Here is a 72089-nt window from a genome sequence, read left to right as displayed (position 1 = left end):
TCCCCAACTGGCAATCCCATGCACTGGGTTTAATAATCAAACTCAAAGATTTAAGGGGAAGCGAATAAAACAAGAGCCTGAGAAGTTGCGTGAAATCGCAACCCTCCACCTTCCAGCACTGTGGGCAGTCTTCTCCGCGAGCCCTCTCTCCCCTGGCACCAAGCTGCCAGCACACTGGCAACATCCGAGATTGCCTTTTTGCATACAGTCCAGCTATGTGCTTATTTTTAGCGTTCCCTTCTGCCAGCAACCCTGTGGGAGCCCTTCCACACTCAGGGATCACGCTGGCCTCAAAGGCCGCGGACTTTGTGGGGCGCAGACCTCCCTGCACACGTTCCTCTCCCCAACCTGAATTGCAAACTGCACCTTCAGGCAAATTCTGACCTTTCCGTGAGGAGAAGCAGGGCTCCACGTAGTTGCGCTGTCCCAGATCCGGTGTTTCCGGGTTAGCAGCCGATCTCTGGATGCCGTGTCTTTGGATGTAAATGCTTCCAGTAACAGCCACTCAAGATGGTACAGTCTCCGTGTCTGAGCCGGCGCTCTGGGAGAGATTCCAGCCGCCGTTTCAAACCGTCCCCTTTCTCCGGGAGTCCTCCGCCTTTCCCAGCTGCAAACTGCCTCTCAGCTGAATATCCCCTGCTTCTTAGGGCTGTATGTTACCCGCTTCAGCTGCTCACCCTTTTCTGCTCCAGGACAAGGCACGGGACATGTCCGTCTATACCTCCGCCATTTTTCTCCCCGCTCTACTGCCGTTTTTTAACCTTCCTCTTTCTCTTTTTTCTTTTTTTTAAAAATTGTTTTATTGCTTAAAGTATTACAAAGAGTATTACATATGTCTCCTTTTTTCCCCTGTCCTTGACAATCCCCTGGCCTCCCCTACCCCTCAGTGTCTTATGTCCATTGGTTATGCTTATATGCATGCATAACAAGTCCTTTGGTTGATCTCTTACCCGCCCCCCCGCCCCCTTCCCAACCCTCCCCAGCCTTCCTGTTGTAGTTTGACAGTCTCTTCGAGGCAGCTCTGCCTCTGTATCTATTTTTGTTCATAAGTTTATAATGGTCTTTATTTCTATATCTTTTTTTCACCGTCCTATAGTTTTACAAATTCAGGTCTTTTACCTCATTGGTTAAGTTTCTTCCTAAGTATCTTAATTTTTGTTGTTCTTGCAATTGTAAATGGGGTTTTTGTTTAGTTTCCCTGTCTGAAAGTTCATTATTGGTGTATAAAAATGCCATAGATTTCTGGGTATTAATTTTATATCTTACTATTTTGTCAAATTCATTTATTAAGTCTAGTAGTTTTTTGATGGATTCTTTAGGGTTTTCTATGTACAGAATAGTATCATGTCATCTGCAAACAGTGAGTTTTACTTCCTGCTTTCCAATTTGGATGCTTTTATTTCTTCTTCTTGTCTGATCACTACAGCTAGCACTTCTAGTAATATGTTGAACAAGAGTGGTGAAAGTTGGCACCCATGTCTTGTTCCTGTTCTTATGGGAAATGGTTTTAGTTTTTGCCCATTGAGTATGATGTTGGATGTAGGTTTGTCATATGAGGCTTTTATTATATTGAGGTATGATCCCTCTATTTCCACTTTGCTGGGAGTTTTTATCAATAAAGGGTGTTGGATTTTTTTGAATGCTTTTTCTGCATCTATTGATAGGATCATGAGGTTTTTATCTTTCAGTTTTTTTATGTGATGTATCACATCTATTGATTTATGGATATTGTACAGCCTTGTGTCCCTGGATTAAATCCCATTTGGTCATGGGGTATGATTTTTATAAAGTATTACTGGATCTGATTTTCTAGAATTTGTTGAGGATTTTAGCATCTATATTCATCAGAGATATTGGCCTGTAATTCTCTTTCTTTGTAGTATCTTTTTAAAAATATATTTTTATTGATTTAAGAGAGGAAGGGAGTGGGAGAGAGAGATATAGATATTGAAGGGATTGAGAGACAATCATTGATTGGCTGCCTCCTGCATGCCCCCTACTATGGATCAAGCCCACAACCCAGACATGTGCCCTTGACTGGAATAGAACTCAGGACCCTTCAATCTGCAGGCTGATGCTCTATCCACTGAGCCAAACTGGCTAGGGCTCTTTGTAGTGTCTTTATCTGGTTTTGGGATTAGGGTGATGCTGGTCTCATAGAAAGAGCTTGGATTCTTTCCTTTGTTTCCTCCATTTTAATCCATGAAAGGCTCCATTCACAGAGCTTTTGATTCAGTTATTATATTTTTATATTCTAAACTTGACATTTTAAAATATATTTTATTGTTTGCTGAGACTCTTATTTCCTTGATGAGACTATTTTTTCATTTGTTTCCAATGTGTTCATAATTTTCATTGAAGCATTTTATCATGGCATCTTTAAAACCTTTTTACATAATACTAACTCCTTTGTCACCTTGGGGTTGGCATCTATCAATTGTATATTTTAATTCAATTTGAGATCTTCCTGGTTCTTGGTATGACAAGTGATTTTCATATGAAACCTAGAGAGTTTTATGTGTTTATGGGAGTCTGGGTCCTATTTAAATCTTATCCTTTAGTAGGCTTTTACAAAATTCTGCTCTGGCAGAGGAAGTGAGGAGGCAGCTCTACCTCATTTCTGCCAGGTAAGGAAGAAGCCCAATTTCCCCACTTTGCCTCTACTGACACTTGGTAGATGTTCCTTATTACTACTGTGCAGGGGTAGTAGTTCTGGCTCCCCACCAGTTCTCCAGTCATACTGAAGTCCACTAGGGCTCCTCTGACACAATCCCAACAGGAAAGAGGAGCATTTCATTACCACCGGTTGTGAAATGCCTATTGGTCTGTGCCTATTGGTGTTGCTGGGTTGCAAGCTTTTTCAGCTCAGCGTCTGGGATATATAAGCAAGAAGAAAACCCAGGGAGCTCACCACTGTGCTGTTCCTTGGGTTCCAAGATCCATAGCTGGTCTGCCTTTTTCTCCATTTTTCAGAGCCTCCTCATGCTTGTTTTACATATAACATCCAAGTTTTTAGTTGTATTTAGTGGGCAGAGTAGGGAAAAGTAGGTCGATCCCATCTTTCTGAAAGCAGAAGTGCAACCTGCAAGCAATGTTTATTTCTCTTCCTGAACCTCAGTTATTTCCCTCTAAAGGCCCTTTAAATATGGTGCCACAATCTCTACAGGAAATTTGGACATGGCAGACTAGAGAAGCATACCTCCTCTTTCCTTCTGCTGACTGTATTCCTAAAAATACATACTAAGATTGAACTATTTTAGGCAGCCACTGCCATCTCATCTGCTGCCAATTTGCTCCTATTTGTTATCATCCACCATGCTCCTAAAATGTCTCCATGGGTTTAATTGCAATTGTTTTGGCCTTCTTTGGTTTTTGTTCTCTTTATTCTTACTTTTTGTATACTGCTCAGTTTTTTTGTTGGTCTTAATTCCTCTTCCTCTTTACTAAATTTCAACGAAGCTTATAGTCTCTCTTCTGGAGATCTGATCTAATCCTCATTAGTTGAATATTAGAAGCCCAGAGCATGAAATTGTGTGGCCCGCCCACCTGCGTAGCCTCGCCATGCTCGCAGCCCCGCCCACGAATGCATGCTGCCCTGCACTTGCAGCCCTGTACACCTGTGCCAGACTTTGGTTGTTACGGTGTTAGGGCCACAGGCCTTTTATTATATAGACTAGAGGCCTGTTACATGAAGAGATTCGTGCAATAGGCCTTCCTTCCCATGGCTGCTGGCACTGGTTTTCCTCTGGCACCCGGGAACCAGGCCTTCACTCCAGCCGCAGCAGAGAAGCCAAGCCTCTTCAGTCTTTAGTCGTCTTCAGTCTCCGCTCAGCGCCTGCATATGCAAATTAACCGCCTTCTTTGTTGGGTTAATTTGCATACTCATCCTGATTGGCTGGTGGGCATAGCGGAGTGACACCAATTTGCATGTTTCTCTTTTATTAGTGTAGATTCCTTATATAGAAATGACCCTTTAATCTGTACTCTTAAGTAGATCTCTTTTCCCTTCTGAGCTCTAGTTTATATCTATAATTACATCTCTTCAAACTGAACAAACAACATATTATCTTACTCTGTTTTTCTTCTTCTATAAAAGGTGACTTCATTTATCCATTACCAAGTGTCAAACCTTGGCGTCATCTCTGAGTTTCTCCATGTCACAAACATTCAGTGAGTTCATTTCTCTATCAAAATGATTCTCACATCTGTTCCGTTCATTTTATTCTCATTGCCTCCAAATTAGTGTAGGCTCTTGCCTTTTTATGGCTGTATCACTACAATAGTTTTCTAACTGATCTCTCAGCCTCCTTTCACTTGTACACTGCCTGATTACTCTTTCTGAAAGACAGCCCACCTTACATCTATTGCTTACAAAATAAATGAAATCAAAGCTCAAGTCCACCCAGAACCCCTTTTTACTTCAACCTTATTGTTTCTAGTACCATTAGTGTTTGCCAAATTTCAATCATTCAGATACCACTATTTATCATAATTTTTGCCACACCAAAATACAACCTGTACTACTTTTTACTTAATACTTTTCTTTAAATTGGCTCACCTTTTTACTTAGTCTTATTATAACCTAGAATAGCTCCAAAAAATGGGCTTGATGAGCTGGATACACCCCCTCTCCCATAATTCACAAAAGTAAGTATCAAATGTCACTATTAAAATGTTTACTTGGGTATCACTTGAAACCACCTCACACATTAGTGGCAGTCTGGAGACTACACTTTAGGAACTTTGCTGCACACAAATTCTCTACTTCTCTGCTTTCAGAATACATTTCCCAGGTTCTAGCCTTTTCTTTTCTTTCTTTCTCTTCCTCTCGTTCTTTCTTTCTTTCTCTCCTTCTTTCTCCTTCCTATTTCTTCCTTCCTTCCTTCCTTCCTTCCTTCCTTCCTTCCTTCCTTCCTTCCTTCCTTTCTTTCTTTCTTTTCCCTCACTTTCTATCTCAGTCAGTTAAATTTAGTAAATATTGTGGTAGGCAATGAGGATGGTAAGAAAGAGGTCTTTCTTCAAAGAGTTCATAATATAGTAGAGCAATTAAAAATTCAGGGACCTCAAACAATGTACAAATCTTACCTGCCTTTTTCTGATGCCCAGCCTATAAAAGTCCTTCATGAAATTGTGTGGAATTATCCCTACCCAAAGAGATTTTCATCTTTGAATTTTTCTCATTGTATTTACTGCTCTCTATAATTTTTTGATGTTCATATTTTTAACACTGGTTTAGTGTTCTCATTTGTAAAGGGTGTCCCAAAATTCACGCAAGATTTGAATTTTATGCCATTTGTGCCATAAAGTGTTGCCAATGGAAAAAAAAGATAGCGTGACAGCTGACAGTTCAGGGTTATTAAAAATGGAGCACTACTTGAAAGAACAATGCGTTTTCTTTTTTTAAAAATTAAATCTTTATTGTTCAGATTATTACATTTGTTCCTCTTTTTTCCCCCCATAACTCCCCTCCTCCCAGTTCCCGCCCCACCCTCCGCTCTCACTCCCCACCCACTGTCCTCATCCATAGGTGCATGATTTTTGTCCAGTCTCTTCCCGAATCTCCCAAACCCCTTCCCCCCCCCAAGAATAGTCAGTCCATTCCCTTTCTATGTCCCTGATTCTATTATAAGCACCAGTTTATTCTGTTCATCAGATTATTTATTCACTTGTTGATAGATGCATATTTGTTGTTCATAATTTGTATCTTTACCTTTCTCTTCTTCTTCCTTTTCTTAAAGGATACCTTTCAGCATTTCATATAATCCTGGTTTGGTGGTGATGAACTCCTTTAGCTTTTCCTTATCTGTGAAGCTCTTTATCTGACCTTCAATTCTGAATGATAGCTTTGCTGGATAAAGTAATCTTGGTTGTAGGTTCTTGGCATTCATCACTTTGAATATTTCTTGCCACTCCCTTCTGGCCTGCAAAGTTTCTGTTGAGAAATCAGCTGACAGTCGTATGGGTATTCCCTTGTAGGTAACTGACTGTTTTTCTCTTGCTGCTTTTAAGATTCTCTCTTTGTCTTTTGCTCTTGGCATTTTAATTATGATGTGTCTTAGAGTGGTCCTCTTTAGATTCCTTTTGTTTGGGCTTCTCTGTGCTTCCTGGACTTGTAAGTCTATTTCTTTCACCAGGTTGGGGAAGTTTTCTGTTATTATTTCTTCAAATAGGTTTTCAATGTCTTGCTCTCTCTCATCTTCTGGCACCCCTATAATTCTGATGTTGGTACGCTTGAAGCTATCCCAGAGGCTCCTTACACTATCTTCGTATTTTCGGATTCTTTTTTCATTTTGCTTTTCCGGTTGGGTGTTTTTTGCTTCTTCGCATTTCAAATCTTTGACTTGATTCTTGCGCTCCTCTGGTCTGCTGTTGGGAGTCTGTATAATATTCTTTATTTCAGTCTGTGTATGCTTAATTTCTAGTTGGTTCTTTATCACAACATCGAGGGTCTCATTAGATTTCTTGAGGATCTCACTACATTTATCGGCAGTTTTTAGAAAATTATTGAAAGACCTTAAAAGTGTGGTTTTGAGCTCTATCTCTTCCATTTCTGACATTTGCGTCCTGTTTCTTTGTCTCCACATTTTTTTATGTTTTCTTGGTTCACCCCCTAGTGGTCTTTGTGCGCAGTCTTGTTGTAGTTAAGCCTTGATTGTTGTAGTTAATTCTAGAGGGATTTGACCTCCAGGCCAACTGGCTGTGAGAATCAGCTGTGTCTGCAGTGAGAAAACTTCTGTCCTCTGGGGAGCTGCTAATCTAGCCTTTGCCTGAGGCTATCTGGCAAATGGCTCTGCGCTGGGCTTGGGTGGGGCGGGTCGCACGGGATCAACAGGGCAGGTGGAGGGAGCAGTTATGGCTGCTCTCAGTCCCGTCCCCAGAGGCTCTGCCTCTCAGAGTCCCAGCAACTGCTGCAAACCTCGGAGAGAAAGCTGCCTTTGAGTTCCGACCAATGCCAGACAGTCCCACTTCTCTGTTTGAGTCTGGGTCCCTAGAGATTTGCCCGGATCTGGAGCTCAGAATCTGAGACTCCCTCCCGATTGGAAAAGACAACTGGGCCCTCAACTGCCAGCCTGCTCCGCGCACATCTGCACCTTAGTATTTGACTTCAGCACTGCGCCTCCTCTGAGTCTAGGTATGTTATTCTCTTTCCTCCTAGTTGTAGAACTTCCACTCAGCCAGCCTTCCTGTGGTTCTGGATGATGTCCGTTCTGTCTTTTTGTTGTATTTTTGAAGTGGTTGTGTGAGGCAGCAATCTCCCGTGTTTACCTATGCCGCCTTCTTGGTTCCGTGTTTTCATTGTTGAGCAATATTTTAAAAATAATGAAGGTTTGGCAGCTACAGTTCGCAATTTTCATGCAAAATATGGTCAGAATAGTAATTTAACTTCATCAACTGTGAAGAGATTAAAAAATTTAGGGAGACTGGATCAATTAGTGATCTTAAACACTCTGGCCGTCCTTCAACAAGTCGTTCAACACAAAACATCAAAGCAGTTCGTGAGAGCGTTGCTGAGAGTCCAGGGACATCAATTTGGCACTGTGGTAAAGAACTGGACATTTCGAGAAGCTCTCTACAGCGTATTCTCACGAAAGATTTGCATCTTCATGCTTACAAAGTTCAATTGCCTCAAGAACTGAAGTCTACTGACCACACACAGCGAATAGAGTTTGTTGAATGGATTATGGAACAACAAGTGGATGCTGATTTTTCAAACAAAATCATCTTCAGTGATGAGGCTCATTTTCATCTTGATGGCTTGGTTAATCAACAAAATTGTCGCATTTGGGGTTCAGAAAATCCATGAGTGATTGTTGAGAAACAAATGCATCCACAACGTGTCACTATTTGGTGCAGTTTTTGGGCTGGAGGCATCATCGGACTATTCTTCTTTGAAAATGCGGCTGCTCAGGCAATAACAGTTAATGGTGCTCGCTATCTCGACATGATAATCCATTTACCTGATATGCTATTCCATACATAACTGTATACAGTATACTTTATGAATCAATAAAAAATTTACAATTTTTAATTATAAACCTGTGTTTTCTATCAAAATTACTCTTGCGTGAATTTTGGGACACCCTTTATCTCCTTTATAAAGATATTTTACATTCCTCTCTGGATGTTGCACTTGGGGACTGAAGATACTTGTTCGGTTAAACAGGGATATGGCATACTTCTTTAAGAAAAATAACTCCACATTGCTATAATCAGAGTTTTATTTCAGAAAAATTGTATTTCCTGACAAGACACATCATGAACATACATTTTGAAAAACACATTTGGAAGCTGAAATTTGAGACTAAGAGATCTAAAAAGATGAAATTTCTGAAGGGTATCTTGCCAGATTGCAAGCAAAGAAATAGAAACTTTGTGACTGAAGAGAATGTAAAGAGTCTATCAATTTAACTATACCACAAAGACTGGGAGCTGATTTTGAAGTTGATGTATTGGAGTAAAATTATTCAATTCTATTTTGTTTGTAAAATCTGTTGCTGTTTTTCTTTAATATTACCTTTTTTAATGTTCTTTTTCTTCCCAGCAACTCCACTTTGGTCTATGTCCTTCTCACCCACCTTTACTTTATCATTTTCCCCCATAGAATCTGCTTTTGTGTCCTTGACCTTCTTTTTGTCCTCATCTCCCTTCGTGTCCTTGTCCCTTGTCTTGTCCTCATCTCCCTTCATGTCCTTGTCCCCTGTCTTGTCCTCATCTCCCTTCGTGTCCTTGTCCCCTGTCTTGTCCTCATCTCCCTTCTTGTCTTTACCCTCCTTCTCATCTTTATCCTTCTCCTCTTGTCCCCCTTTTGTCATGTTCACCCTTTGTTCTCTTTTTTCACCATCTTCTTTCTTTGATTGGCCCTTATCTGTTTCCTTTCCCATGCCCATGTCATTCTCAACATCTTTCATTTTGTCTTTTTTCTCTCTCTTCTCTTTTTTAATCTGAGTTTTCTCAGGAAGCTCTTCAACTTTCAATTCAGTTTTCTGTTTTTGTTCCTTTTCAAAGATTTCCTTAGGGCTGCTTAGCTGTTCCTTGTGTGGGTATTTAGGACCATTTTGGTTATTTTGTGATGGGACTGCCTCAATTTCCAAATGATTATCCTGATTCTGTGTAGTTTTCTTTTCTTCTATAGCGACAATTTTTGCCTCTGTTTTTGAACCTTCTTTCAAATTATCTGAAAATATAACAAAACATATGATAAAAGTACAGAAATTATATCTTAATTTTTTTCTGTTGTAATTCTTTATCAGACACTTTCACTTTGCAGTTTGAGGCAAGGCATTTGTTTTCCCAATAATATAAAATTTGTGAAGCTGTACTACTATACACACAAAGGATTAGATAAAAGGTCCTTGAAATACAGAGTTTTCAGAAATTAAACTTGGAAAATTAAACTTACAATACATAGGAATGGGTAATTGCTCAGTAGGAAATGGCTAGAGTGTGTGATTAAAATCAACAGAGATATGGATTGAAAAGAACTTTTTTCTGAGAAAATTATTAAAAGATAAATTGATCTTGAGTGTTTGCTTCTATCATATTTTAGTGCCCCTTTCCTTATTTAATCAAGAGCAGATAGCATCAGGAGTTACTGAAGTTGGAGAGAAATAGAATTTAAGCATGTAACAGGAGTGGTGAAAAGTTTCAGGACAGCTCATGTTGGGCACCATAGTGGCACCCCTTGATGAGTCCCAGAACCCCACTCTGTACACTCAGATTTATTTAATTGGTTCTACACAGCTGTGGAGGACAATTACTCTCTAATTGGCTCTTGACTTGGGCTGGAGTCTAGATGCGTCTTTTGTGTTGGGGTGTTGCGTTATCTGGACTGGGCACCCTTATTCACATTTCTCCCATCTGTAGTATATTCTCAAAGAAAAGATAACATTTTGTGTGTGTGTGTGTGTGGGGGGGGGGAGGGCTGGAACACACCGCAGCTCGAAAATTGTGGTAATAAGCATAAAACAATAATTTGTGAAACTGGACTGGTGATGTTTGGGGATAGAGAGATGGGGGAGGATCTCTACAGAGATTCTCAACAAGGTTTTCAGCTTGGAATGTGAGCATTGTGAAATAGTCTTGTTTCTTGTTTTCAGAGGGTTTGTTAGACTGAATTCAAGATTGCGGAGAGGTAATTGGATAAGAAGTGAAAAATATTTGAATTCCATCACTTATTATATGGCCTTTGCCAATGACCCTTGAGTTTTAGTCTATATAGGGAAGTTAATAATACTGACCATGTTTACCTCATAGAGGTATGTGAGGACAAAATGAGATAAGTACATTAATGGGCTTTTAAAAATTGACAAAATAGTTTATGACAGATACATTTGAGGTTAACAATTTGCAGCACAAGAGGAAATTTTATTGTAACATGTAATTACTATGGTGGTCTTTAAATTTTAAAACATTTCATGGTTCTGTGCCAATAACATTAATTGATATGATCATTTAAATGTTTGTCTACCATTCCATTTAAATATTCTTATAATTTTTAAACCAACTTCCTATTGATTAGTATCATTCTCAAATTTTAATTATTATAAATAATGCTGTGATAAACCACCTAATACATATGCCTTGGAAAGCTGCCATTTTTTTCTTGGAAAGCATTTCTAGAAGCATAATTTCTTAGTCTAAGGATGTGCACATTTTGTATTTTGAAACATATTGCCAAATGCAATCTGAATTAGAAATACGGCCAAAGTCTAAAAACATAAATTCTATGAATCTTTCAAATCTTTTGCAAACCGATAGATTAGAAGTTCTTCTTTATCTGTCTTTCTTTGATTAACTAATATTTTTGGATCTTTATTTCTCTCCCCTGCAAAGGGATTGATATATATATTGGAAATGCAACATTTTTGTTGCTATAGTTTTGCCTTCCAAATTTCCATTTGCTTTTCAAATTTTTTTATGGTAATTTTTTCACATAGAAGTAGAAAGAAAAAAAGTCGAATTAATCATACTTTTAAATTACAGCTTCTGGCCCAGCCAGCATGGCTCAGAGGTTGAGCGTCGACCTATGAGCAAGGAGGTCACAGTTCAATTCCCTGTCAGGGCACATGCCCAGGTTGTGGGCTCGATCCCCAGAGTGGGGTGTGCAGGAGGCAGCCAAACAATGACTCTCCCTCATCATTGATGTTTCTGTCTCTCTCTCCCTCTCCCTTCCTTTCTGAAATCAATAAAAATATATTAAAAAAATAAATTGCAGCTTCTGTATTTTACATCATTCTTTGAAAATAATCTTGTTTGTAAAGAGAGCACTGTAGGAGGTTAGTTTACAAAGTAAAAAATTATTTTTAATGCACATAAATAATGTAGTAATCATTTTAAAAAAATAAGCCTAGTCTTGATAGAAGACACCTTGATAATAGAGCAATATTGATATTGAGCAATATTAAAGTCTTTCCAAAACATCCAAAATTTGGACTTGCATTTCCCAGGAAGCAGGCTAGTATCAAAGAAAGAAAACAAATATGAAGACCAAAGAGTGAAAAATGGTGGCGGAGTAAGTGGAAGCTACACTGACACTCTCCCAGGACCAGACTGGAATTATAACTTAAATAAAGAAAAAACATTCTGAATAGTCAACTGAGGACAAGCTGAAGAGAACTCTGAGAACCAAGGACAGGAAGTGAAGACCACACAGAGGCTAGTAGGCAGTGCGGAGGTGAGAGAGGGCTGGCAGGGCTCCCACAGGCAGCAGCCGAAGGTCCGGAGGGATATCTCAGCTGTGTATGTGTGTTCCCATTGAGAACTTTGAGGTCTAAATCCCAAGCTGGGCTCCCCAGCCCAGAGCACCAGAATTGAGAAAGGTGCCCACATAACATCTGGTAGTAAAAAGCAGCCAGGCTGCTGTGTGCCAGGGAGAGACAGCTGGATAATGCAGTTACCCTCTTAAAGGGTCAACACACAAAATTTTGTGTACAGCCACTCATCTTGGGCTCAAGCAGTGGGAGGGCAGAGTGGACTAGAGGAGAGAATCCAGTGTTGGGGGCTCTGGGGTGAGCTCAGAGGCAGCCGCCTGATTTCCTGTGCTGTCATTCCCTCAAACTGCAAAGGACATCTTTCTCAGGCAGACATTTACCATCCAGAAAGCTTTTGCCGCATTTGGTTGGAAAACCTCTTGCTCCATCCTGTGGAGTCTGTGCCTTGCTGTGCTCTATAGCATGAGGCACATTAAGACTCCGAGAATAGCAATCAGACTGTAGGCAGAGGTGGATTTCTGGAGGCTTTGAGCCTTTGCCTGATCTCCTTTTGGACTTGGGGCTGGGAAAAGCAGGCCTTGGTGCACATCTTGGTCCTTTCCAAAGGCACTCAGCCTAAGCTGAGGGAGCCACAAGCTGTGGATTGCTGATATTTCCAAACACGGTACTAAGGACCAGTAACAAACAGCGTCTGAAATTGTCCTGAACCACAGACTGGGAGTTGTAGCAGATCTACCAAATACATAGACACAAACCTAAAAAGGCAACCAAAATTCAGAAACAAAAAATAAGCCCGAAATGAAAGAACAAGAGAATTCTCCAGAAGAAGAGTTAAGTGAAATGGAGATGGGAAATTTATTAGATATAGAGTTCAGAATAATGATTACAAGGATGCTCAACAGCATGAGAAAAGGTATAATAACTATGAAAAAAGAACAGTCAGAAATGAAGAATGACATAGCACTAATAAAGAACACATTGGAAGGAATACATAGCAGATTAAGGGAAGCTGAGAACTGGATCAGTGAATTAAAAGACAGGGTAGAGCCCTAGCCAGTTTAGCTCAGTGGATAGAGCGTCAGCCTGAGGACTCAAGGGTCCCAGGTTCGATTCTGATCAAGGGCATGTACCTTGGTTGTGGGCAAATCCCCAGTGGAGAGTGTGCAGGAGGCAGCTGATCAATGTTTCTCTCTCATTGATGTTTCTAATTCTCTGTCCCTCTCCCTTCCACTCTGTAAAAAAAAAATAAAGATCAATAAAATATATTAAAAAAAAAGACAGGGTAGAAAAAAAATCACTCAATCAAAAAACCAAAAAGAAAAAAAAATCTTTTAAAAATAGGAGGACAGCTTAAGGGAGTTGTGGGACAACCTGAAAAGTAACAATATTTGCATAATAGGGGTACCAGAAGGGGAAGAAAAGTGAGCAAGGGATAGAGAACATGTTTAAAGAAATAATGGCAGAAAACTTCCCTAACCTGGTGAAGGAAAAGTCACATAAGTACAGAAGACACAGAGTCCAAGGCAAGAAGAAGCCAAAGAGGCCCATGCACAGTCACATCATACTTTTAAAAAAACCAACAAGCTTTATTGTTGAGATTATTACAGATTGCTCCCTCCACTCCCCAGGCCAACACTCTATCCATTGAGCCAAACCAGCTAGGGCTATTATTTATATTTTCTGTCTTTTTCTTGTCTGTGAAGCTCTTCATCTGACATTCAATTCTAAATGATAGCTTTGCTGGGTAGAGGCTTGGAGGTCCCTGCTATTCATAACTTTGAATATTTCTTGCCACTCCCTTCTGGCCTGCAAAGTTTCTGTTGAGAAACCAGATGGCAATTGTATGGAAGCTCCCTTATAGGTAACTAACTGCTTTTCTCTTGCTGCTCTTAAGATTCTCTCTTTGTCTTTAATCTTTGGCATTTTAATAATGATGTGTCGGTGTGGGCCACTTTGGGTTCCTCTTGTTTGAGACTCTCTTGAAATGGACTTGTAAGTCTATTTCTTCCACCAGGTAGGGGAAGTTTTCTGTAATTTTTTTGTTCAAATAGGATTTCAATATCTTGCTCTCTCTATTCTCCTTTGGCAGCCCTATAATGTGAATGTTGGTACGCTTGGAATTGGTCCAGAACTCCTTACACTATCTTCATATTTTTGGATATTTTTTCTTTTTGCTCTTCTGATTATGTGTTTTTTGCTTCTTCATATTCCAAATCCATTATTTGATTCTCAGCATTTTCTACTGTTGATTCCTTGTAAATTATCCTTCATTTCAGTTAATGTACCCTTCATTTATGACTGGTTCTTTTCTATATCTTTGATGTTCTCACAATTTCCTTGAAATTCTCACTAAGATCCTTGAAATTCTCACGAAGTCCCTTGGAGCTCTCATTAAGATCCTTGAGCATCCTTATAACCATTGTTTTGAACTCTGTACATAGTGTTTGCTTGTTTCCATTTCATTTAGTTCTTTTTCTGAAGATTTCTTCTGTTCTTTCATTTGTTTCTTTGACATGTTTCTTTGTCTCTGCATTTTGGCTGCTTCCCTGTGTTTGTTCCTCTGTATTAAGTAGAGCTGCTATATCTCCTGAAATTGGTAGAGTGGCCTTGTGTAGTAGGTGTTCTGTAGGGCCCAGTGGCTCAGCCTCCCTAGTCACCTGAGCTGGGCACCCTAGGTGTGCACACTGTCTTGTTGTAGTTGAACTTTGATTGCTTTGGAATCACAGGATGAAATGACCCCCAGGCCAATTGGCTCTGAGGACCAGCTGCAACTACAGTGGAAGAGCTGCTATGCAGGAGACACTCTATGGAGCAGGACTTGCTTCAGTGGGGCTTTGGTGCTCAGTGAGTATTCCCCTTGAGTGTGTCACTTGTGGATGTGTAGAGTTGTAATCTGGTGTGGTCTGAAGCTGTCCACTGGGTGCACTATCTCTGGGGTCCCCTTGGAGGTGCAAAGTCAGCCATTGCCTGTGCCCAACCTGAGGCCACCTGTCAGGAGCTACAGAGCAATCTGCAGATGGCTGCTAGTTGTGTTGGGCTTGAAAATACCCAGAAGAGGCCAAGCTGTGAAGGAAGGCATGCCTGGGCCTCTTATTAGGTGGTATGGGGCATGCTGAGTCCAACTGCCACTTATTTCACAGATTTTTAGGAAGGTCTGGAGCCATTCGTATGGAAAATCTGCTGCCAATATCTTGGCTGGGGCTGTAAATTGGGTGTGGCAGGATCTCAGGGAATCATCAGGGCGGAGTGAACAGTGTAGAGCAGGTTGATGGAGACCCAGGTATGGCACCTGCCAGTCAGGTGACAGGGGGAGGTCTTAGCATAGGAGCAATACTCTCTGTGAGCACCCTGCTCTAGGAGAAAGCCACCCCTGAGTTCTTGTTCTGATGTCACACAATTCACTTCCTCCCCATATGTGTCTGGATCCCCCCGCCAGCATTGGAGCTAAGAGAGAGGCATTCTGAGTAAGTGCATGCACCAGCCCTTGAAGAGAAACTGCTGGGACTCCAGCAGCTCCCTGTCACTCAGCCACAATCCCCACTGGTTTTTATAACCTGAAGTTATGGGGGCTTCTTTTTACAGCACTGGAACCCTGGGCTGGGCGTCTGGTGTGGGGCTGGGACCCCTTGCTCCTCACAGGAGGTCTCCTGAGCCTAGATATCCCTCCTGATTAAAAACACAGTACAATTGGGGGTCGAGCCAGCCCATTCCATACCTCTGCTCCTCCTACTATTCTCAATGTGCTTTCTTCTTTACTTCTCTAATTGTAAGAATTCCACTCAGTCAGATTTCAGATGGTTCTGAATGATGGTTGTATTTTAGTTGTAATTTTGATGTGGTTGTGGGAAGCAGCAAGTACCGTGTTTACTTATGCTGCCATCTTGGTTCTTGACACATCATAATTAAAGAGCCAAAAATTAAAGGCAAGGGTGAATCTCAGAAGGAGCAAGAGAAAAGCAATTTGTTACCTACAAAGGAGCTCCAATAAGGCTGTCTGCTGATTTTTCATCAGAAACTCTATAAGCCAAAATGGAATGACATGAAGTATTCAAGGAAAAGAAGAGCAGGGGTCTGAAACCAAAACCAATCCTGCAAGGCTATCATTCAAAATCCATGTGAAATAAAGAGCTTTCAGACAAAAAAGACTACAGGAGTTTATCACCACCAAAGCAGCATTGCAAGGAATGCTAAAGGGACTGCTGTAATAATAATAAGAATGGGGGTGGGGGTGGGGAGGAAGAGAAACAGAGGCATGAAGAATTAAAATGGCAATAAATAGGTACCTTTAATGTAAATTGATTAAATGCTCCAATCAAAAGACATAGGTTACCGGAGTGGATATGAAAACCACCCAAAAATATGCTGTCTGCCATTTGTGACAACATGGATGTAATGGGAAGGCATTATGCTAAGTGAAATAAGCCAAGTAGAGAAAGATAAATACTATATTGTATCAATTATATGCAGAATCTAAAAAACAAAAATGCAGATTTTGTAGAAATAGAGAATAGAATGGTGGTTGCCAGGGGCTGGATGGTGAAAATATGGAGATGCAGGTCAAAGGGCACAAACTATCAGTTACAAGAATAAATTCTAAGGATGGTAATTGTAGTTAATATATTTGAAAGTTTCTGAGAGTAGGTCTTAAACTTTCTCATCACACACAGAATTAACTATGTGAGATTATGGATGTGTTAGTTATCTTGAACTTGGTAGCCATTTCATAATGCATATGTATATCAGATCATTGGATTGTACACTTGAATAAATACAATTATTTTATCAATTATTCCTTAATAAAGTTGAGAAAAAAATGAAACTGTGTGCTTTTTTTTAACCTGATACCCTTTTTTCTTTTTCTTTTTTAAAAATTAAATCTTTATTGTTCAGATTATTACAGTTGTTCCTCTTTCTTCCCCCCATAGCTCCCCTCCACCCTGTTCCCACCCCACCCTCTGCCCTTACCCCCCCACTGTCCTCATCCATACGTGTACGATTTTTGTCCAGTCTCTCCCTGCACCCCCCACTCACCCCCCCCCCCCCCCCCCCCGCTGCCTGAGAATAGTCAGTCTACTCGCTTTCTATGCCCCTGGTTCTATTATATTCACCAGTTTATTCTGTTCATCAGATTATTTATTCACTTGATCTTTAGATTCACTTGTTGATAGATGTGTATTTGTTGTTCATAATTTGTATATATATATTTTTAAATATATTTTATTGATTTTTTACAGAGAGGAAGGGAGAGGGATAGAGAGTTAGAAACATTGATGAGAGAGAAGCATAGATCAGCTGCCTCCTGCACACTCCCTACTAGAGATGTGCCCGCAACCAAGGTGTACATGCCCTTGACCGGAATCGAACCTGTGACCCTTGAGTCCGCAGGCCGATGCTCTATCCACTGAGCCAAACCGGCTAGGGCCATAATTTGTATCTTTACCTTTTTCTTCTTCTTCCTCTTCTTAAAGGATACCTTTCAGCATTTCATGTAATACTGGTTTGATGGTGATGAACTCCTTTAGCTTTTTCTTATCTGTGAAGCTCTTTCTCTGACCTTCAATTCTGAATGATAGCTCTGCTGGACAAAGTAATCTTGGTTGTAGGTTCTTGGTATTCACCACTTTGAATATTTCTTGCCACTCCCTCCTGGCCTGCATAGTTTCTATTGAGAAATCAGCTGACAGTCGAATGGGTACTCCCTTGTAGGTAACTGACTGTTTTTCTCTTGCTGCTTTTAAGATTCTCTCTTTGTCTTTTGCTCGTGGCATTTTAATTATGATGTGTCTTGGAGTGGTCCTCTTTGGATTCCTCTTGTTTGGGGTTCTCTGCGCTTCCTGGACTTGTAAGTCTATTTCTTTCACCAGGTAGGGAAAGTTTTCTGTCATTATTTCTTCAAATAGGTTTTCAATATCTTGCTCTCTCTCTTCTTCTGGCACCCCTATAATTTGGATGTTGGTATGCTTGAAGCTGTCCCAGAGGCTCCTTACACTATCTTCATATTTTTGGATTCTTTCTTCTTTTTGCTTTTCCGGTTGGGTGTTTTTTGCTTCTTTGTATTTCAAATCTTTGACTTGATTCTTGTGATCTTCTAGTCTGCTGTCGGGAGTCTGTATAATATTCTTTATTTCAGTCAGTGTATGCTTAATTTCTAGTTGGTCCTTTTTCATATCCTCGAGCGTCTCACTAGATTTCTTGAGGGTCTCACTAAACTTATCGGCAGTTTCTAGAAAATTCTTGAAAAACCTTAAAAGTGTGGTTTTGAACTCTATATCTAGTAGTTTGCTTTCCTCCATTTCTGTCATTTGTGACCTGTTTCTTTGTGTCCACATTTTGGCTGCTTCCCTGTGTTGATAGAGTGGCTTTGTGTGCTAGGTGTCCTTTAGGGCCCAGTGGCTCAGCCTCCCCAATTACCTGAGGTGGACACTCTTGGTGCACCCCTTTGTGGGCTTTGTGCACAGTCTGGATATAGTTAAGTCTTGATTGTTGTTGGTATCACTGGGAGGAATTGACCTCCAGGCCAATTGACTGTGAGAATCAGCTGTGTCTTCAGTCGGAGAACTTCTGTGCTGGAGACACCCTTCTGGGGCAAGACTTGCTTCAGTGGGGCTTTGGTGCTCACTGAGTCTGCCCCTTGAGTGTGTCCCTTATGGATCTGAGGAGTTGTAATCTGGATGGTCCCACTCTGACCACTGCGTACACTGGCTCTTGGATCTCTAAGGAGGTGCTAATTTAGCCTCTGCCTGAGGCTACCCAGCAGGAGCTATGGAGAGATCTGCAGATTCCTTTTCTTTGGTTGGGGTTTGGAGGTGCCCATATGAGGCCCAGCTATGAAGCAATGCAAGCTGTTGTGGGGCCTTGGGCCTTCTTTTGGAAGTTCTGGGTCTCTTTGATCCAGCTGCAGTTTGTTAGGTAATTTTCAGATGGCAAAGGGCCAGGACTTTCATATGCAAAAGCCTCTGTGCACAGCTTGGGTGGGGAAGGGTCTCAGGGGATCAACAGGGTGGAGCAAGCAACTATAGCTGCTCCTCAGTCCTGCCCTAAGATGCCCCGCTTCTCAGTGTCCCGGTAATCACTGCAAGCACCTCTGAGAGGAAGCCGCCCTCGAGTTCTGCCCGATGTCAGACAGTCCAGTTTCTCCCTGTATGAGTCTGGGTCCCCAGAGACTCGCCCAGAACTGGAAGTCAGAGCAGTCAGGAGCTTGAGACTCCCTCCCGATTGAAAAAGACAACTGTGTCCTCAGTTGCCAGCCCTTTCCACGTGCTCCTCTGTACCTCTGCACTTTACTTCCACACCTCCTCTGAGTCTCAGTGTGCTTTTCTCTTTCCTTCTAGTTGTAGAATTTTCACTCAGCCAGCCTTCCTGTGGTTCTGGATGATGTCTGTTTTGTCTTTTAGTTGTATTTTTGAAGTGGTTGGGCAAGGCAGCAATTTCTGGTGTTTACCTATGCCGCCATCTTGGTTTCTCCCTCTGTGTGGTTTTTATAACTATTTTTTTTTTTTATAAAGCTAGGACTAGCACCATGGCCTATTATGTACTTGAACCCTGCATATTTATTTGTCCCATCCACTCCAGCCCCACAGTGGGACCAGAGGAGGATTAAATTCTAAGGATACTGGTGGTCTTTTTGTTTATAAACTCTTTTTGAATATATTTTTGAGTTAAGCTAGGAACTTGGTATTGACTGACTCATTATCTTTAAAATCTGATGTATTCTGGCCAAATCGCCATTTCCAAATAATAATAAAGTTTATTTTCTCTTTAGTTTCCAATGTCCTAGGAGCTGTATCAGTGAAGAAATTGCTTCTGCATATATCTGAGATTTTGTTGCCTTTGGATTCCTCTAGTATTTTTATGGTTTCCCATCTTACATTTAAGTCCTTTATCCATTTTGAGTTTATTTTTGTGTATGGTGTAAGTTGGTGGTCTAGTTTCATTTTCTTGCATGTATCTGTCCAACTTTCCCAAAACATTTATAGAAGAGACTGTCTTGATTCCGTTGTATGTTCTTGCCTCCTTTGTCAAATATTAATTGAGCAGAATGTCTTGGGATGATTTCTGGGTTCTCTGTTCTGTTCCATTGGTCAATATGCCTGTTCTTGTGCCAAGATTAGGCTGTTTTGAGTACAGTCGCTTTGTAGTATACAGTAACTTGGTATCTGGTATTGTGATCCCTCCAACTTTTTTCTTCTTTCTCAAGATTGCTGTGCCTATTCGGGTCTTTTTTTAAATTTTTTATTCCAGATGAATTTTTGGAGAGTTTGTTCTAGGTCTGTGAATTAGTGGCATGCTGTTGGTATTTTAATAGGGATTGCTTTGAATCTGTAGATTGCTTTGGGTAGTATGGCCATTTTAATGATGTTGATTCTACCAGTCCATGAACACAGTATAGTCTTCCATTTGTGTATATCTTCCTCTATCTCTTTTCAGCATCTTATAGTTTTCCAAGTATAGGTCTTTTACCTCATTGGTTAAATTTATTCCTAAGTATCTTAATTTTTTGTTGCAATGGTAAGTGGGATTTTTTTGTTGTTGTTTAGTTTCTCTTTTTGAGAATTCATTACTGGTGTACAAAAGTGCCCTAGATTTCTGGGTGTTAATTTTGTATCTTACTACGTTGCCAAATTCATTTATTAAATCTAGTAGCTTTTTGGTGGAGCTTTTAAGATTTTCTATGTACAATATTATGTTGTCTGTGAATAATGAGAGTTTTACTTCTTCGTTTCCAGTTTGGATGACTTTTATTTCTTCTCCTTGTCTGACTGCTATGGCCAGCACTTCCAGTACTATGTCAAACAGTGAGAATCCCTGTCTTTTCCTGTTCTTCTGGGACCTCCTACAATATTAGATCCCAGCCCTAGCCTGTTTTGCTCAGTGGTTATAATTACAGTCAGCCAGCCTCTCAGTGTGCTGCATTTCTAAAGACAGTATGGCTCTGAGCATGCCCCCTCATGCACAGTGTGGGCACGCCCTGGAGGTCTAGTCAGTAATCAATACTTTGGGCCTATAAGGAATGATATAAAACTGTCAGGACTGTTTCTTGCTAGTTTACTTAAATCCTAAATCCCAAGTAGTTGACAACTGGCCTCAGATATATAGAGTTGAATAGCCATTCATTGAATCATCTGTACCCTTATTTGTCATCCCCAATTGGCAGGTATATCAAGCATGAACAGAGTACTGAATATTAAGTTTAAGTTGAATTAACTCTCTTATCCTCACAAGACACTGAATGGCCAAAGGAGCCTTTAATCTAATAAGTGTATTAGGACATAAGAAATAAAGAAAAATAAAACTTAAAAAATTGCTGCCCTGGCCGAGTAGCTCAGTTGGGGAGAGCATCATCCTGATACACCAAGGTGCGGCTTCCGTCTCCCATCAGGGCACATACAAGAATCAACCAATGATGCATAGATAAGTGGAACAACAAATCCATGTTTCTCTCTCTTCCCCCTCTCTCTAAAATCAATAAACCCATATCCAAATTCCCTCTGATTATTAACCATCTTGTGATAAATATTTCAATCTTTTAACATCAAAATTGGGTAATTTGGACTCTAGTAGAAGAAATGACAGACATACAGTAGGGAGAAAGGTTAGTCATTGAGAATAATGTGTATGAGTTTGATATATAATGAAAAAAGTATAGAAATTCCAAACAAAAATGGTGGATTGAATTCATGCACTTATTTTAACTTTCTCTAACTCCCCTAAAACAACAGGAAAGGGAATTTTTTTAATGCACATCAGGCGGGATAGTAAGAAGCTAGGGAAATTCCTTGATAAGTGCAATAAGGGAAGCTGAGACAAAATAATTAGACAAGGCCTAACAATTTGAGCAATTTACAGCCAGCTGATAAATCAGAAAATTTTATCTTCCCTCACCAAGGACACTGCGGAGCAAATGGTTCACACACTTCAGACCAGCCCAAGGCAGACCTGCCTCAGTACCAGTTCCCCTTTAATAACGTTCTTTAAAAAAAACTAACCAGAAAACAATCCTGGCCCCTCTCTACATGCATTTAATAAATCAACATACTGAAGGACACACCTGAAAAGTTAGTGAATATTATGTAAGACCCTCCCCTGAGTCCTCACCTAGGATTCCCACCAGCCAAAGAAAAGATAAAAAAGCCTCAAGACAAAGGATCCACTGCACTCTCGACAGAGCACATGCCTTCTATCTTTGTTGTTTTCCTCTTAAACTCTAAAGGATCCCGTGAGATTTGCAACCAGGGGAGCATGGGCAGTGGCAGCTCGACCCAGGCGTAGCCCCTGAGCCTGTCTCCAAGGCCCCCCTTTCTCTGACTTTGTTTCTCCTGTTGCTTCTTCTACTCCAAGCCCTTCCTTTGTTCTGCTGTCCCCAGCTTTCATAAACACATTCTCAAAATCACTTGGACTCGTATTGTGAAATCTTTCCCATACGAAGTCAAGAGCCACACACTTCTGGCGGACCCTAGGCAGACCTGCCCCGAGCCCAGACCCTGTTGGTAACACATAAGCTTACAAGGAAAAAGAAAAGAGAAGAGAAGGTAAAACTTGGGAAGAGTGTCTATTTAGCAGATTAGTGAAAGCTGAATCCTCAGTGGAGAAAGCCAAGAAGCAACGGATTTCACTGCAGGATCACTATCGCCTTCAAAAAAGGTTCAGGGGGGTAAGGGGCAAGGGGTAAGGACACATGTAATACCTTAATCAATAAAGAAAAAAAGGTTCAGGATTTGGCAGCAGCATCAAGTACCATTTCTTAGAATGAATACTTGGTGGTTTTACTGATTACTCTGTTATTTGGGCATTTTAAGAAAAGACTGGCTCTTTCCCTTTGTACTATTTATCATCAAGGATGATATTATAAGGTATTCTAATCCCCGAGTCAGTGAATTTTACTCACCTTTCTTGGCTTTTGCTGTGTCATTGTCCTGGGACTAAATAAAAATTAATAAATCCAGCTACGTATTTGTATGTCTTCCCTTCCCCCTTTCCTATGCTATTTTCTAGTTCCCTAAGTAAAGATCTAGAGGCCTCTTTCCTTTAGTCTTCTGTAAGAACCTATGAGGAATAAAACCCCCATATTTAGAATTTTCAGCACAGGTTAAGGGGTGCGGGTAGTCTGGTCATGGTCTAATTTGAGTAGCATCACTTGAGACAAGGTATTTGGACAAGATGAAATTAGGAATTTCTCATTCTTCCCCAGTGGTGATCAGAGGGAGATGGCACTGGGAGGAAATGGGAAGATGTTTCATTTATATGGCTCTGTGAAAGCTTCTTTGTCCCTGCCAGACTCGGAACCGGCATTGCCTGATTTGTTCATGCATCTGGTATTCATTGTCAATAAATTGGATGCACTTTTGGCCAAAAGGACTAAGCTTTCTGCAGTGTTCTTCTTCTTGTTGTTGTTGAACCCCTTCACTTTTTCATGCAGCCCCACAGCCCCTTCCCCTCTGACAGCTGTCAGTCTGTTCTCTGTATCTATGAGTCTGTTTCTATTTTGTTTGTTAATTTGGTTTGTTCATTAGATTTCACATATAAGCAAAATCATATAGAACTTGTCTTTCTCTGACTGGCTTATTTCACTTAGCATAATAATCTTCAGGTTAATCCATGCTATAACGAAAGGTAAGATTTCCTTATTTTTTATGGCTAAGTAGTATTCCATTGTATAAATGTCCCATAGCTTTTTTATCCACGTATCTACTGATGGACACTTCGGCTTCTTTCTAAATCTTGGCTATTGTAAATAATGCTGCAATGAATATAGAGGTGCATATATTCTTTTGAATTGGTGTTTTGGGATTCTTACCCATGGACATGGTCTATGCTTCCACTTATTTGTATCTTCTTCCATTCCTTCTTCAGTGTCATATAATTTTCCAAGTTCAGGTCTTTTACCTCCTTGGTTAAGTTTATTCCTAGGTATTTTATTATTATTTTGATGCAATTGTAAATGGGATTGTTTGCTTAGATTACTTTCCTGGTAGTTTATTATTGGTGTATAAAAATGCAACTGATTTCTGGATGTTTATTTTGTATGCTGCTACTTTACTGAATTCAACAATCAGTTCTAGTACTTTTTTGATGGAATCTTTATGGTTTTCTATATACAGTATCATGTCATGTGTGAGTAATGACAGTTTTACTTCTTCCTTTCCAGTTTGGTTAGTCTTTGTTTCTTCTTCTTGTCTGATCACTGTGTCTAGGATTTCCAGTACTATCTATAATAATAAAAGCATAATATGCTAATTAGATCGGGCAGCTGAACGATCTTCTGGACGTCATTCTGAACGTCCTCCCGGACTAAGCCGCGGTGGCAGGAGCCAAGGCAGAGGCAGTTAGGGGCCATCAGGCAGGCAGGCAGGCGAGTAGTTAGGGGTGGTTAGGCAGGCAGGGAGAGGCTGTTAGGGGCGATCAGGCAGGCAGGTGAGCAGTTAGGGGTGATCAAGCAGGCAGGCAAACAGTTAGGGGCATTAGGCAGGCAGGCAGAGTAGTTAGGGGTGATCAGGCAGGCAGGCAGAAGCGGTTAGTGGTGATCAGGAAAGCAGGCAGGTGAGTTGTTAGGGACGATGAGGCAGGCAGGCAGAGTGGTTAGGGGTTATCAGGCAGGCAGGCAGGTGAGTGTTTAGGATCCAGTGGTCCTGGATTGTGAGAGGGATGTCCAACTGCCAGTTTAGCAGGTTTGGGCCTAAACCGGCAATTGGACATCCCCTGAGGGATCCCGGATTACGAGAGGGTGCAAGCCGGGCTGAGGGACCACCTTCCATGCATGAATTTCATGCACTAGGCCTCTAGTATTGAATAAGAATGGTGAAAGCAGACATCCTTGTCTTGCTCTTGTTCTTAAGGGAAACACTTTTAGTATTTGCCCACTGAATCTGGTGCTGGCTGTGGATATGTCATATATGGCCTTTATTACATTGAGGTATGTTCTCTCTATTACTACTTTGCTAAGAGTTTTTAATCATAAATGGGTGCTAGATTTTATCAAGTGTTTTTTCTGCATCTAATGATATGTGCATATGATTTTTATCCTTCATTTTGTTTATGTGGATATCACATTTATTGATTTGAAAATATTGTACCAACCTTGCATCCCTGATATAAATCCCACTTGATCATGGAGTATGATCTTTTCAATGCATTGCTGAATTGGTTTGTTAATATTTTATTGAGGATTTCAGCATCTATGTTCATCAGGGATATTGCATATAATTTTATTTCTTTGTTTTGTCTTTATCTGGTCTTGGAATTAGGATAATGCTGGCCTCATAAAAAGAGCTTGTGAGTCTTCCCTCTTCTTGAATTTTGGAATAGTTTGAGAAGGATAGGTATTTGTTCTTTGATTGCCTAGTAAAATTCAACTGTGAGGCCATGTGGTTGAGGACTTTTATTTGTTGGTAGTTTTTTAAAATTACTGCTTCAATTTCAATTATAATCTGTCTATTTCAGCGGTTCTCAACCTGTGGGTCGCTGCCCCTTTGGGCCCTTTCACAGGGGTTGCCTAAGACCATCGGAAAACACATATATAATTACATATTGTTTTTGTGATTGATCACTATGCTTTAATTATGTGCAATTTATAACAATGAAAATACATCCTGCATATCAGATATTTACATTACGATTCATAACAGTAGCAAAATTACAGTTATGAAGTAGCAACGAAAATAATTTTCTGGTTGTGGGTCACCACAACATGAGGAACTGTATTAAAGGGTCGCGGCATTAGGAAGGTTGAGAACCACTGGTCTATTCAGATTTTTTTAATCTTCCAGATTCAGTTTTAGAAAATTGCGTATTTCTAGGAATTTATCTATTTCATCCTGATTGTCTAATTTGTTAGCATATAGTTGTTCATAATATTTTCTTACAATCCATTGTATTACTTTGGTGTCAGCTGTTACCCTCTTTCATTTCTTTCTTTCTTTCTTTCTTTTTTTTGTCACAGAAAGCATTTATTACCACAGAGGAATACGCCCGGCAGCCGGGACAGTGTGTGTGATTGGGAGAGGGGGCAGTAGGCAGGACCCCCCTCAGTCATGTCTGGGCAGTCTCTGACCAGCAGGTTTGCTGGGTCCAGGAGAGCTGGCGTCTGGGCTTGTATGTTTGTATGGTTCAGGAGGTCAGCCTTAACAGGCTCCTCCTGGACAAAACAAAGGACAGCCAGAACCAGAAACAGGAGCTGCACAGACACCACCTTAAAATGGAAATCAAATTACATCAGGACGTACATTTCACCCTGATCACAAACACAAGGACGGGTGCATTAGGCTCTACTGGATGGCCTATCTTTGAGATAAGATGCTTACAGAACTTAAACATTGTCAGGGCCTTTCCCCTTGCTACCAACTAGCAGCACACAATTTACGAGCCAGCTTTAAAAGTTACTGTTATCTCTGTTATCTGTTATTATTTGGGTTTTGAACAAAATTGATGGAGTGGGAGCCAGTAGAGGAATCCTGTTTGGTCTGGAATTTTCTGTAGAGAGTCTAAAAGGTCGGAGAACCAAGTTCCCAAGATCTTTTAGTTTACCCAACATCTCTTCCTTCAGTCTTTCATTTCGTTCTTCAATTTGCTTAGGTAATCTCATACAAGCTTCCCTGGCTTGGTGCACTGATGGGTCTTTTTCTAGAATGGAACTGTAGTCTTCCAGGGCTTCGTTGAGCTTGTTGGTGCTCTCGCACAGCTCCGCTCCTCAGCAGGGCCCTATAACTGGGGTTTAGCTGACTGGCTTTGCTGCAGTCACTGATGGCCATCTCTTTCTTGTCCTGTTTCATCCTTGCAGCAGCTCTATTTGAAAACAGATTAGACCTGTCTTTCTGGAAGCAGAATGGGACCATTTGAAGGGCGTGGCTGCAAGAACGTTGAGCTTCTATGTAATCTCCTTTCTTAAATTGCTCATTTCCCTCCTCCTTCAGTCTAGTGCTCTCTTCTCTTCTTTTCTGTTTCTCTTCATCTGGCATGTTTTTTTCCAGTTCTATTAGGTATTCTTCATTGAGTTCAGAGGAATTCACATCATCATCAGGTTTGTTCTCAACTTTGTCCACACCTGGTTCCTCCTTCTCAAATGAGGCACTGCAGTCATGAAAGTGCTCCTCTTCTCACTGGTTCTCCTGGGAGTGGGCCTCAACATCCTGGAGCAGCTTGCTCTGGGGCTGGCGATCTTTGGGATTAGAAACTGAAGGACTAGCACATTCTGCTTTCTGGGGATCTGTAACTTGCAAAACACTGAACAGGTCCTCTGGAACCCTACAGTTTTCTGACTTCTCCCTCATGCTGAATCTGTGAGGGAGGTGAAGCTGGTTCGCGTCACAGTTCCTCTCTTCACCTTCCTAGCCTCCCTCTTTCATGTCTGCTTTTATTTATTTGGGCCCTCTCTCCGTTTTTCTTGGTGAGTCTGGTTAAAGGTTTGTCAAACTTGTTTATCCTTTCAAAGAACCAGCTCTTGGTTTCATTGACCTTTTGTATTTTTAAAGTCTATTTCATGTATTTCTGCTCTGCTCTTTATTATTTCCTTACTTCTACTTACTCTGGGCTTTGATTGTTATTCTTTTTCTAGTTTCTCTAAGTGTAAAGTTAGATTATTTATTTGAGATTTTTCTTGTTTCTTGAAGTAATGCTATGACTTTCCCTCTTAGGACTGCCTTTATTGTGTCCCATAGATTTGGTTGTTGTGTTCTCATTTTAATTTCTTTTAAGGTATCTTTTAATATTTTAATTTGATTTCATTGTTAGTACACTTGGTCTTAGCCAAAAGGCCAAGAAGCGATGATTTGATTTCATTGTTAAGTCAGTTATTATTTAATAACATGTTATTTAGCCTCCGTGTGTGTGTGTATGTGTGTGTGTGTGTGTTTTAATGTGAGTGATTTCTAGTATTTTCCCATTATGGTCAGAGAATATGCTTGATTTGATTTCAACCTTCTTAAATTTATTGAGACTTGTGTCCTAATATGTGGCCTATCCTAGAATATGTCTCATGTGCATTTTAAAAGAATGTATATATTCTGCTGATTTGAAGTAAAATGCTCTGAAGATATAAATTAAATCCTTCTGATTTAGTGTGTCATTTAAGGCCACTGTTTTCTTATCCATTTTCTGTCTGGAAGTTCTATCCATTGATATCAATGTGGCATTGAAATCCCCATACTATGACTGTATTACTGTTGATTTCTCCCTTTGTTTATCAAGATTTCATTTATATAGTTAGGTGCTCTTATGTTGGGTGCATAAATGTCTATGAGTTATATCATCTTGTTGGATTGTCCCCTTTATCATTATGTGTTGTATTTTTTTTTTACTATAGCCTGTTTTAAAGTTCATTTTGTCAGATATAAGTATTGCCACCCTAGCTTTTTAAAAAATGTCCATTTCCATGAAATATCTTTTTTTCATCCCTTCACTTTTAGTCTGTGTGTATCTTTCATTCCCTACAAGGTGAGTCTCTTGTAGACAGCATATATATGGGTCTTGTTTTTTATCTGTTCTGCTACCTTATGTCTTTTATTTAAATTTTTAATTTTAAAAATTATATTTTTATTGATTTCAGAGAGGAAGGGAGAGGGAAATAGAAACAGAAACATCAATGATGAGAGAGAATCATTGATTGGCTGCTTTCTGCGCATCTCACACTGGGGATCAAGCCTGCAACTCAGCATGTGCCCTGACTGGGAATCAAACCATGACCTTCTGGTTCATAGGTTGGCACTCAACCACTGAACTATGCTGCTGGGTCCATATGTCTTTTGATAGGAGCATTTAGCCCATTTAAATTTAATGTGATTATTGATAGGTACATATTTATTACCATCTTATTCTTTTGACTATGTTTCTTCTTCCTTCTCCTTCTCCTCCTCCTCCTCCTCCTCCTCCTCCTCCTCCTTCTCCTCCTCCTCCTCCTCCCACTCCTCCCACTTCTCCTCCCACTTCTCCTCCTCCCCCTCCTCCTCCTCCTCCTCCTCCTCCTCCTCCTCCTCCTCCTCCTCCTCTTCCTCTTCTTCTTCTTCTTCTTCTTCTTCTTCTTCTTCTTCTTCTTCTTCTTCTAGAAGAACTATTAACACTTCTTGTAATACTGGTTTGGTGGTAACAAACTCCTTTAGCTTTTTCTTTTCTGGGAAGCTCTTTATTTCTCCTTCAAATTTAAATAATAGCTTTTCTGTGTAGAGTAGTCTTGGTTATAGATCATTGCTTTGAATATTTTATGCCAATCCCTTCTGGCTTGAAATGTATCTGTTGACTAATCAATGTATCTGTTGAGTAATCAATGAGCTCCCTTGTAGGTAAATAACTGTCTTTCTCTTGCTGCTTTTCAGATTCTTTCTTTGTCTTTAACCTTTGCCATTTTTTAAAAATTCATAAATTGCTTTATTTTTTAAATTAAATTTATAGAAGTGACATTGGTTAATAAGATCATATAAGTTTCAAATGTACATTCTATGATGCACAATCTGTATATTGCATTCTTCATTTCAGATATTATATTCTTCATTTCTGACGGTTTCTATGTCTTTTTGCATGCTCTTGTAGCACTCATTAAGCTCTTTATAACTATTTTTTTGAACTCCATGTCTGATAAATTGCTTGCCTCCATTTCATTTAGCTCCTTTTCTTGAAATTTCTCCTGTTCTTTCATTTGAGGGATGTTTGTATCCCTATAGTGATTACCTCTGTGTGCTTGCTTCTGTGTATTAGATCTTCTATGTCTTCCAGTCTTAGTAGGGTGGATTTTCTATGGGACCCAATGGCACAGTCTCCTTAATCACCTGAGCTGGGTGCTCCAGGGATGCCCCTTGTGTGGGTTTTGTGGACCCTCCTGTTGTAATTGAGACTTGATTGCTATTGGCCAGTTCATGCATGGGGTTGACCCTCAGACTGGCTGACTGTGAGGATCAATTTCAACCATAGTGTATGAGCTGCTATGCAGGTGCTGATCACATGGAGCAAAATTTGCCTCAGAAAGGTCTGGTGCCTGCCAAAATCTCCCTTTGGATGTGCTACTTGTGAAGCTAAATGGATCCTGCTCTGATATTGTCTGAAGCTAGACAATGGGTGTTGGTTCTGGGCTTATGGGAGAGATTCTGGGTGCAAGCCAGTGTCAGATGCTGCCTGTGATGGCCCTGGACAATGTTTTGTGAGTTACAAAACAATCCACAGTTTTTGGCTGTCTCTGCTGGGCCTGGGTGCTCATGGGAAGGACCAAGCTGCATACCAAGTCTGGCTTTACCAGCACCAGGTCTGGTTGCAAGTCAGCTAAAACTCCAAGGCACCTTGAGATCCACCTCTGCCTGTCTTCAGCTGCTGGCTGCTTGTTACACTCAATCACTGAAAGCTTCTGATGGTACTCAGGTTGCATGAGGTAGGTTCTCAGTGAGTTACCAGGTAGGGATGAGTGGTGTTCACCAGATTGATACAGGTTCAAACTTGGTACCAGTCGTGGTCTGAGGCCACTCAGCAAATGTCCCAGGGTATACCAAGTGTAGCTGCCACCCACAGGGTGCTCACATATCTTTGTAGTGGTGCAGGTTCTTAGGGAGTTGTCAGGTTGAGGCCAGCAGAGTTTATCAGGCTCAAACAGACAAAGGTGTTTCTGGTGGAAGGGGGCACTTTGCTCTGGTTTGGCATGGGAGGAAAATGGCCCCCGCCTAGAGACATACAACTCAGTCTGTGTCACTCTGCCAGAAGCCTGATCTCAGTGAGGCTGCCAGGAGTCAGGAGGATGAGGCTAGTGGATCTCTTATGAGGAGGAGGTGCTGGTCAGGCTCGGGGGAAGTTGATTAGAGTGTCCCCCACCCCAGAACCACACAACTCAGTCACTGACACCTCCTGAGTCCTTCCAGATTTCTACACCCCAGCCCGACAGCTGACTCCTCCACACAGTGAAAGCTCTGCAGGGTGGGATGACAGGGAGTCGGGAGGGGGGGGCTATTGCTTTCCCCAGGCTGATGTCATATGGAGGGGAGTGAGCCACCCAAAAAAGATGGCATCTGTAGTGTGGGAGAGTGACTCAGAACAGGGGTCCTGGGTAATGTCCCTTAGCTCTCTCGCCCAGCCTTTCCTCATAGACTCTAGTCCACTCCATCCTCCCTCTGCTGGAGCTCCGGTTGAGTGTCTGTGAAGGAGGTTTTGTGCATTGGCCTTTCAACAGTGCGTCTGTGTCTCTAGCATCTCTCCTTGGTGGACAGAATCTCCACTGATTTTCACAGCTACATGGTATGTGGGTACCTCTTCCTGGCTCTGGTGTTCTGGGCTGGGGAGCCCGGCTTTGGGTTGAGACCCCACGTTTGTCAGGGAGAACCTTTGCCTTGATTCTTGCGCTCCTCTGGTCTGCTGTTGGGAGTCTGTATAGTATTCGTTATTTCAGTCTGTGTATGCTTAATTTCTAGTTGGTTCTTTATCATAACATCGAAGGTCTCATTAGATTTCTTAAGGATCTCACTACATTTATCGGCGGCTTCTAGACAGTTCTTAAGAGACCTTAAAAGTGTGGTTCTGAACTCAATATCCTCCATTGACAATTTTGTCCTGTTTCTTTGTCTCCGCATTTTTTATACTTTCTTGGTGCACCCCCTAGTGGTCTTTGTGCGCAGTCTTGTTGTAGTTAAGCCTTGATTGTTGTCGGCAATACCAGGGGTGATTTGACCTCCAGGCTAACTGGCTATGAGAGTCCGCTGTGTCTGCAGTGGGAGAGTTTCTGTGCTGGATCTCTAGGCGGTGCTAATTTAGCGTTTGCCTGAGGCTATCTGGCAAATGGCTCTGTGCAGGGCTTGGGTGGGGCGGGTCCCCGGGGATCTACAGGGTGGGCCGGAGCGAGGAGTTATGGCTGCTCTCAGTCCCGTCCCTAGGGGCTCTGCCTCTCAGAGTCCCAGCAACCGCTGCAAACCTCGGAGAGAAAGCTGCCTTCGAGTTCCGACCGAAGCCAGACAGTCCCGCTTCTCCCGTTTGAGTCTGGGTCCCTAGAGACTCGCCCGGATCTGGAGCTCAGAGTCTGAAACTCCCTCCTGATTGAAAACAACAACTGCGCCCTCCGCCTCCAGCCCGCTCCACGTGCACTCCGCACCTTAGTATTTCACTTCAGCACTGCGCCTCCTCTGAGTCTGGGTATGATATTCTCTTTCCTCCTAGTTGTAGAATTTCCATTCAGCCAGCCTTCCTGTGGTTCTGGATGATGTCCGTTCCGTCTTTTAGTTGTTTTTTGAAGTGGTTGTTCGAGGCAGCAATCTCCGGCGTTAACCTATGCCGCCATCTTGGTTTTTCCAGTACTATTCTTTTTGTTAGTATGAATTGGGGTGTGGGAACCATGCCAGAGAAGCCTGATAGTCAAGGCCAATTAAAGCAAAGAGGCCTTGTTGTCATACACCGGACTGTCCAAGGCCACTCTGCATCTATCTAGGCCAGCCGTGGGCAAACTACGGCCCGCGGGCCGGATCCGGCCCGTTTGAAATGAATAAAACGAAAAAAAAAAAAGACCGTACTCTTTTATGTAATGATGTTTACTTTAAATTTATATTAGTTCACACAAACACTCCATCCATGCTTTTGTTCTGGCCCTCCGGTCCAGTTTAAGAACCCATTGTGGCCCTTGAGTCAAAAAGTTTGCCCACCCCTGATCTAGGCTAAGATACCATACACAGCTGCGTGGCCACAGCGATCTCATGGTACACTGTGCCCTTCTGTAACCCATATGAATGATGTTTCTATTGGTGCGAGGCCTTCTTTTTCTAAGGAGTATAATACATGTTATTTGATCAGCTGAGAGAGAGAGAGCTGAGTCCAAGCTGGAGAGACGGAGCTGAGAGCTGGGGCTCATAGAGAGCTCAGATATAGCTACCATGTTAACACTGGTGCTGAGAGGGAAGCTTAGAGGTAGTTACTATGTGAGGCTGCAGAGACCAGCCAGTGAGCTGGGAGACAGGAGAAGCTGCCCAGGTTGTAGCTCTAAGGGAGAGCTCAGGTGCTGCTACTAAGTAAGGCGGTGAGTTTAGAGGCAGCGTGCGGCTGCTCAGATAATAACTCTAGGTACAGAGATTAATGCTGCTTTGTAGGAAAGATATGTATTTACCAGCCGGTGTACAGCTGCCTGATTGGGACACTTGTAAGAAGGACTGTCTTGTCTAATGACTTATGGCCACTGGCTTCTGCTATAAAGACTCATTCTTACACACCCTCAGCTTCTCACGGCTTCTCTGGCTAAGATCCGGCATCCAAGGAGGTCCAGCCCCTAGGGCCTAGGCAGAGGGGCTCAGACCCAACATCTGTCTGTGACTAGTGAGCAGAGGATAAAGGAGGAGCTTGACTACATTCCCAGCAGTTAGTACGGTGGCAGGGTTCCAGAAGGACCTGCCCTGGTGTAGTTGGGAAGAATTCAGAAGAACACATAGACTCCATGCCACTCAGAGCAGCAGTGCTGAGCAGGGCTCTGGCATTGGAACAGTGGTAATTGTACTTATTTCTTCTAAATAAGATACAACATAAACAGCTTGATTCTTTTTCATTTTGCTGTTTCCCTTGGTTTCATCTTTTACTTTTTAGGGATTTTCTTTCCATCCTATTTGTAATATTAATCATAACTGATATTGTAGGAGAAATGTAGGGATGGTCCATTCTTTTATTCTCTTTAATTGTTCAGATATCCAACTAAGTTTTTGGATTCTGTGTATATGATTTAGAAGATTCATCAAGATTTAAAAAAATTATACTTCTTCTTTGTATTTTTCTATTCTTTCTCAGACTCAATTTGTTTTTATTCCACAGTAAGAACATTCTTCTTTGTTACTGGCTAGTCTGTTGACTTGATTGAATAATAGTGTATTTATATGTTTATTTTTTTCTATAAATCATTTGGGTTTAGTTTCAAGATAATCGTTAATAACACTCCACTGAAAAATAACCACCATTGAACTTAATATTCCTGGACAGGCAGTAAAATTATAAATAAAGTACTATACTTATGAGGAGATTTTGAGACTTTTGCTAAAGAAAAAACACAACCAATATTATTATTTTTTAGTTATTAAGGAATACAACATATTTCCTTTGGGGATCATAAAGTAACACTAAAAAAGCACGAACACTTCTGTATCAGTTAGTTTGATGCTTTTATTCCTAGCAAGGTGGTCCTTTATGAGACATGTAAGATATACATACAGCCTCAGGATTGGAGAGAATCTTAGTCATGGAGATGTAATGTACAAAATAGTGACTACAGTTGATAGATCAGGGGTGGGCAAACTTTTTGACTTGAGGGCCACAATGGGTTCTTAAACTGGACTGGAGGGCCGGAACAAAAGCATGGATGGAGTGTGTGTGTGAACTAATATAAATTCAAAGTAAACATCATTACATAAAAGGGTATGGTCTTTTTTTTTTTTTTTTTTTTTTTAGTTTTATTCATTTCAAACGGGCTGGATCCGGCCCATGGGCCGTAGTTTGCCCACGGCTGTGGTAGATGGATGTTAACTAGACTTATTGTGGTGATTATTTGGCAGCATACACAAATATTAAATCATTATGTTAAACACCTGAAACTAATATAATGTTATATATCAATTATATCTAAATTAAAAAAACTATAGGCATAACTTTCATACTATTATTTACGTATTTATTAATTTTTATTGAACTTATTGGGTGAGATTGGTTAATAAAATTATATAAGTTTCAAGCGTACAATTCTATAATACATCATCTGTGTATTGTATTGTGTGTTCACCACCCAAAGTCAAGTCTCCTTCAGTCACTATTTACTCACACTTTACCCTCTTCTGTCTCCCCCAACCCCCTTCCCTTCGGTAATCACCATAGTGTTGTTTGTGTCTAAGAGGTTTTTTTTCTTTTTCTTAATCCCGTCACCGTCTTCACCCAGCCTTCCAGTCCCCTCCCCTCTCACAGCTGTTAGTGAGACTATTATGTAAACTAAAATATATAATTGTTGAGAAAAAGAAAAAAAGCCTTACCAATTGGTTTAGCAAATCCTGATTCAGAGAAAAAAACAATTGTCAGTTCTAATTATGATGCCATATGTTATCATATTAACAACCAGTTCTTCTGTGGTTAGGTATCTGGACTCTCTTCAAATTTTAGCCATAATAGTTACTTAGTCATAAAGATATCTATAGAAATTGTTTTCGTTTCTTTTGTTTTATATTCTTAGTGACCCCCAAATTGGAAGTATGGGCTTATGCACATAAATAATTATTTAGAGAGTTGTTACCTACCTTTAAATCTAGAGATAACTAAATCTAGAAATACATATGAACTTTTTTTTTTTTTTTTTTTTTACTAAAGCATCACTGATTTTGTTTATGCTCATGTATTACATATTAAGAAATACATCATGGTAGTTAAAATTGGAATTAATTTAGTGAGAATTGAGACTTAATACTTTTTCAAATACTGTTTGAATGTTGGGTGAGTTAACTATACATGTTCTTCAACCATTTGTCAATGGAAAAGTTTTTTTTAATTTCTTTATTTTTTTAAAAAATATATTTTATTGATTTTTTACAGAGAGGAAGGGAGAGAGATAGAGAGTTAGAAACATCGATGAGAGAGAATCATCGATCAGCTGCCTCCTGCACATCTCCCATTGGGGATATGCCCGCAACCCAGGTACATGCCCTTAACCGGAATCGAACCTGGGACCTCTCAGTCCGCAGGCCGATGCTCTATCCACTGAGCCAAACCGGTTTCGGCTTTTTTAAATTTCTTTATTGATTAAGGTATTGCATATGTGACCAATAGGAAAATTTTGACCATAAAAATGACACATATTTCTGGTCGGTCAAACTTGCACTGGCATCTGTCCTGTCATTTCCACTCTGTTGCTTTGAAGGAATCGGCATTACACAGGTGGTGTGGTTGAGGTCCCTGTTGCGTTCTAAGACCAGACCTGAGGGTTGGGGCTAGAGCTCCCTTACTCTGGTGGAAGAGCAAAGCAGATCTTTCTGCAACCCACTAGGCTATTAGGTTCTTGTCCACTGCAATAGGTTTTTACCATTTTTGGGCCTGTCAAGAAGTCAGATCACCTAACCTCTCTTTTTCGTGTTATACTTTTATCAACTTCCTCTTCTCTTTGCTTATGCTTATGAATATCACATTGGATTTAGTATCAAAGACTGGTTTGATAATAGTGTTTCTCATGATGGGTATAATCTATTAACTGTTGATTTTTTTTAATATCATAAATTATTTCTCTATGACACACAGAGTACTAGTATAGAGAAATACTAGCACTGAGTTTTTAGACCAATTGATACTGTAATAGCAACACGGAGTGAAACTGACTTACATTCTATGAATTTTAGGATTTGAGAAGGAACTTACTGATAGTTGATGCAGGTTCTTTAAAACAGAAAGAAAAATAAGGACATGAATAATGTGCAGTATATGAAAATATATCCAATAAAGAAATATCTCTAGGTTTGTCACTTAGAACAAAATTGTCACTCATGCAGTTTTCAGAGGTTGCCTCCAAAAAGTCAAGGGAATTTCATAGCAGTTGGGACTATTTGTGTTTAATGAGAGATTTTGATATTTGCTCAATCCCATAAGTTTCAGTGTTCCGTTTGAAGGACCTCTGTTGAGGTAGGCTAGTCTTTGATACTTAATCTCTGTATCCAGGGCAAAGACATAGTCAAACCTTTTGGGGCGGCAGTATGATGTTGCAGTAAAGTTTTACTCATCACTCTTTACTTTTCTTTCAAAACTGTCCTCTTGTCTTCTACATATATTCCTTCTACCTTTTGTTTTCAGAGGGATTTTATTTGTTTTGTGGTATTTAGTCTTATAATAAGTGCTTCTAAGCTCCCCTGCAAATTGTCAGTAATTACTAAAGAAGGCTCACTAATGTGAGGGGAGCATATAAAGTAAAATAATAAAAGTGAGATTTGCAAAGTTGATTACAGCATAGCTGGACTTATTTATCAAAAGATCTTCATGCACATAGTTCTCCGGACACTGCTCAAAGAGCAATACTTATTGGAAAGTGTCTCAAGAGTTTCTGACAAATAAAAATAAATAAGGGAGAGGGGCCTGACCTACTGTCTTAAGTCTGTGCAAAAATCTTCTTTGCTTTGTCTTAAGATCTAGCTTCCAAACCAGCAACAAGTACCTTTTATTTTGGAAGTCCTGGCAGAATGATTGGTAATAGGAATCGTTCTTGTATTCACTTCCTCTTCAATTTTCTATCTATTAATGACACTGAGTGTACTCTATTAAATTTAGGTATGTCTTGTTTTAGTTCCTTCTTTCTGCCCCCTCCTTTAATTCTATGACTAATTTCCTTTCCTGCTTACATCACATCTCATTTAAAATGTTGATATTTGTCCTTATATGGACATTAAAAATTTTTAAATAGATCAATTTCCTCAATATAACAATGTATTTCTAAGTTTATCCTTCCTACAAACCAGTGGTGTTCAATTATAAGTTAATCACCAATAACTCTAAATTAACTTTTGGTCTTTTGAAAACGAAAAAGCTATTACTAAAATCTTATGCACTCTGTCTAGTGTATACTAGGGTTACAAATAAGATGAACTTACTGGTAGGTGGTACAGGTTTACCTGAAATACAGAAAAATCAACATTAGCCTATTTATTTGCATATTATTGGATGGAACCTGCTCATCTTCCCCTGGGGAATCTTTTGAAATCATATGCAAGGAGCACCAAAACTATGGTTCTTTTGTTATTGTAAACCTAGGCAAGGAAGCCCTTTCTTAAGAGTATAAATGTGCTGTATTGGGATGGAAAATAATTTTAGAGGGACCTAAGCATAACTATCCAAAATATATTTAACTACTCCCACTCCTGCACACACACACATGCACACGCACACGCACACATACATACACACAGGCACAGATGCATACACAGTGATTCAGTTTTTCTTCCCAGCCCTAGAAACTATTAGAAGATTGGTTGTTTATTATTTTCCTGTTTTTCTCTTCTCTTTTCCTTCTCTCTCACTTTTTTTTTCTTTGTCTTTGTCCCAGGTGGTATCCATAAGAAAATTGAACCAATACCAAAATTCTTTTAGTCTGTGTTTCATCTCTCCTTGGACTTGACTGGATGAAAGAAGGGGAAGGGATTAGCCAAAGAATATAAAAATAGCCTATGGACACAGACAACAGCGTGGTGAGGCCCGGAGGGGGGCGGGAGCTGGGTGGAGGTGGGCAAAGGGGGGTGCTAAGGGACATACATAATAGTGTCAACAACAAATTAAAAATAAAATAAAAATTAATAGATTTTTCCCTGTCAGGAAAAATTCAGTGGGAGATGTTTGGAAGTTGGAATGAAAGCCAATGAAAATTAGGTCAGGGTCTGCATAATAGAATAGAAAAACAGCACCATAGAAATCAGTTCTAGACTCGTTTTTAGATTAAAGGACTCAATAATTAACAACAAAAAAGGCAAATAAGTGACTAACTAGCTGAGTCAGCCAATCTTAATTTACAGAAAAACAACTGTCATCCATTATTAAAATACAAGACTTTATTTCATTAACAGACTAACTTAAATGAGCTATTTGGGATTTCCCAAAATTGTGGCTAAAACATTTAACTCAGTTGCGCATAGCTTCCTAAAATTTCTTTGTGTATGTGTTATTTTCTTTGGCCATGTCTAACGTGTAGCATACTGGTTAATCATTCTAAAGTGTTGTCACTTATAAGAAGAAAAACATATTTGTTTCTTTACTACTCCTGCAACATTTTTAGTCTCACTCACTTAATAGGCACTAAATTAGAAATTAGTGAGGTTATAATTTGCATTTACTTGAGGATTAATGTTTATACTTGAAATTTTCTCTTGTGTGATTTCAGTGTTCATGTTCTTTAAGTAAATCTGCTTGTTGATCTATAATGACAACAGATATTTGAGATTTCAAATGAACCAAATCCCACTTATCTTAGTAACCATTCCTTTTTCTTCAGAATTTGAAGATTTAATGTTCTTTTGTGGAAATCCTTTTGTGTGTATTTTCTCTCTGGGGATTACTTAATTTATACTCCTCCATCTTTCACAATGTGTAAGAACTACTTAGGAACCCAGGAAAACCCTTCGTCCTTTTAAATCCGTCGTCCTCATTTCCTTTTTATTCATTTGACTTGCATATGTATATGATTAGCACTTTGAATTCAGGATTAAGTTGTTTGATACTGACACAACATTTGTTGATTCATATCATCTAGTAATCAGTGTGCTTAATTCAGAGAATGAACAGACTTATGGGTGGGTGTTCAAGACTTTTTCAAATACAAAGACAAGACAAGGAAAAAATGAGATGTGTCTAGGACATGGGTGATATCAGAGATACTGCAGTAGTTTCTTGGATTAAGAGAAAGTTATTATTTTTGTACTTCCTAGAGGATGGTTCAGAAGACAGAAGCTGAGACTCGAATGCAAGTTCATTTTACTACTGAGCCGTGTTGTAGAGTTCCGTGTTCTGGGTTGGCGGGCCCTGCTGAGGCCTGTGTGCAGGTGGGTGAAGTCGTTTGGGTGCTTTTATGTTCCCCTCCAGTGCAGGCAGAGGTGGGAAAGCTCTTAGGAAAGTGGGAATTACTTAAGCATTTCAACTTCATCAAACACACCACTCTTTTCTTGGCGCTCAGACTGTACTCTCCTTCAGAGAATCCAGCCGATAGTGAGGCAAGTTTTTATTTTTCATATACGTGTGTTTCTTTTGATTAACCAGGGTGTTAAAACTCTCTTGCGAACTGTCACAATATAAAAAGTTCTGATTAATGGATAGGGAATATAGAATGGGAAATAAGAATTTTATGCTTTGCAAAGTGATATTATAATGATTGCCGTGCATTTGCGTCTCCTAAAATATTCAGATTAAAATACAGGAAAATAACTTACTGGCAGGTTTCTTGACGATTTCTAAAACACAAAAACAAACAGGTGAGTGTGGTTGGTTAGAGGAGACCAGTGGTCCCCCACTGTGTTTTTTCCAGCTGAGCTTTAATGTCTAATTCCTCAGTGTCCCTCAGGCTCCCACAGTTCCCATTCCTGCTGCTGTGGCCAAGTAGCGAAAGAAATATTGCCTTCACATCCGGCTGTGTTTATGACTTTCAGTCATTGTTAGAACTTCTTACTAATTAAAAATTCATAGTATGAGGGAAATTGCAGAAAGAGAAATAAAACATGGGTATTTATAAAGCTGGGCATCATAGAAGCCAGTCTTAGCAAAAACAACCCATATAACTAAGTTAATGCCACTTTTTTTTTTTCTTTTAGCTCTTTCTAAATTTAGATAGAAATACATGGCTGGGAGGAGACAAAATGTTGATAATGTTGAACCTTTAACAAATACAGAGTGTTTATTCATAATACTTAATATTATGGGTTACTCACTACTTGCTAAGTGTTATTCTAAACCAGTAGCCAATTTGATCTACATGACAATCCTCTTACTCTCCTCCTTTCACTGATAGAAACGGGGTCCAGGCAGGCAAAGTAATAGGAATGGGGGTCCAGGCAGGCAAAGTAAGTTGCCGAAGTCACAGGGCTGTTCATTTGGGCCTGAAAGAGCCTGCATTTCCACATGCTGGGCTGCCTCCGGGAGCGCCCTGTCAGTATCGTAGTTTCTTTAATGTAGCTGCTCTAAGTCTTTCTTAAAGAAGTTGATTTTCTGGATGTTTAAAAGTCACACTTTCCCCTTATTTTTATTTATTTTTTATTTTATTTTATTTTTTTTAAATTTTTTTTTAGAACAGGAATTATTTTTGTTTTTTTTAATTAAATCTTTATTGTTCAGATTATTACATTTGTTCCTCTTCCCCCCCCCCCCCCATAACTCCCCTCCTCCCAGTTCCCGCCCCACCCTCCGCCCTCACTCCCCACCCACTGTCCTCATCCATAGGTGCACGATTTTTGTCCAGACTCTTCCCGCATCTCCCACACCCCTTTCCCCCCCAAGAATAGTCAGTCCATTCCCTTTCTATGTCCCTGATTCTATTATAATCACCAGTTCATTCTGTTCATCAGATTATTTATTCATTTGATTCTTAGATTCACTTGATAGATGCATATTTGTTGTTCATAATTTGTATCTTTACCTTTTTCTTCCTCTTCCTCTTCTTAAAGGATACCTTTCAGCATTTCATATAATCCTGGTTTGGTGGTGATGAACTTCTTTAGCTTTTCCTTATCTGTGAAGCTCTTTATCTGACCTTCAATTCTGAATGATAGCTTTGCTGGATAAAGTAATCTTGGTTGTAGGTTCTTGGTATTCATCACTTTGAATATTTCTTGCCACTCCCTTCCGGCCTGCAAAGTTTCTGTTGAGAAATCAGCTGACAGTCGTATGGGTATTCCCTTGTAGGTAACTGAGTTTCTTTCTCTTGCTGTTTTTAAGATTCTCTCTTTATCTTTTGCTCTTGGCATTTTAATTATGATGTGTCTTGGTGTGGTCCTCTTTGGATTCCTTTTGTTTGGGGTTCTCCGCACTTCTTGGACCTGTAAGTCCATTTCTTTCACCAGGTGGGGGAAGTTTTCTGTCATTATTTCTTCAAATAGGTTTTCAATATCTTGCTCTCTCTCATCTTCTGGCACCCCTATAATTCTGATGTTGGTACGCTTGAAGCTGTCCCAGAGGCTCCTTACACTATCCTCGCATTTTTGGATTCTTTTTTCATTTTGCTTTTCCGGTTGGGTGTTTTTTGCTTCCTCGCATTTCAAATCATTGACTTGATTCTTGCGCTCCTCTGGTCTGCTGTCGGGAGTCTGTATAATATTCGTTATTTCGGTCCGTGTATGCTTAATTTCTAGTTGGTTCCCCAATATAACATCGAGGGTCTCATTAGTTTTCCTGTAGATCTCATTAAGTTTATCGGCGTCTTCTAAACAGTTCTTGAGAAACCTTAAAAGTGTGGTTCTGAACTCTTTATCTTCCATTGACAATTTTGTCCTGTTTCTTTGTCTCCGCATTTTGTTATGCTTCCTTGGTGCACCCCCTAGTGGTCTTTGTGCGCAGTCTTATAGTTAAACCTTGATTGTTGTAGCTAATACCAGGGAGGGTTTGATCTCCAGGCCAAGTGGCTATGAGAATCAGCTGTGTCAGCAGTGAGAGAACTTCTGTCCTCTAGGGAGGTGCTAATCTAGCCTTTGCCTGAGGCTATCCGGCAAATGCCTCTGTGCAGGGCTTGGGCGGGGCGGGTCACACAGGATCAACAGGGTGGGCCGGAGAGAGCAGTTATGGCGGCTCTCAGTCCTGTCCCCAGGGGCTCTGCCTCTCTGAGTCCCAGCACCCGCTGCAAACCTCGGAGAGAAAGCTGCACTCGCTCTGACCGAAGCCAGACAGTCCCGCTTCTCCCGTTTGAGTCAGGGTCCCTAAAGACTCGCCTGTATCTGGAGCTCAGAGTCTGCGACTCCCTCCCGATTGAAAACGCCAACTGCGCCCTCCGCCGCCAGCCCGCTCCGCGCACTCCGCACCTCAGAATTTGACTTCAGCACTGCGCCTCCTCTGAGTGTCCGTATGCGTTTCTCTTTCCTCCTAGTTGTAGGACTTCCACTCAGCCAGCGTTCCTGTGGTTCTGGGTGATGTCCCTTCCGTCTTTTAGTTTCACTTTTGAAGTAGTTGTTCAAGGCAGCAAACTCCGGCGTTAACCTATGCCGCCATCTTGGTTCTCGAGTTTTTACATTTCTATTTTTTATTTTTTAAAAATATATTTTATTGAATTTTTACAGAGAGGAAGGGAGAGGGATAGAGAGTTAGAAATATCGTTGAGAGAGAAACATCGATCAGCTGCCTCCTGCACACTCCCTACTGGGTATGTGCCTGCAACCAAGGTGCATGCCCTTGTCCGGTATCGAATCTGGGACCCTTAAGACTGCAGGCCGACGCTCTATCCACTGAGCCAAACCGGTTAGGGCTTCCCCTTATTTTTAAAACACGTTTTCCGCCCTTCTGTGAGGCCAGGGAATTTTTAAGTTAGACCAAGTCTGTATTTTTTTTTTTTAAATTAAATCTTTATTGTTCAGATTATTACAGTTGTTCCTCTTTTTCCCCCCATAGCTCCCCTCCACCCATTTCCCACTCCACCCTCCGCCCTCACCCCCCACCCACTGTCCTCATCCATAGGTGCACGATTTTTGTCCAGTCTCTTCCTGCATCCCCCACACCCCTTTCCCCTGCAAGAATAATCAGTCCACTCCCTTTCTATGCCCCTGATTCTATTATAATCACCGGTTTATTCTGTTCATCAGATTATTTATTCACTTGTATTTTAGATTCACTTGTTGATAGATGTGTATTTGTTGTTCATAGTTTGTATCTTTACCTTTTTCTTCTTCTTCCTCTTCTTAAAGGATACCTTTCAGCATTTCATATAATCCTGGTTTGGTGGTGATGAACTCCTTTACCTTTTTCTTATCTGTGAAGCTCCTTACACTATCTTCATATTTTTGGATTCTTTTTTCATTTTGCTTTTCCGGTTGGGTGTTTTTTGCTTCTTCGTATTTCAAATCCTTACTTCTCTGACCTCTTCTCTACTTTCCTCTGTGTCTAGGCTCTAGTAATACTGGCTTTTGTCCATTTTTCAAGCCCATTCCCACCTCAAGGCCTTTGAACTTGTTGCCTCTCCCCGGAATACTTTCTCTCTAGATATTTACATGATTGGCTCTTGTTTAGTTCTCAGATCAAATGTCACTTCTTCAGACCTTCGCAATCAAGATAAGTTAACCCTCCTTTATCGGTCTCCATAACATGATCACTCTTTGAAATTATCTTTCACATTTTTCTGTTTCCTTGTTTGTCTCCTCAGTTCAATGTAAATTCTGTGTGAACAAAAACCTTATCTGACATCTTTAACTTTGGGTCCATAGCACATAGGATACTACCTGGCACCTGTACATACTTTGATCATATTTATTTAGTTAGTTCTCTTTTCCCCCCATTAGATTATTAGACTATAAGTCACTTGAGGACTGGAACCCAGTTTATCTTTGCAACCCTGCTACTTAATACAGAGAAGGAATTCTAAGAACCGTTTGTTGGGTGAATTAGAAGAATGAATGAAGATAGTTTTCACTCATACTCTTTTTTTGGGCGGTGAGGTCAGGACAACCAAGCACAGTGATTCATGGGCAGTGAAATGTGGAGGAAGAATAGCTACCCTTACTCTGTTCCAGGAGCCATAGGAGCCTTATGCCTGTAGTGTCCACCCCCTGATGTATAAGTGGTGTTGGTAGGTGCCGCCACTTTTACTTCCGTTTCTTGCACAGGGCACAGAGTGGGAGAAACTGACTTGAAATGAATTTCTGCATTAGTAATTTTTCTTTCCTCTTTAATCTTTAATTCACTTGCCATCTTCTTCAGTGTTTGTACATTATTCTTGTAAATTTTGAGTCTCATTGTTATTACTGATCAAGATTATGTTCTTCTCTACCTACAATGTGGGTTAGACTGTCTTCAAAATCATTAGTAAATGTGCCAAGGTAAGGAAGGAGGGGTTTTATTAATATGAACATAGCTGGGATGAAAACTGCCAGAATGAGGAACACCTCCCAGCCACTGTGGAAACATAAAGGAAGCCAGAATTTGGAACTTGAAAGTAACTTTTCGGTACCCCAGCTATTCCTAAATGTACTAGAAAAGCAACAAATTACGTTCCTCCCTGAGATTGGAGGATGCATTCCTTTCAGTGGAAGACGTTGTATCCCTTCTTTGGGGATCCGATAAATAAATTGTAAATCAAGCCCGCGATTATTTGGGGAAGCAGTGAGTCCCCCTTTTCTGAGTAGAAGGAGCTAGAGTTCTCTTAGTTCCACCACTTCTGACTAATGTTTACCCTTCCTTTGTTATTCGGTCTGCCTTCTTATACCTTCCTTCTTATCAGTATAACCACTTAGGCTGAAACTTCATACTTTTTCTTAAGTCATTATAACTAATCCCAGGAGATTTTAATCCTGAACTTTTTCTGTGTCATTACCAATGGCATTTCATTTTTTTCATATTTATCAGCAGTCACAGCAATAATATGGAAGTAAAGGAGCTCAAGAATCCAAGAAACATGTCATTAAAATCCTGCCTATTTAGCAGTAAAAGGACCTATGTTAGGATTTTAAAGGAATCTCTGTATTCTTTAAGAAATCAAAAGACACTCAAATTGATAAATGAACAAGGATATTTCTATGTATACTGGTGTTACTGCCAAAAAGAAATCATTTTCTGGCTCAAGAACACCTTAATCACACTCCATTGTCCTTTGTGGACTCGAGTCTTGCCCAGAGGACCTGCATTGCACTGTCTCACCTTTGATATTTTGTGGGCCTGTCATTTTCTGGGAGAACGATAGCTGGTAGCGTTGGCAATGTATTCCCTGGGAAGATCGAGGCCCAGGATTTTAGATGCTGACTAGGAAGTTACTGACGGACCTCTTACAAAGCACACTCACAAGTCAATGAGTGAAACCGGGATTTCACTCTTCTCTTTGGAGTAACATTCTGGAGGCTGGTAAATGGTTTATACACACTTATTTCTCATCCAGGGCAGAGAAGATTGACAGTGTTAGGCCTATAGGGCAATACAGTCCTTAATGGACATTTGTAAGCTTCCCGCCACAGGAGAACAAAGACCAGGAAAAACTCCCTGGACACCGGGAGTCAGGCCACACAAGGACTGGAGACTGTCCTGATGGCACTGCTCGCACACCTGCCTTCCATCCGCATCCCAGCCCAGCTCAGCCCCAGACCCACTGACAGTTTCCCGCCAGTGACTGTGTATGAGGGTGACCCTCCAGCTCCTGGGCGCTGCTATCATCGCCCCCATGTCCCCTTGGCTGGGTGCTGCGCAGCCCTTCCCTTTGGATAGCCCAGTGGTCGGCAAACTGATTAGTCAACAGAGCCAAATATCAACAGTACAACGATTGAAATTTCTTTTGAGAGCCAAATTTTTTAAACTTAAACTATATAGGTAGGTACATTCAACTTTAAATTCATGGTTTTTGTCTTCCGTTTTTCTTTGCTGCTTCTTTGTAGCCATCTCAAACAGGGCATCTAAAAAAATGTTTCATTTTATAATAATAAAGCCACCAACATAAAAGAATTACAATTCTTAAATTGATGACAAAAATACCTGTAGGATTTGCAGCTGGTTGGAAAAATACAGGTAACTTTATGCTTCGAGTAGGTACTTTTGTCACCTGCGCTCGATTTGTGGAAGCGACTAGCACTAACCACTGCACAATGAGACTGCTGACCGACTGGCTCACTCAACTCGTGCATGAATCGCGCGCGCCTCCCCCGCTCTGCGTATCCCCCGGCCTGCCTCCGCCACTTCTCCCGTGCCCGACCAAACGACCGACCAACTGACACCCCCCCACTTCTTCTAACGTCACTTCTTCAAAATAGACTTGCCCAGGCCGAAAACCGACTTCTGCGCATGGGCCATGAAGTTTCAATCGCACTGTATATGCGCGCCCGCACGTGGTATTTTGTGGAGGAGCCACACTCAAGGGGCCAAAGAGCCCCATGTGGCTTGTGAGCTGCGGTTTGCCGACCACTGGGATAGCCCATCCCCCAGCTCCTTCTTTTAAATAGATTCCATTTTCTTTATCCAGTGTCTGAGGTGGCTGTTTAGCCTGCCCACACTCACCATCCATCCATCATGTTCACCTTTCAGAAAGCATTTAGGAAAACACAAGCTAGTGCCATATTTAATTTTTTTTTTATTCTTGTCCTTTACCCTCCTCCTTTCTTTCAATTTAGATTTTTTCTCTAGATTAACTCCAATCTTTTTTTTTTTTTTTTAAAAACATGTGTTATTTGTTGTATGATATTCATTCTTTTACCTAATCAGTCCCTCCAACTTTCTTGTCAATAGCTTTCAAAAAATTCTTATTAGTAGGAGAGTTAACATGAATGACAAATAAAAATATTAAGATTTTCAAGGCTGAATTCTTCATTCCCTTAGGCATTTATAAACCACTCAAATTGAGAAACAGAAATTGAACTTACTGGTAGGTTTTGTGGCAGTCCCTAAAATAAAGAAACAAACAGTGTGACTTGACTGGTAAGAGATTAAGGCTAAAATAACTGTTCTATGAATTATTTCAATATGTAATTTTCTAAGATCCCCAAAGTGTCCGTACCTAACACTATAGATAAGCAGAGAAAAGATAACAGGGTTTCAATGTTTGTCTGTATTTATTTATTTTTTATTTGCCAGAGATTTTTAAAATTCCCTACTAATTCATAGGATTGTGAGTATGGGAGAGAGGGTGTCCCAGCGCGCCAGCATCACTCCTTTTTTACCTACTGCAGCACTGGGCTGTCTACCACACCCTCTCTCCCAGCACTCCCTCCCTTGGCTCTGGGAACCCTCCCTCCTCCCTCGCTGGCTTCTTCTCCTGGTTTCCTTTGCTGTTTGTTCTTCGAGTTCTTTTTCTAAATGTTGGAACACCTCAGGGCCCAGTCCTCTTCTCTAGCTATGCTAATCTCCTAGGTTTCTCATCTTGGTCTCAAGGCTTTCAATGCCATTTGCATGTTGACAGATTCCCACTTTATATCTTTAGCTGATGTCCTCCTTGAATTAAAGAATAGAAAAATGAACTTACCTGTAGATTTTACAACTCTTCCTAAAATAAAATACAAGGAAATGAGTGTGGAAGGGAGACTAAAGGTCTTGACATTGTCTTTGCTGGGCTCTAACGCACTTACAACACCCGAACATCCACACTCACACCAGCATTCGGTAATCATAGTGATTATGGGGCAGACGTTGTTCCAACCCCTTCTGGTCATGCAACTGACTTAATCCTATGGGTCTGGAACCTTTATTACCCCGGTTTTATAAAGCAAGGAACTAGTCTCTGAGAGATGATGTAGCTTCATCTTGAACACAATCTCTTGGAGTCTCTCCCAGTTTCGCACAGCAGGTAAATGGTAGTGTAGTGAAGTGAGCCAGGCAGACATGCACTGGAGGTCATCTTAACCTCAAGTATCACAGAACAAATGTTGGCTATTTGACATGTGCCCCAGTATTAATCTGTTTCCTTCTTTAAACTTAACTTCATTGGCTGCTTTTCATATACTTTTACATTCATTCATTTATGTATTTGTGTGTGTGTGTGTGTGTGTGTGTGTGTGTGTGTGTGTATGTATGTATATTTATTTATAATGTTAATTCTTCTCTGAGACAAAGGAAAGTTTTAATTTGGTCACAGTCCCAGAGTTTGTAAGTGGTGATCTGGGACTGGAATGAAATTTTGACATTGTGGTGTTTTTTGTTTTTTTTATCAGCCTATTTTCCCCTAGATGTATAAAAAAGGTGAGCCCAGCTGGTGTGCTCAGTGGTTGAATGTTTGATTCCCAGTCAGGGCACGAGCCCAGGTTTCGGGCTTGATCCCCTGTGAGGAGCATGCAGGAGGCAGCCAATTAATGATTCTCTCTCATCATTGATGTTTCTTTCTCTCTCTCCCTCTCTGAAATCAATAAAACCATATTTAAAAAGGTGAGATCAATATAACAAATGTTTGTTAATAATACATGAAATGCTGGGGTTGGAAGGATAAAAAGAAGAACACTGTGCCAGTCTTTGAAAGATTTAACTGTTTAGGAACAGAGTTGGCCATATAAACTGCAATTGCATGGACACAAACGAACAGAGGTAAGTTCACGGTGCAAATGAGAACCTAGGACCACCTCAGTCTCTTCATAGGGGACTGTACAGTTTGGTGAAAAGAGCCTGATTTTTGTGAATAAAGTGTTGAAAGTGAAAAGTAAAATTATAAATGTGATGGAAGAGAAAGAGAGACAAACTAGTATTTTTAGCAAGTGTTCGTGGTGCTTGGGAGGAGGAGGTAACTAAGGGCCCAACACAAGAAAAGTGGATGAGTACGATAACACACTATGGGATGAAGTAACACACTAGGTGTATGTATACATAGAGACATTCAAAATATAGGCAAGTCTTAAAAAGATATTCTTAAATAAGAAAGTAAGAAATAGAATATGGTCTAAAGCAAAAAGTAAAGATGTAAATTAAAAACACATCCTATATAATAAAAGTCTAATATGCTAAGTGCCTGGTCAATGAGTCAGCCGTTCAACCAATCCAAGCATAATATGTTAATGATATGCTAAGGCCGCTCAACTGCTCGCTATGATGTGCACTGACCACCAGGGCACAGACACTCCGACTGGTAGCTTAGCTTGCTGCTGGGGTCCAGCTGATTGGGACTGAGCGAGATGGGCTGGACACACCCTGGAGCCCTCCTGTGGTCCCTCCCTTCCTGGCCCTGATCGTGCACCAGTGGGGTCCCTTGGCCTGGCCTGCGCCCTCTCACAATCTGGGACCCCTCAAGGGATGTTGGAGAGCCAGTTTCGGCCTGATCCTGCAGGCCAGGTCGAGGGACCCCACTGGTGCATGAATTCATGCACTGGGCCTCTATTATAACATAAGACTAGATATTTAAAAAGGACAGATGCATACCCAAGATTGTATTTTGTATACTTTAGAGTGTGTGCAAATGGTGGAGAGGGGATTGGGAGTGGAGGAAGGGACAAAAGAGAAAAATAACATTAAAAAAGAGACTGACAGCATACACTTTGAATTTATTTTGTCCTGAGTTTCAAGCTGTTTGCTTGATGTCCATAATTTATTTTACTCTAAGCAGTGCCTGGTTCATATAATAACTCAGAGATTTAATAAAAAAAAATCTGTGAAGTGTCAGAGATGCTCAATTCATGTAAGTTTTCATTTCCACCTCAGTCTTTCTTTTCTGACCACATCACCTCTGTTGTTCAGCTTTTACATTATTTCAACACTGCTACCTAGATTTTCACTTAGCCTCACTTTAAAAATTACTTATTTCCACCTTCACTTTCACACTCTAGTCACAAATCTTTTTTGGTCGATAGACAGAATGACCATTCCCAGCAGACAGCTGAGATAAACTCATCACTCCCTCCCGCACATCTCAGGCCCCTCCCCTGCTGCCCCATGGATGTCCGCTTTCTGAAGATGCAGATTGGGATACACAAGTCTCAAAGTTTTATAAATAGAAATAAAAAACAAGTGTAGGAAAGGGCCTGGGTCATTTCTGAGGACTCTAGAATGAAGACAAAAAATACCAGAGGAGGGAGAAGTCATGCCTAAAAATAACACAATGAAATAACTTAGATAACAATAACCTAGGTTAATACTCAATTCCTAGTCATTTTTTTCTAAAGAAACATTATAAATGACTTATTCAGATAGAGCCAAAGCTCCTGTCACATATTTTGGGTGAATATGCTGGGGTTTCAGCATTCTCCACTTTCCTACAAGAGCACCTCTAGCTCTTTGGTATTACAAAGCCCCTCTGGGTGTGAGAATAGCATAGTCCACTCCAGGTTTTCACTTATCTCTGAGCTCTAATATCTCTTTAAGGGAATCACTTAAAAATTATATGTCCAGCCCTAGCTGGTTTGGCTAAGTAGATCAGAGCGTTGGCCTGCTGACTGAAGGGTCACAGGTTCGATCCCAGCCAAGGGCACATGCCTGGGTTGCAGACTCAGTCCACAGTAGGAGGCCTGCAGGAGACAGCCAATCAATGACTCTCTCTCATCATTGATGTTTCTATCCCTCTCTCCCTCTCCCTTTCTGAAATAATAAAAAAATATAAAAAAATAGTGTGTCCATTCTTCTTACAGTCTGCTCTGTCCATCTTTCTTTTGTCATTTTCTCAGCTACATCCTCGTTTTCATCTGCACTGAATAGTTTTGGTCTAAGATGCCCATTTTTGTTGTTTAGAAGATATTTTCAGCGTTTCCAGGACATTGCCTCCTCTATATTAACGTTTGTTCTGCCCAATAGAATTGCACACATCTTGTAAACTGGCATCATTAATTCAGTAAGAAAGAGGGAGAATATGGCTCTAATCCTTTGCACAAATGTCTGTTTGGCTTTTCATACAGGGTTTAAAACCAAATCATTTCACAGTAAGTCAACTGAAAAGAGAATTGGTTGGAGTAATTATAGTTATCTAATCTAATAAAAGAGAAACATACAAATTGACCACACCTCCACTATGCCCTAAGCCACGCCCACCAGCCATACAGAGCGACTATATGCAAATTAACCCAACCAAGATGGTGGCTGGCAGCCACAGAGCTGGAGCCAGCAGGAGGCGTGGTTGCCCCGGCGATGGAGGAAGCCAAGCTTCCCGCCTGCCCTGGCTGGCTGTGGCCTCCGCTGAAGGCAACGAAGTTTCAATTATAAAAGACAAATAAATCCCAGATACCTGCTTCCAGCCGGCCTCCACTGGGAGCTTGGGTGGCTGGGGGCTGTGGCCAGCCTGCAAACAGCCATAAGCCCCTCACCCAGGATGGCCACACCCTCATGGGGTGAGGGTCCTTGCTGGCGGGCTTGTAAAGCCTGAAAACAGCCCTCAGCCCCTCACCCAGCCTGGCCAGGAACCCCAGAGGAGACCCCCACCCTGAAGGGGCTGTGGCTAGCCTGCAAACAGCCATCAGCCCCTCACCCAGGCTGGCCAGGCACTTCAGCAGGGACCCCCACACTGAAGGGGGTGTGGCCAGTCTGAAAATGGCCCTCAGCCTCTCACCCAGGCTGGCCAGACACCCCAGCGGGACCCCCACCCTGATCCGGGACACCCTTCAGGGCAAACCAGCTGGCCCCCACCCATGCACCAGGCCTCTATCCTATATAATAAAAGGTTAATATGCAAATTGACCCTAACAGCAGAACGACTGGGAATGACTGGTCACTATGACACACACTGACCACCAGGGGGCAGATGCTCAATGCAGGAGCTGCCCCCTGGTGGTCAGTGCGCTCCCACAGGGGGAGCTCTGCTCAGCCAACAAGCCAGGCTACCGGCTGCCAGTACAGCGGTGGTGGTGGGAGCCTCTCCCACCTCCTCAGCAGCACTAAGGATGTCCGACTGCAGCTTAGGCCTGCTCCCCGCTGGCAAGTGGACATCCCCCGAGGGCTCCCCGGCTGCCAGAGGGATGTTTGACTCCCAGCTTAGGCCCAATCCCCTGGGAAGCGGGCCTAAGCCAGTAGATGGTCATCCCCTGAAGGGTCCCAGACTGCGAGAGGGCACAGGCCAGGCTGAGGGACCCACCCTACTCCCCACCCCCACGCTCCGTGCACCCAGCCTCTACTTTTTAAGATAAAAGTGAATGCTTTTTATTTTATTTTGTGTTAGTTTCAGGTGTACAGCAGTGTGGTTATTTTACAAAGTATTCCTCACAATATTCCCAGTACTCACCTGGCACCATATATAGTTATTACAGTATTATTGACTTTATTTTCTATGCTGCACTTTATATTCCTGTGACTATTTTTTGTAGCTACCAATTTGTACTTCTTAATCCCTTCACTTTTTTCACCCAGCCTCCAAACCCCTACCCTCTGTGTCTATGAGTCTGTTTCAATTTTGTTTGTTTATTCTGTCTTTTATATTTCATATAGAAATTAAATCATATGCATTTGCCTTCCTCTGACTTAGTTCACTTAGTGTAAGACCTTCTAGGTCCATCCATCCTGCTGCAAATGTTAAGATTTTAATCTTTATGGCTGAGTAATATTCCATTGTATATATGTACCACAGCTTTTCATCGCTTGTCTATTGATGGGTGCTTGGGCTGCTTCCATATCTTGGTTATACTATATAATAAAAGCCTAATATGCAAATTGTTCTACTGTGCATTTGACTGCTCACTGTGATGTGTGCTGACCACCAGGGGGTGGCATGAAACAGTGGGTGTCGGGGATGTGGTGCTGGCAGTGGGTGGCAGATGAGAATGGGACCCCAGCGGGATGGTGGAGTAGGTGAGCAGGCGGTGCCAGCCCAAGGCGGGTGTAATCGGGGACCTACCACCCACTGATGGCCTCACAGATGGCGACCAATGGCAGCGGTGGGGGGCAGGGCTGCTGCCGGTTCCCAGGCACTGAGGGAGCCAGGTAGGGGGCCCGGCCCCAACCAATCACCCCACAGACAGTAGTCAGTGGCTGGTAGGCCCTGATCTCTGATCAGAGCCGGGCCCAGGCTGGGATGGGTAACTGAGGATGGGTGGTGGCAACCAACCTGCGTTGCCTGGGCAGCGGGCTGCGACCTCTCTCCTGGCAGTTGTGATGGGGACAGAGGTGCGGTGAGAATGCGGGGTATCTGCTGAGCTTGCTCTCACTCCCCCTGCTACTCTCCCCTGAGATGCCAGGGCTCATGTGCCAGGGAAGCCCCTGTGTTCAGGTGTTGTGTGCCCATGAGGAGCCCACCCCGCACCCACACAGCCTCTTCCGGGTGACTCGGGCCACAGCCGCCAGGACCGCAGGGGTCAGTCAGCTCCCCGATGGTTTGCGCAGGAGCCTGTCTGTGAGGCCAGCTGGGAGAGAGTGTGCTGCCAGTCCAGCTTCCATGTGGTGCTGCTGAGTGGCCCAGAGGCTCACGCTGCACCCTGGCCCGCTGCGTCTGGCTGGACTCAGGCGCCGTGACTCAGGCAGAGGGGAGCCCAGGGGCCCTCTATTCCCACTTTGCTGAGAGTTTTTATAAAAAATGGGTGTTGGATTTTGTCGATGCTTTTCCTGCGTCTTTTGCTATGATCATGTGACTTCTGTCTTCCAATTTGTTTATGTGACATATCACGTTCGTTGATTTGCAGACATTTCCCTGGAATAAATCCTGCTTGGTCACTGCTTTTGCTGTGTCCTAGAGATCTGAAGTTGTTGTTTTTTCATATTCATTTGTTTTCAGGAAATTTTTGATTTCTTTCTTGATCTCATTGGTAACCCATTTATTGTTTAATAACATGCTATTTAGCCTCCATGTGTTTGAATGTTTTTTAGTGTTTTTACTGCAGTTGATTTCTAATTTCATTCCACTGTGATCTGAGAAGATGCTTGATATGATTTCAATCTTCTTAAATCTGTAGAGACTTACTTTGTATCCTAACATGTGGTCTACATGTGGTCTGTATTTGAGAATAACCCATGTGCCCTTGAGAAGAATGTATAATCTGCAGCTTTGGGATGAAATGTTCTATAAATGTCAGTTAAATTCATCTGATCCAGTGTGTCATTGTCACTGTTTCCTTGTTAATTTTTTGTCTGGAAGATCTCTCCAGTGAAGTCCCCTACTATGACTGTATCGTTGTCGATCTCTCCCTTAAAGTCTTCTACAAGTTTTTTTTTTTTTTTACATATTTATGTGCTCCTGTATTGGGTGCATATATAATTATGAGGGTTATATCCTCATGTTGGATCGATCCCTTTAGTATTATGCAGTGACCTTTATTGTCCCTTGTGATGGCCTTCACTTGGAAGTCTATTTTGTCATACACAGGTATTGCTACTCCAGCTTTTTTTTTTTTTTCATTTCCATTTGCGTGGAAAATTATTTTCTATCTATTTACTCTCATCTTGTGTCAGTCTTTTGTTCTGAGGTGGGTCTCTTGTAGACAGCATATATATGGGTCATGTTTTTTGATTGGAGCATTTAATCAATTTACATTTAAGGTTATTATTGATAGGTACTTATTTATTGCCATTTGAATTCTTTTTTTTTAAAATATATTTTATTGATTTTTTACAGAGAGGAAGGGAGAGAGATAGAGAGTTAGAAACATCGATGAGAGAGAAACATCGATCAGCTGCCTCCTGCACATCTCCCACTGGGGATATGCCCACAACCCAGGTACATGCCCTTGACCGGAATCGAACCTGGGACCCTTCAGTCCGCAGGCCGACGCTCCATCCACTGAGCCAAACCGGTTTCGGCGCCATTTGAATTCTTTATGCCTATATTTCTCTCTCCCTCCATTTCTTCTCATTACAACAGTCCATTTGGCATTTCTTGGGGTGCTGGTTTTTGGTGATAAACTCCTTTAGCCTTTTTTTTTTTCTGGGAAGCTCTTTATTTCACCATCTAGTTTGAATGATAGCCTTGCTGGATATAATAGTCTTGGTTTCAGATCCACGCTTTTCATTACCTTGAATACTTCATGCCATTCCCTTCTGACCTATAGAGTTTCTGGTGAAAAATCAGCTGACAGCCTATGGGAACTCCTTTGCAGGTAACAGTTTACTTTTCTCTTGCTGCCTTTAAGATTTTCTCTTTGTCTTTAATTTTTAGCATTTTAATTATGATGTGTCTGGGTGTGGGCCTGTTTGGGTTCTTCTTGCTTGGGACTCTCTGTGCCTCCTGGACTTGTGTGACCTTTTCCTTCACCAGGTTAGGGAAGTTTTCTGCCGTTATTTCTTCAAACATGTTCTCTAGTCCTTTCCCACTTTCTTCCCCTTCTGGCACACTAGTTATGCAAATATTGTTATGTTTCAGTTTGTCCCATAGCTCCTTTAAGCTTTCCTCCCGTTTTTTAATTGTTTTTTCTTTTTGATTCTCTGATTGATTTTTTTCTATCCTGTCTTCTAATTCACTGATCCGATTCTCGGCTTCCTCTAATCTGCTGTGTATTTCTTCCACTGTATTATCAGTGCTGTCATTCTTCAAAGTTACTATATCTTTTCTCATGTTGAGAATCTTTGCCATCATTATTCTGAACTAAAGAGTTCAGATAAATTTATCTCCATTTCATTTATCTCTTTCAGAAAATTCTCTTGTTCTTTCATTTTGGACTTGCTTTTTTGTCTCTCCATTTTGGCTGATTGTTTGTGTTTGTGTCTGTGTATTAGGTAGATGTGCTTCAAGTCCAAATCTCTAGTGCAGGACAATGTCAGATGCTGTTTGTGACTTACTCTGTATACCTTGTTTGGAGCTATTAGCAATCCACAGCTTGTGGCTCTCTCTGCTGGGGCTGGGTGCCTTTGATGTGCACTAGGGTTTGCTTTTCCTAGCCTTGGGCCAAGAAGGAAATCAGGGAAAGACTCAAAGCCTCCAGAGATCTGCCTCTGCCTGTAGTCTGATTGTTATCAGCCTTGACTAGCCCCAGACTATTGACCACAGGGTGGGGCGAGATGTTTTCCAACAGGGTGTTGCAACTACCTTTCCCTCATACAGAAATTCCTGGGTAGCAAAGATTCACTGAAGAAAGATGTCCTCTGAAGTATGAGGGAATGACTCAGCACAGGAAATTGGGGTGGCTGCCCTGTAAGCTCTATCTTCAAAGCCCCCAAACCTGGCCTCCACTCACACAGCCCTCCATCTGCCAGAGCCCAAGGTGAGCGGCTGCACACAAAATTTTGTGCATTGGCCCTTTAAGAGGGGGCCTGAATTTCCAGCCATCTGTCCCTGGAAGACAGCAACCCTACTGCTCTTCACAGTCAGATGTTATGTGGGCACCTTTCTCAGTTCTAGTGCTTAGGGCTGGAGAGCCCAGCTTGTGGTTTAGATCTCAGAGTTCTCAGTGGGAAACACCTCCTCCCCCACCCCCCATAGCTGAGATGTCCTCTGTGGGAGCCTGGCCAGTCCTTTTGTACCTCCACACTTCCCACCAGTCTCTATGTGGTCTCCACTTTCCATCCTTGGTTATCAGGGTTCTCTCCAGGTAGTCTTCAATTGATTTTTCAGGGAAAGAAGGGGTGTGGTTTCTGTATTTTAGTTTTATTTCAAGTTTGGTCCTGGGAGAGTGTCAGTGTAGATTCCACATACTCTGCTACCATTTTGGTATTCTCTCCTTCAATTTAAAAAAAGATAGCTTTGCTGTGTAGTCTTGGTTTTAGGTCCTTGCTTTTCGTTACTTTGAATATTTCATGCCAATCCTTTTTGGCTTGAAATGTTTCTGTTGAGAAATGAGCTGATAGTAGTGTGAAAGCACCCTTGCAGGTAACTGTCTTTCTCTAATTGCTTTTCAGATTCTATCTTTGTTTTTAACCTTTGCCATTTTAATTATGATGTGTTTTAGTGTTGGCCTATGAGTTCATCTTGTTTGGGACTCTGCACTTCCTGGTCTTATGGGTCTTTTTCCTTCACCAGGTTAGGGAATTTTTGGGTCATCATTTCTTCCAATAGGTTCTCATTCTCTTCATCTCTCTCTTCTGCTTCTGGGACTTCTATGACACAGATGTTGTTATGCTTTATGTTGTCCCAGAGGTCCCTTAAACTATTCTCATTTATAAAAATTCTTTTTCTGCTCTGACTGGGTGTTTTCTGCTACCTTGACTTCCAAATCACTGATTTGATCCTCTGCTTCATTTAATCTTCTTTGAATTCCTTCTAGTGTATTCTTTATTTCAGATATTGTATTCTTCATATCTGACTAGTTCTTTTATTATGTTTTCTACTTTCATCTTTATGTTTCCTATATCTTTGTTTCAGTTCTCACTGAGTTCATCCATTCTTTCCCTAAGCATCCTTGAGCATCTTTATAACCACTGTATCTGGTAGATTGCTTGCCATTTCATTTAGTCATTTAGTTTGTTTTTTTTTTCCGGGAGATTTCTCCTTTTTTTTTTTTTTTTTTTTTTTTCCATTTGAGGCATGCTTCTTTGTCTCCTCATTTTGGCTTTTTCTCTGTTTTTGTTTCTGTGCATTAGGTAAATATGCTATGTCCTCCAGTCTTGGTAAGGTGGCCTTATGTAGTAGGTGTCTTGAGCTCAATGGCAGTTTCCTGATCACCTGTCTTAGGTTCTCCAGGAATGTCCTTGTGTGGTTTATGGGAGCTCTCTCTTTATAGTTGAGTTTTTATTGCTCTTGTTCCATCCTCAGGCTGGATGACTACGAGGATTGACCTCGACCACAGTGTCTGAGCTGCCACGGGAGGGCTGACTTCCACCAAGTGGAATTGCCAAATTCACCCTTGGGTGTACTTCTTGTGGAGCACACCCTTTGGGTTGTGTTTTGATGTAGTTTGAAGCCTGCCATTGGGTGAGTTGGTTCTGGGGCCTCTTGGGATAGGACTCCAGTGCAGTTCAATGTCAGATGCTGCCTGTGACCAGCCCTGGGCTACCTGTTAGTAGCTACAGTGATCCACAGTGTTTGGCTGACTCTGCTGGGCCTGTGTGAGCATGAGAGGGGCCAAGCTGCATCCCAAGGCCAGCTTCCACCATTACTGAGCCTGGGGTCCAAGTCACCCCGAGATCCTCCTCTGCCTGAATGATGCCTGTGAGGCTCAGTCACTAAAAGAACCTTTAGTGGTACATGAGTTGTATGAGGTAAGTTCTCAGTGAGTCACCAGGTAGGGGTGAGTAGCTCATCTTGATAGAGATTCAAACTCAGTGTGAGGCCACTCAGTAAAAGTCTCAGGATACATGAAGGCCAACCACCATCCACCTGGGGCCTGCAGACCTTTGTGGTGGGGCAGGTTCTCAGAGAGTCATCAGTAGAAAGCAGTAGAGCTCGTCAGGCTAAAACAGATTAAGATTTGGCTATTTGGATATTTGGAGGGAGAGCTGTGCACACAAGATGGACCTCCTTGAGAGCTTTCCAAGGTAGTCTGTACCATGGGCCCATGTTGGCCACACCCAGCTGACTCCTCTGCAGGGCACTGAGCTCATCAGGGTGGGGCCACAGGGAATCCAGAGCGTAGAGCTAGTGCATTTTCCCAGGCTGAGATGGCATTGTGCAGAGTGCAAGATAGTGTCTGTGGGCAGTGTGGGGGAGAGACTCAGCACAGGGACCCTGGCAGATGTCCCTCTAACCCTCTTTTCAAATCCTCACAACCCAATTTCTTCCTGTATGACTTCTGTCTGCTCTGAGCTGCTGGCCCTTGCTGGAGCCCAGGGTGCAGGCCTGTGAACCAGATTTTATGTGTTGGCCCTTTAAGAAGGCAGACTCGGTCTGTCCTGGTGGACAGAATCCCTGCTGATTTTCACACCAGATGTTCTTCAGGCTCCAGATGTTACTCCGGCTCCAGATATTACTCCGGCTCCAGATGTTATTTGGCTCCAGATGTTACTGGTGTTCTGGGCTGGAGAGCCCACATGTGGTTGAGACCCACGGGAGATCTTTGCTGCTGAGATATTCCTTCAGATTCTTGACAGCTGCAAAGATCCTCCCAGCCCTTTTTGTGTCTCTGTCCTTCCTACAAGTGAGAAGGCAACCATCTGCAAGCCAGGAAGAGAGTCCTCACCAGAACTCCACTATGCTGGTACCCTGATCTAGGATTCCCAGTCTCTCGAACTGTGAGAAAATAAGTCCTTGTTGTTTAATCACCTAGTATTTTGTTATTTTGTTATGGCAGCTCTAGCTGACCATGATTGAACTTATTCTGTCCTTCAATTTGTTCTCTAACTATTTATAGGGAAACCTTTCTAGGGTGGGTAGAATTACCAATGTATAAAATTCCCTTCCTTTATATTTATTCCATTTGTTTTCTTGAATTCTCCTTCATCCCATCTTCATCATTTCTATTTCTAATATGTCTCTAAAATGGAGATATTTTAAATATCTCTAGAATTCCCATGCTAAATTCCAACGTTGAATAAATTTTTCAGGATAGAAAGTCTTGTTTACTATTAATATAAAAGTTTTCAGTAACTTTCACCAGGACAATGTTATTCTATACTATTTGTTTTGTTAAAAATTAACATTAGTGTAGGAGGATTCTACATAATGATAGGAAAAGGAAGAAATGAGCATGAAGATTTTCAAATGTTGGAAATGATAGTCCTTAGGTATTAGGAAGATTGGGGAATATATCAGAGATGAAATAGCCAAGGAACCAATGAATTATAATGCCATTTCTTCTAGAATAGAAAAACACAGTCTTCCAATTAATTAGCTAATTAATTAATTAATTAATGAATGTTTGTTAATTAATGTTTGTTCAGGATCTCCTGGGCACTGTGCTAGGCACTAGGGAGGGGGTATAGCATTAAACAAGACCAACACAGCCTGTGTTCATAGAGCTTACAGATTGGGGGCAGAATCAGAAATAGAATACTTTTAGAAGTACATTGGTGTTTCCTTCATTCAGTGTAGATTTTTAAGACTTATAAAAGGACACAATCTCCCATATTCTGCCCCCCCCCCCCACTTAGCTGCTATAGCAAGGTGAGCAGTTCCCCCCTCTCCCCCCATAAATGCCATTCCAAGGAAAGTGTTTTCCTTTTAACATTTTATATTAGAAAATAAAATACACATTCTGAAGAGTGCACAAAATGTAAACGTATAGGTTAATAAGTATAAAATAAAATACATATATCACCAAGGTTAAGAAATATAATTTTGCCATCATCTCCTCTTCCCTCTTATGACTCATGCTGCTGTTCACATTTTAATGTGTTTTCCTGCACATGTAGATACGTTTCTCTACAGCATTATCTAAGTGGAATTGCTGGGTTGTAAAATATGTGCATATTCTACTAGATAATTACAAACTGTTCTCAAAATGGTTATGCAAATTTCATTAACCATTAGCAGTGAGAATCCCAAGGCTCCACTTCCTTGCCAGCAGTTTTGCTATACTAAATATATATATACATATATATATATATATTTGCCAATCTGGTGAGTATATACTGGCAATTTATTATAATTTTTATTTTTAAAATTTATTTTTAATCCTCACCTGAAGACATCTATTAATTTTAGAGAGAGAAAGGGAGAGGGAGATGGAGAAGGAGAGGGAGAGGGAGAGAGAGACATTGATCAGTTGTCTCCTGTATGCACCCCCGACCAAGGATGGAACCCTCAACCTAGGTATGTGCCCTGACTGAGAATTGAACCCTCAACCTTTTGGTGCATGGGACGATGCTCCAGCCAACTGAGCCACTGGTCAGTGCTATTATAATTTTAAAAATGTATTTTTATTGATTTCAGAGAGGAAGAGAGAAGGAGAGAGAGATAGAAACATCAATAATGAGAGATAATCATTCATCAGCTGCCTCCTGCATGCCTTCCACTGGGGATTGAACCTGCAACCCAGGCATGTGCCCTTGATTGGAACTGAACCCAGGACCCTTCAGTCTGAAGTCCGACGCTCTAACTGCTGAGCCAAACCAGCTAAGGCATAATTTTAATTGGCATTTCATTGATTACTAATGAGGTTAAAGAGATTTTAATCTATTTATTGGCCCTCTTTACAATAAAAGTAGTGTGTATTTTATTATTTTTATAAAGTGTGTACTATACATTACTTATATTAACATAATTTGTTAAACACACACACACACACACACACACACACATACATTTTTAAACATAGAGTCAGCTGTGACTCATTTGCCACAATGCCATTGGTCTAGGGGTGGGCAACCTTTTTGACTCGAGGGTTCTTAAACTGAACCGGAGGGCCGGAACAAAAGCATGGATGGAGTGTTTGTGTGAACTAATATAAATTCAAAGTAAACATCATTACATAAAAGGGTACGGTCTTTTTTTTCAATAGTTTTATTCATTTCAAACGGGCCAGATCTGGCCCGCGGGCCGTAGTTTGCCCACGGCTGGAGACTCTAGACCAGTGATGGTGAACCTAAGACACGCGTGTCAGAGGTGACATGCAGACTCATTTTTTGGTTGATTTTTGTTAAATGGCATTTAAATATATAAAATAAATATCAAAAATATAAGTCTTTGTTTTACTATGGTTTCAAATATCAAAAAATTTCTATATGTGACATGGCACCAGAGTTAAGTTAGGGTTTTTCAAAATGCTGACACTCCGAGCTCAAAAGGTTCGCCATCACTGCTCTAGACCAATTAAGACTCCTACCAGAAAGGCATAAGTATTTAAATTTTTCATATCACTGCAAACAATGACATTTTCCAATGCTTTGTTTCTTTCTCACTGTGTGATATTTTCTTAAATTGATTATTTTGAAATAATTTTTGATTTATATGAGTTTCAAATAGTCCAGAGATTGTATGCCTGCTCTAGATTCTTTTTCTTTTTGATTGTCTAGTGACCTGTAGTTGGTTTTAGGACTCTTTATATATCTTGATGCCAGTGTTTGTTGCCTTCATAATTTATTGTTCAATTTTTCAACAACTGTGCACAAGATATATTTGTTCTTCTCATAGTTTTCTTTATACAAATGATTTTAATTTTTAAATATATATTTTTATTGATTTCAGAGAGTAAGGGAGAGGGAAAGAGATAGAAACATCAACGATGAGAAAGAATCATTGATCGACTGCCTCCTGCGCATGCCACACTGAGGATCAATCCTGCAACCCGGGCCTGTGCCCTGACTTGGAATTGAATCGTGACCTCCTGGTTCATAGATCGATGCTCAACCACTGAGCACGCTGACCGGGCATAGCTTCCTTTTTAAAAAATTTATGTCCCTTTACCGGTGCCTGGATCTTGACTCCATCCTGTTTCTTTAAGTACTTCTTAGTAAAAACATTCTAACTTACTGAAAAACAAATTGATGTAATTCTCAATTATTTTTTTTTTTTGTGTAGGTGGAAGGCTTAATAAGGAAGGGAACTTGCATATGTAATACTTTCAACATAAAGCATTAAAAAATAAAATTGTCTACTTCTTGTCCTAGTCCATGGTCATCTGTAGGATTATTTAAGAATAAGTATAATCTCAAGATATTCTTTCTGTAAATAAGAACAGTTAAATATCTAAGACATTTTCAGCAACTCATTAAAATGCTCAGATTATGTGCAATTATAAATGAAATAGCCAGAGTGAGTAAAATAAGAGATCTTATACTTGAAAAGTTTAACTTACTTAAGAGAGTTTGCAAAAGTTGGGTGAAGGGCATTCGTTAACGAATGCAAAGCTTACCTCTGGTTGCTGAATGTATTTCTGAAAGAAAAGATAAGCAAGTGAGTATGGTGCGGTTTGCTAACATGCTTACAGGAACTTTGTTTGGGCTTGATTATCATGGAGCACTAAGTAATAGCAGGCCATTTAGATGGATAAATTACCACGTGCAAGCACTTGTCTAAGAGCTTTATGCGATTCATATTATTGAGTCCTCACAACCCCATCACTAAGTTCTGAGCACAGAGATTACTCAAGGTCACACAGCTAATGATTGGCGGAGCCAGCATCTGCCCCAAGCACTTAGGATCTAGTCTTGCTTTTAAAAAAGTACTTATCCGTCAGTTTGGCTCCATCCTCTCAGTGTTGGTCTGAGGCTCTTAGACTTTGTTTTTTGTAATGTCATACTGTCATTGTCTTTAAGAGGTGACCTGAAACTGGAATCCAGGTTTGTTATACACTAGAATCTTCATGTTATTCAACCTTTTTCCAATCTTTTTTTTTTTTTTCAGAAAAGAGAGGAGAATGAGCTACTTTTCACAGATGCTCATTGAGCATCTATATGTTCCAGACACTCACTAGCTGTTGGCAATATGATTCAAGATGGAACACTGAGCTGACTGAAGAATTCAATAGTCTACAAAGGAACCAGCCGCATTACCAAATGATGCATCAATGTAGTGGTCACTCTAACAGAAGTGTGAACAAGGTGCTGTAGGAGTACAAAGGAGGAAGTGCCACTCTTGTTCCCTTTTCTCTCAGCCTCTCTGAGAAGCTGATACAATTTGGAGGACAGCCTGACTGTATTGGGAAGCTGCTTCTTTAACGAGGACAGGTAGAGGATAGAGTATGGTACAGTGGGAAGGGGGGTACTGATAGATACATTCCAGAAAAAAGTGAAAGGTAAAGGTGATAGGAAAGTAATGGAAGAAACTGTAGGAGAAAATCTTCCTGAGGTGAAGGTTGGGTAAGAACTGTAACCTCCATAAACCAAACTACAATGTGAAAAACTGATATGTTTGAGTAAATAAAATTTTAGGGTTTCTGCTCAATGACACACACAACAGACAGATTTCAGAGGTAAATGACAAACTGTGAGAATTTATTTGCTATATCTAAAGCCTGGAAAACAATCGAGATGTATGAGTGGTATCTGAAAATCAATCAGAAAAAGACAAAAATAAATCCATTGGAAGGGTGGTAACTGATGGTAACAAGCTCACCAACAGGAAAGCTGAATGGTTAACAAGTGTGTTAACCCATTGGGACCAGAGAAGAGGAATTTAAAGCAACATTGATATACCCTTTTGACATCCGAAAGGCATGATACAAGCTGTTGGTAGGAATGTGGGTTGACAGCCAATGTTCCAAGTGGGAATATAAATTGTACAGCAGTTGTGGAAATTATCTGGAATATGCTGTATGAGCTAGAAATACACTTGCTTAAACACATATCTCAAGGAACTATTTTAGAAAGTATTTTTCTTTTATTTATTTATTTACTTATTTTATTTTTAAATTTTTTATTAAATTATTACATATGTGTTCTTATCCCCACATTACCCCCCATTCTTCCCCCACTCATGCCCTCACCCCCCCTGTTGTCTGTGTCCATTGGTTAGGCCTATATGCTTGCATATAAGTCCTTTGGTTGATCTCTCCCCCTTACCCCCACCCTCCCCTACTTTCCTTCCCTCTGAGGTTTGATGGCCTGATAGATGCTTCTCTGTCTCTGGATCTGTTTTTGTTCATCAATTTATGTTGTTCATTACATTCCACAAATGAGAGAGATCGTGTGATATTTATCTTTCTCCGGCTGGCTTATTTCACTTAGCATAATGCTCTCCAGGTCCATCCATGCTGTTGCAAATGGTAAGAACTGCTTCTTTTTTTTTTTTAAACACCATGTAGTATTCCATTGTGTAGATGTACCACAGTTTTTTAATCCATTCATCTATTGATGGGCACTTAGGCTGTTTCCAAATCTTAGCTATGGTGAATTGTGCTGCTATGAACATAGGGGTGCATATATCCTTTCTAATTGGTGTTTCTAGTTTCTTGGGATATATTCCTAGAAGTGGGATCACGGGGTCAAATGGGAGTTCCACTTTTAGTATTTTGAGGAAACTCCACACTGTTCTCCACAGTGTCTGCACCAGTCTGCATTCCCACCAGCAGTGCACGAGTGTTACTTTTTTCTCCACATCCTCTCCAGCACTTGTGGTTTGTTGATTTGTTGATGATAGCCAGTCTGACAGGTGTGAGATGGTACCTCATTGTTGTTTTGATTTGCATCTCTCAGATGATTACTGACTTTGAACATGTTTTCATGTCTTTTGGCCTTTCTTCTGTCTTTAGAAAGTATTTTTCTTTTTCAAGGAATTTTAACTTGAGTTGATAAGGATACATATCAGAATGTTCAGTTACAATGTATCTGTGACATTAGTGTGTTCACTACCAGGAAATGGAAATGTGAGAAATGCATTCTTCATTATGCTCTAAGGGCTGGAAGCAACGTACGGGATGTACATATAGCAACATGGATAGATCTTTACAGATAGTGAATGCAAAAAGGAAAGAATGAGATATAGTTGATGAAATTAAACACACTCACACACGTAAATGCTACAAGTTCCGTATACATGTGAAAGGAATGGGCTTTGGATGAAGGTGAAAAATAAAGAAATGTAGAAGAGAGTGAAATTTATTTATTTATTTATTTACTTTCTGTTGTTGTTATTGAAGAGAGTAAATTTTAAATTAACTTTTATCTGATTTTATTTTCTTTATTTTTATTATTTATTTATTTAATTTATTTTTTTTTAATTTAAAAAAATTTTTTTTTAAATTTTTTTTTTTATCTGATTTTAACCCTGGCTTTATTTACTAGCTGTATGGATATTAATATGTTGTTTAACCTCAATATGCATGTTTTCTTGACACAGAAATGGGGCAAGTGAATATAATTATATGGAGTTTAGGGAAATAGTATATGCAAATTTCTCTTTTCTTATGAGGTGGGCAATTCATACTCTTTCCTTTCCTTTTCTCTCTTCATTCCTCTCTTTCCCGGGACACCACCTCTGTGGCCCTGCTTTTATTCAAACATTACTGCATTAACTTTTATTTCATCGTTATCTTCTGTTCCCCCCCCTCATCTTATTCTGTCCTCTTCTATTTCTCTCTCGACTCCCATTGCCCCTCATGCACACATATACATTTATTGTTTGGCTATCAGCCACTATAATCATGCTAATGAGACTGCTGATTAAATCTTTCCCTCTGTCTCTGGAATTAAATACTTCGCTATGAAATACAACATGCATATAGAGTGTTTAGATATGCTCATGCATATAATGCAGAGTAATATTTACCTACCCAACATCCGGGTGCCTCTAGCTATGTGCCCTCCCTGACTGCATCTTGCTTTCCCATTGCATCTCTCAAGTTCGTTCCTTTGAAATTCTATATTATTTTTGTTAAATTTATTGAGATAACATCTATAATAATAGAAGCGTAATATGTGAATTAGACTGGACATCCTTCTGGACAAAGCCTGGGCTGCGAGGGAAGCCCGGGTCCCGGGTGCCAGAGGGAAGCCGGTGCTGGCAGCTCGGGGAAGGAAAGCCTACTCTTGCACGAATTTCATGCATCAGGCCTCTAGTTCAGTGATGGTGGACCTTTTGAGCTTGGCATGTCAGCATTTTGAAAAACCTCATATTGAGGTTTTCAGATCTGTAATCTTGAATTCTCTGTCACCTAAATAACAAATTTCCATGTCTTTAAGTTCATTTTCTGGAGATTTTTCATTTTATTTCTGATTTCTCTGTCTATTTTGATTATTCATTGTGCTTGATGGAGTATTTCTTGGCCTTTCATTTGTGGAAATGAAAGGTGCTTTTAAAAAAAGAACTTTATTGTTAAGTACAGGTTTCCCTTTTGTTTCCCACTAGGTGGCAATGAGGCACACATTTTCATTTCTCTTACCTGCATTGTTGGGGCTTCTGGGAGCTCTGTGGGCAGTGACTGTGGAAAATGCTTCCTATTCCCCAGGAGGTGGGCATTCCTTTTATGACTTGGTTTGTCTTGATCTTAGGGATCACTCCCATGGATCGGAAGGGATGGGCTATGTGTTTCCTGTGTATCCCTTGCACCACTGTGCTGTAGCCAGAAGCCACCACAGGGCTGGTCTGAATCCACCCAGCTGCCTTCACCAAGCTCTGCCAGATGGGTGGGCATGGTGGGTGGGGGTGCATATAGGAGAGGAGGGGAACGTGCATTAGTGGGTAGTGGTTCTGCACCTTCTCCTGGGTTTAGCCACAACGAATACAGACCACTTAGGTTGAAAGGTTTTCCTTTTAGCCCTTTTGCAATCTGCCTAGAGCCGTGTTTGGCAAACTGCGACTCGCGAGCCACATGCGGCTCTTTGGCCCCTTGAGTGTGGCTCTTCCTAAGCCTTAGGAGTACCCTAATTAAGATAATAACAATGTACCTACCTATATAATTTAAGTTTAAAATATTTGTCTCTCTAAAGAAATTTCAATCGTTGTACTGTTGATATTTGGCTCTGTTGACTAATGAGTTTGCCGACCACTGGCCTAGAGGATTCACTGCCTGGTGGGCCACAGGGCAATAGAGTGGGTGGATTTCTCGTTTTTTGGAATTTTTTGTCCAGGATGGGCTTTGGAGGGCTGCCATTTTTTGCACCATTTCTCTCTGCCCCTGACCTTAGGCCCAAATTCAATGTGTTCCAGCACATGGGCCGCATAGCTGTCTTTGCCCTTCTAGTCTGTTCTGCCCCATGGGGCTGCACTCAGCCCGTCACTACTATTGCATCTGGAGGGGCTGTGGTGAGGACAGGGCTGGGTGCACCTTCTCTCTGTCACTCCCCCTCCTTGACCTCTGCTGTTCACTCGGATAGGCCCACCTTCATGTGTCTTTGGCGATGCCTCAGACAGATGTGTTGAGCAGGAAATCCTTTGTTGAATTGTGGCTGGCCAACTTGTAACTTCAAGCGGAGAGATTTGGAGGTTCTCTCAGGCTGACATACTTCTGATGTAGTTGCTAGGTTCTTGCTTGAATGAACCATGGTCCTGAATTTTTGTTTTAATTCTTCCTGATTTACTCTTTATTCCTTTTTATTAATACATCCTTTAACGGCTAAGCATTTCGAAATAATCTAATGAGATACGCTTTATGTAAAATTAAAAGAGTTGAACTGGCTGATAGTTGTCAGAGAGGAGGGGGTTTCGAGGGCTGGGTGGGTAAAAGGTGAAGGGATTAAGCAGCATAAATTGGTACTTACAGAGATGCCACAGAGATGTGTATTACAGCAAAGGGAATCTAGTCAGTAATGTCATGGTACATAGGTATGGGGCCAGGTAGGTACCTGAAGTAGAGGGGGTCCCCTCTGTAAAGCACATGATTTTCTAACTACTTTGCTGCACACCTGGAACTAATACAGAATTTAAAAAGAGCTGAAAACAACTGATTCTGAATTTGAATCTATCCAGAAGTGAAAATAGAAAATGCAAAAAATTGTTCAGCAGGCCCTGAGAAATTAATATTTAAGAATAAAAAGACTTACCAAGAGATGATGAAGATATGCCTAAAAGCAAGCCAAATAAATAACTAAGGTTAGGTTTTCCGGATCAGTACCCAAGTCTTATGTAATCTTAGAATCTGAAAGTTGTACTCTTTCAGGGAGTGCCTCACCATCAATGTTGCTCAGTTGTAATAACATGTAGTGAGCGCAGCATCTCAAAGTTTAATGTACGAATAACTCTAGTTTTTCAGTTTCTATGAAGATACAGTTTGGTAGACCTTGAGTGGTGCTGGCCTGGCTATAGCTTCTTTCAGTTTTTCACCTCATTTCTTAATTCAAAGTTAAAAAACCTTACAGCTCAGCAGTTTATTTTGTTCATTAGATTCCACGTATGAGTGAGATCATGCGATGCTTGTCTTTCTCTGGCTTATTTCATTTAGCATGATACTCTCCAGGTCCCTCCATGCTATCTCAAAGGGTAAGAGATTCTTCCTTTTACTGCTGCATATTATCCCATGGTGTGAATGTACGACAGCATTTTATCCACTCATGTACTGATGGGCACTTGGGCTGTTTCCAGATCTTAGCTATTGCAAATTGCGCTGCTATGAACATAGGGGTGCATAGAGCCAGAGACACACTAGTAGAAGCCTGGAACAGACTGGAATTTCAGAGGGAAGGTTGGGGTGGGTGGGAAGAGATCAACCAAAGAACATGTATGCATATATGCATAACCCATGGCCACAGACAATAGTGTGGTGAAGGCCTGAGGCTGGGAGGAGGGTGGGAGAGGGCTAGAAGGGGTCAATGGGAAAAAAGGGGGCATCTGTAACTTTCAATAATAAAGATTTTAAAAACAATATAAAACTAAAACTTACAGTAAAACAAACTAAAAACATTTAACATATCCTTACTTCTCACTATTTTGGTGATCATAATTGCTTCCTTTTTTTTTCCTCCCTATCTCTCCATTCTTATTTCTGCCACAGAATACAGAAATGTATGAAATGCTAACTTTTGTTGTTTAGGGACTATTTTTTTTTAGCATTATCTGGGCATTACCCTCTCTATGTCCATCAGAACTGTTTTTACTTTCTAAATGTGTCAATAACCTGGCAGGAGAGAGAGGAGATTTGTAGTCTAAATATTTTAAGTTTGATAATGTTGGTCTTTCATACAATGTTCAGAGCATTCTACAGTAACTAAATAGAAAAAAAAGAACAAACAAAGCTCAAAATCAGAAGGAAGGAAATAATAAAAATTAGAGCAGAATGAAATGAAACAGAGAAGAGAAAAATAACAGAAAAATTTAATACAACAAATAACTGGTTTTGAAAAGATAAGTAAATGAACAAACTTCTGGCTAGACTTACTAAGGAAAAGAGAAGACAAACAACACCACAAATGAGACAAGAGGAAGTACAACAGACACCACAACATTACAAAGGAATATATGACAAGAACATTGTGAATTCGATAACCTAGAAGAAATGGACAAATACTTGGCCTTATGTAACCTTCCCAGACTGAATTATGAAGAATTGAGAAATCTAAATTAGACCCATTAACAGTTGCAAAATTGAAACAGTCATAAAAAACCTCCCCAAAAGTAAAAGTCCAGAACCAGATGGCTTCACTAGTATATTTTACCAAACAGTCTAAGATTTAATAACTATTCTTCTAAAACTTCCAAAAAAATTGAACTGGGGGAGATACTTCTTAACTCATTTTATGAGGCCAACATTACCCTGATACAAAAACCTGGCGAAGACAACTCAAGATGACAGAGCAGTATGGGTAATGTACCGAGGCTTCCTAGCATGGGCAATTAGGCTTAGCCTCTTTTCTATCCTTCCCCAATTCACTCTCATATCTATCTTTGAACAAACTCAAATGACATTTTTTGGGGGTAAATCACTATAAATCAATGATTAAATCAGTATATTGGTAAAAATGGTAAATTGATAACAATATTGTGTTAAAAATATCGCCGAAACCGGTTTGGCTCAGTGGATGGAGCGTCGGCCTGCGGACTGAAGGGTCCCAGGTTCGATTCCGGTCAAGGGCATGTACCTGGGTTGCAGGCACATCCCCAGTAGGAGATGTACAGGAGGCAGCTGATCGATGTTTCTCTCTCATCGATGTTTCTAACTCTCTATCTCTCTCCCTTCCTCTCTGTAAAAAAATCAATAAAATATATTAAAAAAAATTATAATGACTATGTGAATACTGTTCACAGTTGAGTCAGAATATTCCAGCTTTCATGTGCAAAATTTTATTTTCTGATGAGGTAATTCTTCTTTTTTCTTTCTTAGTGTTTTTTGTAGATTTTTGTCTTTTGTTGTTCTTTCTCAGTCATTTTAGTGAGTTTTTGGAGGAAAGAGAAGATTGTGCTCTTATTTAGTTATCTTAACATGGTTCTGATACCATCTTCATTGATGATTATGCAGTTAGAAGTGGTCATATTCAGAAATCTTAAATGCCTCCCAATTTCCATAACAAATTATCTCAAGATTAGAAACAGAAAGGGTGGGTACTTATGGAAACTATAAATAAAAACATACGTGTGAAGAATATTTCTCTCTCAAATCTAGGCTAGAGTGATTAAGAAATGTTTGAAGTTGCAACTTCAATAACTAAAAAATCTTTCTTCCAACAAGCAGAATGAACAGATTTGAAAAATTCAAAATGAACTTACTGATGGATTCTGGAACCTGACCTAAAACACAAACAAAACAAACACAAAATTATTATTTGCTTATGAAAAGAAAACTAGTTTTCTCTTATTGTCTTTTTGATTTAGTCAAATGTAAAATGGAAATGCTTAGATGTATTATTAAAGTTCATTTGTTTTATTAAAGTGACATATTTTCTATTTTTAAAAAATCAACTCATGGTATAGCTCCATAGCAAAAATTATTAGTTTCCTACCAAATATATTCACAATAAAATTTTCTCTCCCAAAAGACAATCACTGAAATTTACATGTAGTCTTTTTTATTTTTGGAATTCATTATAGTATTTCAAAATAGCATTCTCAAAATGCAATTTCTTGTATTTCAGTTTTATATAGTATATACTGACTTCTTACTCTCGGGATTAAGTTTTCCTGTTCCTCTATTCAACATCTCACCTCTTTTATCTTACTGTGATAGATATATTTTAAGATAACCGCAATGAGTTGCCCTCTTGTGTAAGGCATTTTCCTTGAGTGAGGACAGACACTCTGACTTGTTTTTATTCCATAGCATTTGGCTAAGGTGGTAAATAGCCACTTTCATGATAATTTTACATGACCTATGCCTGTGTCATAGGGAATTGAAGTGAGAGACTCTGCCAATCAACCCCGAAGTGGATACCTCAGGAAAGAGTATAGGAGACATAAGAAAGAGAAAAATAGACTAATAAACATGAAACTGTAGTTATAGAAATAGGAGGTAGATAGAATTGGGCAGTTATTAAAGGGAATAAAAGAAAAACATTCCTAATTGAAGCATAAAAATGTAGGCAAAGGACATATATGCATAATCTAATAGATACGGACAACAGTGTGGCGATGGTTGGAGGGAAGGGGCGGTGAATGCAGAGAAGGAGATGGGCAAAGGGGGAAAATGAAGACATCTATAATAGTGTAAAATTAAAGTTAAAAAAAGTTCTTCTTTGTGCATCTATGAAATATTTTTTTCACAATCAGTAATGATCACACCTGAGGATTTTAATGAATTGGTAATATCATATATTACCCAACCAATATTCAAATTTCTTTCACCATCTCAACAATATTTGTTTTATAGGTGGTTTACTTAAATTAGGAAAATAGGCATGTTAGAATGTTATAGTATTACCTTTTTATAGGAAATAAAGAGAAATATTACAAAAAATTTAGGAAGAAATTAAGATATACAAAACAAACATAAGCAAATATTATTTACTTAACAATAATAAGGCATTGTTATTAAAATAAAGGCAGACTTAAGTACATGATAACACAAAATGAAGGATAAAAGTTATATGATTATCGCAATAGATTATCAGAAAAAACATTTGGCAAAATTTAACATTCATTTATGACAAAAACTCTCAACAAAGTGGTTATAGAGAGAACATATTCCAATATAATTAAGACTTATATGAGAAGACCACACTATCATCACACTCAATGATCTCAACTCTAAGATCAGGATCAAGAAAAAAATGCCTGAGGAGACTCATGTAATACTTTAAACAATAAGGAATTTAAATAAAAAAAAAAAGAAAAGGATGCCTATTCTTGCCACTTTTACT

General features: G+C 40.6%; 1 long non-coding RNA gene and 1 pseudogene across 1 annotated transcript; one reads left to right on the top strand and one right to left on the bottom strand.

Annotated features, from left to right (window-relative positions):
- Window positions 1–26059: 26059 nt before the first annotated feature.
- On the bottom strand, window positions 26060–26974 carry LOC118679641 (annotated as a pseudogene).
- A 10721-nt stretch (window positions 26975–37695) lies between these two features.
- Window positions 37696–63079, top strand: LOC118679477. The gene is made up of 3 exons (XR_004975259.1): window positions 37696–37834; window positions 39065–39178; window positions 62773–63079. It is a non-coding gene; the product is annotated as an uncharacterized LOC118679477 (long non-coding RNA).
- Window positions 63080–72089: the final 9010 nt, after the last annotated feature.

This window comes from Myotis myotis, unplaced genomic scaffold, assembly GCF_014108235.1.
Source record: "Myotis myotis isolate mMyoMyo1 unplaced genomic scaffold, mMyoMyo1.p scaffold_m19_p_26, whole genome shotgun sequence".
Classification (NCBI taxonomy): Eukaryota; Metazoa; Chordata; class Mammalia; order Chiroptera; family Vespertilionidae; genus Myotis; species Myotis myotis.
The sequence above is the reverse complement of the archived record's forward strand: the minus strand, read 5'-3'. Positions and strand labels throughout refer to the sequence as shown.